Source organism: Papaver somniferum, chromosome 9 (assembly GCF_003573695.1).
Source record: "Papaver somniferum cultivar HN1 chromosome 9, ASM357369v1, whole genome shotgun sequence".
Taxonomy (NCBI): domain Eukaryota; kingdom Viridiplantae; phylum Streptophyta; class Magnoliopsida; order Ranunculales; family Papaveraceae; genus Papaver; species Papaver somniferum.
The window spans coordinates 27,709,359-27,781,447 of record NC_039366.1 but is presented as its reverse complement, the minus strand read 5'-3'; the positions used below and the strand labels follow the sequence as shown (position 1 = coordinate 27,781,447).

Below are 72,089 nucleotides of genomic sequence, written 5' to 3'. Positions count from 1 at the left end.
TACTTGACCCTTGATTGGACGTTGAATGTTAGTGGAACCATTTGACCATCAATGACCTGATTTGACCCAGTTGGGTCAGCATTTGTGTAATGGGCCGAGTCTAGTGGACTTGGGCTTAATTCCATGTATCCTTAGTTAAATATTTTGGACCCTTATGGTCTAAATTGACCTTTGATTTCTTCTACAAAGTTTTAGATATTCATAACTTAGCTAATGGACCATAGAACCAACCTAATCGAATTAGTAAACCTTAGATATATTAAAGATAGATAATAAAAAGGTGTAAAGTCATAAATGGGCATTAGAACCATTGGATAGACTTGTATGAGCCTTGTATGAACCTTTTGGATAAATTCTTAGACTTCTTGTGTGATTAACAGTTAGTCTATATTAACAACGATCGATTCAAAGGATGAACCGGTGGATCGTGGATCTCGAGGTAGGCGTGGCTTGTCATCAAAAGAGGTGGGAATACTTTAACTCTTTTGAAACCATTGTTATTTCTTTTACAAAAGTTTATGTTTAACAAACTCATACTTTGTCTGTTTTTGCATTTCATACTTTGTTTAGTTTGTATTATGATTGTGTTGTTGATTCTTTGAATCTTTCTATGAATTGGAAAAGACTTGTAATGTTTGTCATTATGAATTGTTGTGGAAAATGAGAATTTCCACGTGTGGTATATAGGATACGCTCCTTCGTTCATATCTACATGAATTCAGCTTTTAGCTTATTAGGTGTGGAACAACCCGGCATCAATATAGCTATGTAGGTGTGGAAAAACCCGGCATCACTAATATATATTGTTTGAAGAAGGAGTTTGTCCATATACATTGTTTGTGCATTTCCAGTGACTTAGTCACTTTATTGTTTGGGAAAACTTGAATTGTTTTCCAATCTTGCTCATGATTTATTTAAAGTTAAATGTTATTCCCGTTGGGCACCTCTTTTAAGGATGATGTGCTCACCCATTCCCACTTTCAGTTTCAGTGACAGATCAGAGTTGCACAACGAAAGTTTCAAGGGTTAAATTCGCTAGTTGATTAACTTCTGCTATGTTTATTATGTTGTATATCTTATTTGTAAACCAAATGACTATTGTATATATATCATTTGAGAGGCATCCTTGTATATATATATTTCTGAGCGGGGCTAATTTTGGGTTAAGTTTTTGTAGTAGATTTCTAAATTGAATGTTTAAGTAAATGATTTAGATTCTTAGTGCCTCTTTATTTAGTTAATCCCTTGGATTAGTCAGCTGTTAGTTTAGGGGGAGCTACAGAAATTATTGCAGGCAAGTGAATACCTCTTCACTGTCAGAAAAACGCCCATCAACTGCTCGACAGAAGTCCCCATCCAGTTCTGCCCTAGCTTTGTGCAGCTGCGTGCAATGGTTTTTTTATTGAAAAGCAGAGAAAATAAAGCCTACTTCGACATTGCCCGAGTCGTGATGCTGATGTTTTAGGAAACCACATTCTTTCTGCATCAATCGAAAGAGAAGCTGATGATTATTCAATAATATATAACGTTCTGTTACTTTATTGGGTACTCATGAAAAGGATACAAAAGTTTTTTACTAATCAAAACTAAGTCTATTGATTTTGGTATGTGTTATTTTATTCCTACATCTGTGGAGTTGCATCCATTAAATGTTAATTTATTTATGAAAGTTAACCTGCAGCAAATTTGGATTACAGAAACAAGATTTTGAAAATAAGGACTTCAACAAACTGAAGGACGTGGAGGACTTCGTTGCATGAGTCATTCCCATTCTTAAGTTCTCCTCACGGTATGTATTTCTAATCTATGCTTGCCGGTGACTGAAATGATGCACTAAGCTTATTATTGCTTCATTACTGGTATACTTATTGAAGAGGACATACACGGTTCCGCTTTAGGTGTTGAAAAAAAAACTAAAATAAGTATCAAACAAATTGTAAAGAAGTTAACCATTTTATCTTTGTTGAAAAAGACCTTAATGAATCTGACAATTTCAGTACTACGAGTATGCAAAAAGAAAGTGATAGACTTCAATTCTCTTAACGGTTGAGGAGGTATATGGAGTGCAAATAGATTACCTTTAATTCGCTTCAGTATTCATGTAATATACAGTTATTGTGCCATATTGTTTTGCTTTACTCTGTCTTGTTGCTATTCAATTGTTTTTTAGTTATAAAGTTAATATTTATACATCTTCCTGATGTGTTTCTGGATGATCAGAGGTCGGTATTTCCTCCCTTTCTCTATTCTGATTTGATTTTTGATAGTTGTTTTCTCTTGGTTAATCCTTCATGTTCTTATTTTCTATTGACCTTAGTGTTCTACTTTTATTCTCTGAATGGAAAGAACAGTCAAGTTTACAGATACCACATTTATATATCCAATTTATGTTGTAGTCCCCTTATTAATCCATGCACTTAAAAAATTGTTTAACCCTTTTGGCCATGTCTAATGCTTTCTTGAACAATCCAACTGCATGACAAGAAGATGGCTTCAAAGATTAGCTGCTCCTTCAAAACAATTGATCCAGCCACCAGCTGAGGGCATTTCAATCAACTTCGTGATAAAATAGAAGAAACCCTGTGGAACATTAGGATATGAATATTTCGAATATGGGAGGAAGTAGACTTCATGGGCACAAATGAAGTCAGCCTGGATGGTTCTTTGTAGTTTCAGTGAAAATGCTTTGGCTGAATTTGGGTAAAAGTTCAAGCAATGTAGATAGACATTTTCTACTTAACTTTTTGTGTGTTTGTATGTGGTATAGGTAGATTCAACAACTGTTTCATGTGTGGTTTGGGCAGCTTAATAATTTTGTATGTGCATGCAGCTACTTCAAAATAGTCCTAGGTTGCTTTCCAAGTTTTTGTATATTTAAGATTTTAACAACTAGCTTTGATAGTTCACATAAGGTTTGGAAGAAATTCAAGTTGCTACAATGAATTAATGGATGAATGGGAGAAAAAAAATAAACGGGGATTTATTTTCGGTAATTGGCCGGAAAAGCAGACAAAATTCGGCAGGATTTCTGTTCAACCGAGTCAACTCAGTAATTTAGACCTCTCAGATGATTCAGACCATCTGATTCGGAACTTGACTAGGACCTCATTGGCCGTTAAGTTGACTGTTTATTGGACGGCAGAATTCAGGCGATTTTCTGTGCCGGGAGATCGCCTAAATCAAAAATCCTAAGCATGCATTGTAATAGGGCGAGGCGAAGCCTAGCCACACCAAATCAAAAATCCTTAGCATGAAATTGTGACGGGAGGAGGCGAAGCCGAGCCACACCACATCAGAAATCTTAAGCATGCATCGAGGCGAGAGGAAGCCTAGCCAAACATGCATTGGGACGGGGCGAGGCGAAGCCGAGCCAAGCATGCATTTGGACGGCCAAATCAAAAATCCTAAGCATGTATTAGATCGGGACGAGGCGAAGCTGAACCACACCAAACCAAAAATCCTAAACGACGAGAACACCAAATAAAAATGCATGATGGGCGAGGCGAAACCATATCATATCAAACTAAAAATATGGTTAAAAGCAAAAACATAATGGTAGATGATTTTTAGAGCAACTGCAGTGGTGCGATCAAAACCAAAGATCAAAGACAAAAAAAAAACGACTAAATTTGAGTTTAGTCCGTGGTGTTACACTAGGATGGAAGAGTAAATTTGGTCAGGATCACATATAATGTTCGCCCCATCACAAGGATCACATATAATGTCCGCCCCATTTGGTCAGGATGACATATAATGTCCGCCCCATCACAAGGATCACATATAATGTCCGCCCCATCACAGGATCACTTTATATGTTGGCCCCATTACAGGATCACTTTATACGTTCGTTCGACTATATTTGGGTTTGGTCTTGGTCCCAGACCAAATATAGTCTGGGATTTGGTTTTGATCCAACTTTTACCCGATAATCGTTCCCGTTGTGTCTCGTTTCTTGACCAAATATATAGGTTTGGTCATCCATTGTAGATGCTCTTAGGTCCTCCGGATGCGTAGCATCGGCACAAAATCTAGTCGCTTCATAAACCTCTGATTACATCGAGCTGCACCAGCACCCCTTTACTGAATAGCCGATCAACTGCATCATCAGCACAACACCGCCGCTTACCTCCCCTTGAGACCGTATCTCCTCTTTCCGCATAACACCTTTTCTCTCGCTTTCAACACCGCCGCTTAGCCAGAGATCCAGCGACAGCTCCAGCAGTTCTAAAAATTGGAGAAGGAGTTCACAGATCCACCATAAATCAACGAAAAAAAAGTTGTTGTTCTTCCGCGCCACCACCGTCGCTCCATTGCGTCAGCCCTTCTTAGCTTCATCAGCGCCTCCTCACCACACCAGCGCCGTTCCATCTTTATTCTCCCACTACCCCAGAATACATCAGCGCGCTTCAAGAGAATACCTTCTCTACCTTCTAAACTCATCAGAGCTTCCACCCTCCTTATCTGCCGCTCCACAACGGTGCCGCTCTTCTCTCTCACCATCACGTCAACAGTCTCATCAAAAGATAAGTATCGTCTCTTCTCAATGTCTCGATTTGGCTTTAATCGTCAATTGACTGAGTTTGAATTCAATATCCAGGAAAATCATTTCAGGTTTTAAGAACCTAGATGTCAAACTTTCATTTGATGGCCTGTTTTAAAACATAAGATTAGTATCTTTGCATCATCTTTAGCTTAATTGATAAACTCAATTGATCAATTTTGCATTGAAACTTAAACCCTTTAAAAAAGATTTTATGGAAATGATTGTTTCTATTTCGGTTTCATCTAATTCGTCATCCGAGTGTTTTGATCCGTAATCATCTCATTTTAATCCCTATTCACAAATCCTTATTACCCATTTTGCGATTTGGAACTTTCTAGAGAAATCGGAGAATTATTTCAGCTTCTGTCGTAAGTACAGCAAAGTAAATATGAATCTAAAACACTAGATTTTAAAGAAAATAAATTCTGATTCTATGATTTTCATGATTTTGGCTTCTTATTAATGGGTTTTAAGTAAACCATGTTCAAGAATTATGTTATTGGTATATTTGGTTACTTGATCTAGGATTCAGAATGATTGGTTGTAATCCATATAGAGTATAACATTGTGTTTTCATTGTTAAATAGGAGCTGTATAGTATGATGTCCATGAAGGATCTCTGGACTTCATTTGTGGAGATTCTGATTGTACTTATAATGGTGCTACATGTGGTTCTCCATGAGCAAGTTACAGAACTTGGAGGCCATTTGAATGAAGCGGCAGTTCATTGAAAAGCTTGTATGACTGCCGATTACAACCAACTATACCAGCACTGTCACTGGAAAGGGATTCCTCAAGAACGGGAATGATGGGTGATACTTGTCCGAGATGCTTAAGCATTGCCACACGGAGTTCTCAGGCTAGCTCCCAGCATCAGCAAACCTGTCAGTCGCTTACTACTCATTGCTTCGAAGTCTCATCCGCTGCCCTTGTTGGGGTCTTGAAATGGGAAGCCAATCTCAAACCACACTTCCAAAGCGCTCTCCAACGGAACCAATCCAACAAGCGTTTTCATGGGCTCTTCGGTCTCCGTTTCCATCTCACAGTACGAACGTCGCCTCCCTCTTGTCCGCTCGCGTCTTTGTCTAACTGCACCACTTGACTTTCTAAATGACGCTCGGCTGCATCAGCGCTACTGGGTGTTAATCTCTTAATCTCTGGATACATAATCATTGGAGCTGCTGCCATAAGTTCATGACTAGATTCAATATGAACACGAGCTGGAATGTCTAGATTATTCGAAAGATAAGTATTATTTGATCTTTACTTGTCTCTCTATCTACAAAATCCGGTTGATAAATGCATTTTACATAAAACTATCCGTCACTGAAAACACATGAAATTTCTTTGATATGTATATATGTGAATTTCATAGTCCATGTGGGTATCACGACGCAGAGGCTTAAGGCAGATGATTTTGCACCTTCTCGGTCAAGGCGTCTTCATGGCTCCAAGCGGAAAATTTTACAACCTGACATCATTAGCACCGCTCAACTGTACCAGGGCTACATCTCTTCCTCTTTCAGACCCTTAATGTATGGTTTTGCTGCCGATTGCTCCACTGCTGACAGCAACATCTGTGCCCTTTTTTCATAGCTGCTACCAGCCCAACCGATGATGACACAATCAACGCTTCTCATGTATACCATACCACCAGTTTGGCTCCGAGAGAAGAAAGCCAATATCGAGGGATATCTCTGCTCCGAGAAGAAGAAAAGCACTTTACCAGCTCTCTGCAAAGACTGAATATGTATACCAGAGCATCTTTGATAGGAGGACTGGCGCCAGAATCACCACCTCATCACCTTCCGGAATGGATATGAACACCAGCTGAAGCACCTAGATTACTTGATCTTTATTTGTATCTCCAACCCATCTTGTTAACTAAGTTATCTGTGACTGAGAACACATGAAATTTCTTCGATATGTATGTGTGAACTTCATAATCTTTGCGAGTATTATGGTGCGAAGTCTTGAGGCAGATAATTCTACCTTCTCAGTCAAGGCGCTTCTCTAGACGGATCAGTTCCAAAGCGTCTGTTGCGTGCTATCGCTTTGAAGCTACAATCCTCAAGATGCAAGAAGTGGAATGAAAAGCCGTTGCGTCGCTCGACTGCACCAAGTGCTATCCTTCCACTGTTGTCTGGCTCCAAGAGAAGAAAGCGCTTCACCAGCTCTTTGAAGCTACAACTCGTCTCTTGTTCTCGTAATCTTCTCGTCAAATGCCATAGAAACGGTACCCCCTTTATCTCTCTATCAAAATATAGCTTCAATCCGGCATAACTTAGGTTTGTATTAGCTTTGCTCAATAAATAGCAGCAGGGAATCCCCAGAATCCAAATTCCAGGATTTTTTGTTTTTCTCTCCGAGTACAGGTCTTTTGTATCCACTAATTTCTTGCTCTACCACTCGCCATTAATGATATGATTTATCGCATGATTACTGCCCTCTTTATCTTTAATGTATCTTAACATTATAGCATGATTATCACCCGCCTGACCTCTGATTACGATCCCGCCATGAAGCATGGCCACGAATGCTATGGAGCATACGTGGAGCATCTCATATAGTTAGTTCATTAAAACATATAGCATGCTATCTTTCATTGCTTAGCTTTGGTGTACTGTCTTTCTTTGCTGCAATGCATCCCTATATAATCTGATCCTTATGATCCCATGAATGTTCTGTCTCTCTTGAACTGACAAATGAATAGGTTAGCTTTAAGTGGAAACTCTTATGACCAGTAAAACATTCAGAAAGCGTGACTCACCTAGTCACATATAGTTTATCATTTTACCAATTTAACCAACCTTGCCACGCATCGGCTCGTATGAGCTACATCTCATATATGTATATTGTCACCTCGTCATTAGGGTATACATGTTTGCACCACATGGTTTGAAAGTTTTATCATCAGATGTTTCCCTGTGCTACTTCTCAATATCGCTCTATTTTAATTAAGTAAAAGTCAAGAGCATGTGGCTGATTTACATATGATTGTATTATCTCAGAATTACAGTTTTTCCTAATGTGCGATTTCACAACTGTTCTTACCATTATGATTACACGCGCCCATCTCATATATCTAGTATAGTAGTCTAAGGAGTGTCCAAAAATAGTGCCTATTTTATGTAAAATAAATTTGAATTCCATGAAACGTGCATATATCATCCAATCGCATGTGTAAACTATCATCTTACGTATAAATAGAGTATCCGCGTCATCTTGTATCGAACTTTAGAAATTTGAATGTGATAAGACCATGAGTTGAGAATATCCATGAGTACGACCGAGTAATGTGGAAAGGTGACCGCGAATGCACCATGATAAATAAGAAAAGGTGGCCTCGAATGCATGTGGAAAGGTGACCGTGAATGCACCATGATAAATAAGAAAAGGTGGCCTCGAATGCACCATGAGAATTGAATAATAGCCCCGAGTTGGGTTAAGCTCCGAGCATGGCTTGATGAAGTGCACCAAACAGCCGAGAGATAGGCTGGGTTACGTGCATGGCTTAACGAAGTGCACCAATAGCCCCGAGTTGGGTTAGGCTTCATGCATGGCTTGATGAAGTGCACCAAACAGCCGAGAGTTAGGTGGGGCTCCGTGCATGACCAATGAAATGCGCGATATTCCCGAGCATGACAAATGAGTAAAGCCCCGAGCATGACTAAGCTGCGAATACGGCCGATAAAATGAAAATAGTCTAGTAGTGAGATTGGATGGCCTTGAATGCACCGTGAACTGGAAATAGCCATGAATACGGCTGAGTGATAAAAAAAAAAGAAAAGGTGGTCTGGAATGTACCATGAAAAAATGTAAAAGGTGGTCCCGAATGTACTATGAGAAGTGAAAAATAAAATAACAATAAAATAGATAGATAGCTCGAATGCTCCATGAATTAAGTCGGCGCCGAACGCTGAGCGATGACGCAATCCGGTTATGAGTAAGTCTACGAGATGATGATGGTGATTCGGAAAAAAAAAAAAAAATACGGTGCGGGGCTGCCACAGTATCCAGAAATCATTTCATATATGAGATAGGATCAAGTATGAATGAAATTATTAGTAAAGTATTATGACGAAGCTCCCACAACTTAGTATGAATGAAAAGACGCGAGTGCTAACTCATGATCATAGTTATCCACCACGTCTCGAGCGTATTTAAGGTGGTATGAGCGGACTTACCTCCAGAAATATATCACCACCCCTTGAAGCCTTGCACGGGAGGCGAGCAAGCCAAATGCCACACACTCGTCCGCCAGCTTCACCTATTTAAGCACGTCTGATAATTCCGCATACCAAGTGACTATACAGACTTACCACCAAAAAGGGAAGAGTCGCCTTTCCCCAAGTCAGAAATAATACGTTTTCTAGAATATAAAGCATAGTTTGGAAAACTTAGGCAAGATAAAGGACGCTCAGGATTCATTCTGGGGAAAGCTAAATCTACGGATGTAAAATAATCAGTTTAATTAACTTTTGATAATAAATGTTCTATTAATATTTCATAATAAATGTTTCCTTAATTAATCAAATAAATATATTTTCATTAATACAGTACATAATAAATTTATTTTATATTACATCAGTATGCATTAATGGTGGTTGTGATGGTGGGCGGGGATGGTGGATTGACGGTGGGGATAATGGTGGTGGGTGTTGGTGAGAATGATTGAGTGATGACGTTAATGGTGGTGGTGGTGGTGGAAGAAGTAGTGGTAGTGGGATGAGAAAGGTGTCCTTACCTAAGGTAGATAAATTATTTAGTTACCCTTTGAAAATGCAGTGTACCAAAATACACCACCAAAGGGTGTTTACAAATGATGAAAATGGAGAAATAATTCAAAACCGGGTTTGTAACAATTATATTTGTTACAAACCAAAAAAAAAACGATACAGAGGATGTGTCACTGTTACTGTTGCTCTAAGACCCACGACTCTGTGTCGCAAACGCTGTAGCAAATAAGTCTGCCTCTGATGTACGACCCTCGGTTGTGAGTCGTTGTTACTGTTGGAAAACGACGGTCTTGAATGGTCTGTTCTTCGTGTTCTTCAATGGCAGCAGCAGCAGCAGGTCTCTCTGCAACTTGGTGTTTCGACTCTGTGGTGCTCTCCTTCTCTCCCAAACTCTCTGTGTCGCGCTATATGTCCCCCTCACACTATATATAGACTTCAGAAGCTCAAATACTCGACCATTACTCCATATAATTCCCGTATCTTCTCCATTGAATGGAAATATCTTCCACGGGATAATTTCCCTTTTTGATATTATCACGCTGTTTCCTGGACATATACACACTCCAACACGTTCGAAATATCTTCAGAAGGAGTCCAACTCACTCCAGATATATGCTAGACACAAGAAATCCCGTGAATATTTGTCCACCGTGATGTGATCCCATGTTTCCTTCTTGCGAGCTACCCAACCAAACTGGGCCGAAACCAACACCTTTACTATTCTTGTCTCGTCCATAGGAACATGTTCTATAAATTCCATCCCTTTAGTCTCACTGTAACATGCTCAAATCCCAAACCCTAATTACGGCAGGTCAAAGTTATTTTTCCCGCCAATTTCATCGTTCAAATGAGGAAGAAAGGGTTGCCCCCCTATCCGTCTGTGGAGTGTAAATAGCAGTTGTCCAGTTAGGGTGCCCCTTATAAACTAAGGTGCCCCTTATCAAGGAAGGGGAGTCAGAATAACACGTGTCCTCCGGGTGTCAAAATCAACTTTTCAAGCCGAATTTTCCAAAAATGTTTATTTCCAAAAAATACCTACAAACACACAAAATACCATAATAAGGACGAAAACGAGTACTAACAATACGAAACATTGAGGACAAATTAGACACATAAATGCGTCTATCAAATACCCCCAAACTTATTATTTGCTAGTCCTCGAGCAAAACTAAAAAAAATAAAAATAAATAAATAAAACCGAGTTAATCTCGGGAGGGTTTACCAGAGGTGTACCCACAAAACCATTACTCCAGACCCTAGCTATCTACGCAGAATCTTGGAAGGCACTAAAGATTCTCCTTGGTTGGCATACAATCACTGACTACAGGAGGAAGTACCCTGATGCGAAATTCCAATTGATGTACACGAGTTTGCACTCAAGCATACTAAAATTCATATAAAGTGACAGAGCTCTACTCAGATAGTTTCTGGACATCATAAACCGGAGTCAACCAATCACATGGAAAGATTAAGAAGATGGATAAAGAGAAAAAATCGATGGTTTAAAGTGAACGGTGTTTCCCATATCTGTCTGAAGGCCTCTGCCAAGATGGACCTATCCTAATGGACTGAGATACCGGTTTGACTAATATCAACACAACTGGCATATACAAGGGGACCAGTGGTCGATATACAAGGGCACCAGTGGTCGACTTTATTGAATTTATTCCGGTTGGTCTGATGGTCTGGTCTTAATTCTCTCTTTTTTTTTTCTTTTTTTTCCTTTTTTTTTTGTATCTCAATCACCCTATTTCACCCTAGCAAAGGTAACAACTTGAATCGTGTGCCCCACCAAATCACTTAAAAAATAAAAACAGAAGGATTAGGATTCAACGAGATATGGCGAAACTACCATGTTTTTTTTTTAATTCTAACACCTGAGCTCTGTGCTTTTATGAATAGATTCTTTAGATGTTTCCATCTAATCAGATTGGTTCCTCAACTCCTACAACCAAGATGTTCCCATCCACTTAGATTGGTTAGTGCCAACCTTAATAAGCATAAATTTCTAGGCTCTGGAGTTTATTTATTGCAATTAAAAGCTAAAAAGTTTCTTCCCCACCCCAAACTTAAATCTAACATTGTCCTCAATGTTTCTAATGAAAGAGAAATACCAAAAAGTAAAGTAACACGAGGAATCAGTAAAGAGAGAAGTCGGAAAGATAATACCTGGGTGAAGAGAGAAATCAAAATCTAATATACAACATACAATCGCCTCGATGGTCAATCAAGGGTAAACAGGGTCCTCCAGAGGGACATCCTCAACATCACCTGTAAGAAAGGGCTCTAAAAAGGGTTTCAATCTCTGACAGTTAACCTTCGAAGAACTATTACCATCCGGTGTCTCAATTTCAACATCTCCATGAGGAAAACAGTGCGAACAATAAAAGGACCCGTCCACCGAGAACGTAATTTCCCTGGGAAAATATGCAAGCGGGTATCATACAGAAGAACTTTTTGACCTGGAGAAAATGACTTCCGTAAAATATTTCTATCATGCACAAGTTTCATTTTGTTCTTATACTCCTTCGCACTATCGTAAGCATCTATACGAATCGTGTCCAACTCATTGAGCTGGAGTTTCCTATAGGCTCCTGCCTTGTCAAGTGAAAATTTTAGCTGCTTAACATCCCAATAAGATTTATGTTCTAACTCAACAGGTAAATGACATGCCTTTCCATACACAAGCCGATAAGGCAACATTCCAATGGGGGTCTTAAACGCAGTACGGTAAGCCCATAAGGCATCAGTAAGCCTGGACGACCAGTCTTTCCGATTAGGATTAACTGTTTTCTCTAATATACGTTTTATCTCCCTATTGGAAACCTCCACCTGACCACTAGTCTGCGGATGATACGGGGTAGCTACCTTATGTGTAATACCATATTTCTTCATCAGAAGCCTAAAAGTTCCATTACAAAAGTGCGACCCTCCATCACTAATTATAGCTCGCGGTGTACCAAAACGTGTAAGTATATTATGTTTCAAGAACTCAATCACAACCCTATGGTCATTGGTTTTACACGCAACCGCCTCAATCCACTTAGAGACATAGTCTACAGCGACAAGGATGTATAGGTTACCAAAAGAATTAGGAAACGGACCCATAAAGTCAATACCCCACACATCAAAGACCTCAACAATTAGAATCGGGTTCAAGGGAATCATGTTCCTACGAGAAATGGTTCCTAATTTCTGGAAGCGTTCACAAGTAACATAGTAACTGTGGGAGTCTTTAAAAAACGAAGGCCAATAGAATCCACACTGCAATATCTTAGCAACAGTCTTCTTAGCACTAAAGTGACCTCCACAAGCATTATCATGACAAAAGGAAATAATACTGGACTGGTCACTCTCAGGTATACATCTCCTAATAATTTGGTTTGGACAATACTTAAATAAATAAGGATCATCCCAAAAGAAGTGCTTAACCTCGGCTAAAAACCTAGAACGATCTTGTTTACCCTAATGTTGTGGCATTCGACCAGTAACAAGATAATTCACTATATTCGCATACCAAGGTGCTTGGGTAACAAAGAACAGTTGTTCATCGGGAAAGCTATCCCTTATAGGAAGGGATTCATCATGGGAATCAACAACTAGCCTAGACAAGTGGTCTGCTACTACATTTTCGGCACCCTTTTTGTCTCTAATATCTGGAGAAAACTCTTGCAACAAAAGTATCCACCTAATCAATCTAGGTTTCGTATCCTTCTTAGACAAAAGATATTTCAAAGCAGCATGATCAGTATATATGACGATCTTAGAACCTAAGAGATAGGGTCTAAACTTGTCTAAGGCAAACAAAATGGCTAACAGTTCCTTCTTTGTAGTGGTATAGTTCAACTGGGCATCATTCAGAGTTTTGCTAGCATAGTAAATCACATGAAGTAATTTGTTTTCTCTCTGACCTAGCACAACACTAATAGCATAATCTGAAGCATCACACATGATCTCAAAGGGTAAGTTCCAGTTGGGTGCCTGGACTATGGGGGCGGTAGTGAGTAAAGTCTTAAGCTTCTCAAAAGCCTCTAAACAAGCATCATCAAAGACAAACTTAACATATTTTGCAAGCAAATTGCAAAGAGGTCTAGAAATCAAGCTAAAATCCTTAATGAATCGACGATAAAAACCTGCATGCCCTAAGAATGACCTAATATCTCTTACGGTTTTTGGGACCTGTAAAGTCTTGATAAGGTCAACTTTGGCTTTATCTACCTCTATACCCTTAAATGATACGATATGCCCTAAAACAATTTCTGATCGAACCATGAAATGACATTTATCCCAATTAAGCACTAGATTCTTTTCCTTACACCTAGTCAACACTAATGACAAATGATGCAAGCACTCATCGAAAGACGAACCAAACACTGAAAAATCATCCATAAAGACCTCTAAAAACTTTTCTACCATATCGGAAAATCTGCTCATCATGCAACGCTGAAAAGTCGCAGGGGCGTTACATAGCCTGAAAGGCATGCGTCTATACGCAAAAGTACCATACGGACAGGTAAAAGTAGTTTTTTCTTGGTCTTCTGGGGCAATAACGATCTGATTGTAGCCTGAGTAACCATCTAGAAAACAGTAATGACTATGTCCAGCTAATCTCTCTAGCATTTGGTCGATATAGGGAAGGGGAAGTGGTCCTTCCTAGTGACCTTTTTCAATTTCCTATAGTCAATAAAAACACGCCAACCCGTGGTCACTCGGGTCAGGATTAACTCATTGTTATCATTCTGGACTACAGTAATACCGGATTTCTTGGGAACAACCTGAACGGGGCTGACCCACTTACTGTCTGAAATGGGGTAGATAATGCCTGCATCTAACAGCTTAAGAACCTCGGTTCGAACTACTTCTTTCATATTAGGTTTTAGTCTTCGTTGCATCTCCCTAGAAGGTTTGGTATCTTCCTCTAAATAGATCTGATGCATAAAAACAATAGGACTTATACCCTAAATGTCTGCTATGGTCCACCCTAAAGCTTCCTTATTGTTTTGAAGGACTGTCACTAGCCTACTTTCCTGATCACTATCCAAGTCGGAAGCAACAATCACAGGTAAAGTCTCAGATGGGCCTAAAAACACATACTTCAGGGTATCTGGCAATGGTTTTAGGTCCAACTTAGGAGGCTCTTCTAACGAAGGAACTAGGGTAGACTTAGAAACTGGTAGTAGTTCGAACTTAGGTTTCCATCCGTTACTAGTGTCTAACAAATGGGTTGAATCTAACAAAGCATTCACCTCATTAATCACATTATCATCATCGAAATCAATCCCAAAGTTAGCTAGGCATTTCTCTAACGGATCTTCTAACAAAGTGTTTGGTAATGACTCCTCGACTAATGTTCCTATCATGTATACCTCTTCTATGCTCGAGTCATCTAGTTCAGAGGGTAGCTTACTAATATGAAAGACTTTCAGATCAATAGTCATATTACCAAAAGACAAATTCATAATACCAGTTCGACAATTAATGATCGCATTGGATATCGTAATCACCCTCCTTCTCTGCAAACAGTTTAATATTTATTACTACCCTTCTGTAGGGTTTAAAAATAAAAGAATGTCCAAATGTCCAAGTCCAAAGTCCAAAAGAAAAGGAAAGTCTAAAAAAATAAAAATAAAATAAAATGTCTCTATTTTTTTTCTCTCTTTTTTAATAAAAAACAAAAAAAAAATCTTTTTTCGCTCCTTTCGCTTTGTCTTTTACTCCAAGTCTTTAAGTATTCACCAAAGCTTTGGCAAAATTTTCTTTCGCTCCAAATTCCAAAATCTGTAAGGAAAAGACAAAAACCCAAAAACGTAAAGAAGAACAAATAAATAAAAAACAAATAAAAACCTAAAAAATCTAGCCTAAAGACAAGTCCACGTCGGTGGCGCCAAAAATTGATGTGATCTCAATAATGTTGTAGTAATAAGGTTCGTTGAGGCTTGTCAAAGCAATGGATTTTTAGACTTATAAAACTTAAAAATAAAGAAAACGTATTACAAAATTGACTTCAAGATATGAGAAAATAACCAAGACACTGATTCCACTATTACACATGAATTAATGATGGTAAATAATCCAAAACTCTAATTATCTTTTAAGTCCTTTATATCTTAACTCACTAATAATCAAGCAAATTCTCAAAAATCAATTGTATCCCTTAAGCATAGATTATCTAAACAAAGCAAAACCTATCTAATTGAATCACAACTGATTAGGAAAATTACGCAAAAAATTTAAAACTCTCTAAAAGCAGTGATTGAGTGAATTATAATTAAATATTAGAGAAAATAAAATAGTTACCAATTATTCATGCGTAAATAGCTTCCTCATTGCCTTGGTTGTGGGAGAATTAGCCGCTCATCATGTTGGAAACACGCTCAAAAATCATTATTATTGCTCAAAGGGTGTTTACAAATGATGAAAATGGAGAAATAATTCAAAACCGGGTTTGTAACAATTATATTTGTTACAAACAAAAAAAAAACGATACAGAGGATGTGTCACTGTTATTGTTGCTCTAAGACCCACGACTCTGTGTCGCAAACGCTGTAGCAAATAAGTCTGCCTATGATGTACGACCCTCGGCTGTGAGTCGTTGTTACTGTTGGAAAACGACGGTCTTGAATGGTCCGTTCTTCGTGTTCTTCAATGGCAGCAGCAGCAGCAGCAGGTCTCTCTGCAACTTGGTGTTTCGACTCTGTGGTGCTCTCCTTCTCTCCCAAACTCTCTGTGTCGCGCTATATGTCCCCCTCACACTATATATAGACTTCAGAAGCTCAAATACTCGACCATTACTCCATATAATTCCCGTATCTTCTCCATTCAATGGAAATATCTTCCACAGGATAATTTCCCTTTTTGATATTATCACGCTGTTTCCTGGCCATATACACACTCCAATACGTTCGATATATCTTCAGAAGGAGTCCAACTCACTCCAGATATACGCTAGACACAAGAAATCCCGTGAATATTTGTACAGCGTGATGTGATCCCCTGTTTCCTTCTTGCGAGCTACCCAACCAAACTGGGCCGAAACCAACACCTTTATTATTCCTGTCTCGTCCATAGGAACATGTTCTATAAATTTCAGCCCTTTAGTCTCACTGTAACATGCTCAAATCGCAAACCCTAATTACGGCAGCTCAAAGTTATTTTTCCCGCCAATTTCATCGTTCAAATGAGGAAGAAAGGGTTGCCCTTCTATCCGTCTGTGGAGTGTAAATAGCAGCTGTCCAGTTAGGGTGCCCCTTATAAACTGAGGTGCCCCTTATCAAGGCAGGGGAGTCCGAATAACACGTGTCCTCCGGGTGTCAAAATCAACTTTTCGAGCCGAATTTTCCAAAAATTGTTTATTTCCAAAAAATACCTACAAACACACAAACCACCATAATAAGGACGAAAACGAGTACTAACAATACGAAACATTGAGGACAAATTAGACACATAAATGCGTCTATCAACGGGAACACACGATTCATTTTCTCGTATTCCCCTTAGTCGGCGCCAATGTTTGTACCCAGAAATATTTCTAGGATCTAAACACGATGATTTTGGTGATGATGATGAAAACTAGGGTTAATAACACAAAAAAAGCATAAAGATGATAGACACGAATTTTACGTGGTTCGGTATGGTTTGCCTACATCCACGGACGAATCCCTGTAGGGAGAGATATTTTATTGATGTTAGGGTTACAATGGATTTTTGATCCCTTTAGGGTTTGCTGGTGTATTTTTCTCTATCCGGGCGTATATTTTTAGGGTTATAATTCCCCCTAATTATACAGTTGAATATATGGGTTAAGCCCTAATTTCGAGTTAAACTTCCTGTGCAAGTAACTTGGTTAGAAAGTCATCCAGAAACTTCCAGAATCTTCTTCCAGGGTTTTTATACTGGGTCGGTCGAGACGTGCCAAATAGACATGGGCTTGCGGGTTTGACCAACAACCTTGACTTTGACTGGGAGGGTTGACTTTCGATGTTGACCGCGACTATCGATCTTTGACTGGCAGACTTCCTTGACTGGAGACATGGCTAGACACTGGATGGAGGCTGGGTAACTGCACGACTGGCAACATGGATCGAGGCTGGCTGGCAGCGCGGCTGAGTACTTGGCTGGAAACTAGTTGGCCGCTCGACTGACAACTTGGTTGGACGCTGGTTGGCAGCACCGTTGGCAATATGGCTGGAAACTGGCTAGAAGCGCGATTGGAAACTTGGATTCAACAATTGACCGTCGGGTGACTTTGACCATTGACCATAGGTTGACTTTAACAGTTGACCATCAGTTAACTTTGACCATTTATCGAGGGTTGACTTTGACCGTTAACCGGACATTGACTTCACGGAGCACTGGACTAGCTGGTAGCTACATCGGTTGGCTGAATGGCAGACTTGAGTGAGGGCCAATGATGGTTCCAAAGCAATCTGGTTCAATATTGTGGCATTTTTACTCATGGTACAAACACTATCAAACCCTGATTTGAAGACTATATAAGGGAGAACTTTAGCATCTGTAAAACCTAATCCCCGCACTTATATGTGATACTACTTGAGACGAGATTCAATTCTCCTTTAACCTAGGTTTTTCCTAAAACCATTATAGGTTAACGACTTAAAGACTTCATTGGGATTCTGAAGCCAGACCCAACTATTTTCTCTGTAGTTTCATGTTCTGATCTTACTTCTTCCATCGTATTGAGTACTATCTTCTCTAAGATTTGCTCGAAATTTATCCCGATAGGTAAATATATAAAAAGTAATCACAAAGCTCTTCGTCTCGTTCTTTGTGATTCCGCAATAACTTCTTATACTACCATATAGTTAAGTTATTTTGAGTTGATTGATATTTCTAGGCTGTTCTTCGGGAATATAAGACCGGATTATCAATTGGTTCCTGTTCACCTAGATTTACTATAAGACGGAACAAAACTTCATAAGTACTTTTGTGGGAGACAGATTTATCTATCAGAGTAGACTTATGATAGACACATTTTTGTGTTTGTATTGTTAGTGCTTGAATTTGTACTTATTATGGTGTTTTTATGTTTATATAGGTGTTTTTGGAGAAATACACTTGTGTGGAGAAATTCCTAATGCTTCGCGGTGCACCCAATTTCCATACTCCTCGGATATTTCCGCCCCGCGCCTTTATACTGCCGGATGTTTTCACCCGTGCTGATCCAAGCCGAATCGACTCAGCCGTGCCAACTCACCAGTTGAGCCAACTCAACCTTGATGGATTTTTCAGCCCCGTTTACTTTGACTTGCGGATACTCTCACCCCATTTCGTGGGCTTAGCCAATTACACCCATTTCTTGGTCTTGGTCATCGATCTTGTTTATTTGATACCTCCTTCATATGACGTCTGAATTGGATGATTTTTGGCTCATTACGATCGTATTTCAATATCCTACATCATGAAGGTAAAATTTCTACATTTGGAGGAGAATATTTTTGAGCAACCTCATCATCAATATTTTTGGAGCAAGGTGATCACCGAGCAAAGCCATTAGAAAATGGTTCACGTCATCAACATGTTAACGCCAAAACATCAACCGGGTGCCAAGTCAGCTAGCACCTAACCATATCAGTTGTCACGTTAGCAATTTTCTACCATGTGATGTGCCATGTCAGTAGAAGTCGCGCCACTCCTGCCCCGTCAGCAATCTATCCACCCGACTTACTCCACATGCAATTTTGTTTCTTCGATAACTTCTTCGACGTGCATCCAAATTGATTAATTTTTGGCCCGTTGAGATCGTATGTCAATTTCCAACATCGTGGAGGTAGAATTTCGACATTCATAGAAAACTTATTTTTGAATTTGGTACGGCGACATCGAAAAAGGACGCCTTTAATCACCAAATGCATCTACTTTGAAAGCCCCAAAGTTAGTCAATGTTGTTGTGTCAGTTTGCATCCACAACATGCTTGTGTGCAAATTTATTAAGTGCTTGTTCAATTCTTAAACCTCAACCTGCCCATGGTCGATGTTGGTCAGAACTGCTACACTCCAGTTGATCGAACTGTTGTAGTCCAATTTCTCAGCAACATCTGCAGTCCAGTTGATCGAACTGCTATAGTCCTTTTCCGCATAACTTCTACGGTCAAGTTGAACGAACTGTTGTAGTCCAGTTCTCAGCAACAGTTGCAGTCCAATTAATCGAATTGTTGCAGTCCTTTTCCACATAACTGCTACAGTCCATTTGATCGAACTGTTGTAGTCCAGTTTCTCATCCTGTAGTCCAGTTGATCGAACTGCTGCATTCACTTTTCACATAACTGATATAGTCAAGTTGATCGCAACTGTTGCAGATCAGTTTTACTCATAACTGCTACGTTCCAGCTGATCGCAGTTGTTGTAGTCTAACCCCACAATAACTATCTGCAATCCAGTTTTGGTTCAACTGGTGCACTCAATCCCACAGATAAGTCCAGTTGCTATGTCAATCCATGACTTGAACCATAAGTCGTCATAACCAAGCCAAGAAGCTAAGCCAACTGCACCAGATATATACGCTACTACAAAGCAAAGGAGTTCAAGCAATCTTCTTCAGCATGACGTCGTCGTGAAGCTACCCCCAATTCACCAGAATAGTAACAACATGATTCCACCTCTCACTCACATCATGACGTCGTATCTCACATAACGTTATAACATCATCGTGACTTCCAAGTCATCTTCGGCGTCGCCAGCATCCATCCACAAGTCATTAAGAGAAGCCAAGACGTTACACCAAGTCGACGCTGACAAACACGACGTTCTTTCAACCGATCCACATGTACCTAAGACGAACTTCCACGACAGAGCCGCCTGAACAGAACCAACAGCTTTTGGATGTTTCCTCCAAACTACAAAATTTCTGCAGAATTTCGTCCTAAGACGAAGCGTGAGCTAAACCACAATAGGCTGGAGATTTCCGACCTATTCAATTTTATCTCCAGATAATTTTATTTTATCAGACTCATTGGTTGTGGTTCAACGGACAGTTCAGGATTTGGACCAAACCTATCCAACTAGTCCAGTTAGCACATTGTCAGCAAAAAAACAGCCGTCACATCCGTACCTTTTCCATTCATCAGCGCCACATTAGCGATCAAGTCGATTGACTCGCCGATTTTTGGTTCGTCACGTTCGACAATATGAAGGCAAAAATTGTTGCGTTTCAAAAAATTTAATTTGAGGCATGGTGCTGCTACATCAAAAAACATACATCAACCATCGTCAAGTGAAAACTCCATATCATCTCCAAGTCATGTTTCCAAAGTTCGTGTGAATTGTTGTGTCGACTATGGTCCGCAACTTAGTCACATCCAAAGTTCGTGGAAACTATTGTGTTAAATTTTTGTCCACAACACCCTTGAGGTTACAGCTCGTTGTGATTTTTGGCTCGAAAGCTTGTCGGCAGCAAGATCGATCTCGAGCAACTCGTTTGATTTTCCAGTTCGGAGGAGTTGTTGCCTGAAACATTTTTGGAAACATGCAGTTCGACAATCATCGCCACTGGGAAACATCAACATAGCCAGTGGACATCCTAAACACCACATACACAGAGTCACAATAGTATTTCTCATAATGTACGAATTATTTTCGCATCATTTCATATAATCATGCATAATTTTGTTCAATGAGACACCTACAGTGTGGCGAGCATTTTCGCATGCCAGGGCATGTGGAGATGCACACATCTTAACTCTGCGCGCATCTGCGAATTCCAGATAGCAGACCAATCTTGAACCTCATTCCATGCGCGAGCGAGATGCACCAAGGAAATGCACCCTTGTGCAATCACTAAGAAGCATGACAATCGATGTCTTATGGGGGAGAGTTGAATATCACTTCACTGTGGATGACCATCACTTGGGGAAGAGATATGTATCACCTCATGGTCTAAAATATATCTTTCGGAGCTTGTTGCATAACACTACACACACTTGGGGGCGAGTTACGAGGCACCTAAATGCGATGTAAAATTCATCTGCTGGAAATCGGAACAAAGGGAAGCCTGAAATTCTTAATCCTACAACGAGTTACAGGATTAAGAGGGGGCGAGTATGCACCCTAATATTTTGACGCAATTATTACAAAGAATAACATTAATAACTCCTACAGTCAAGTTGATCGAACTTCCGTAGTCTAGTTCTTAAGAAACTGCTGCACTCAGTTGGACGTAACTGATGTAGTCCAGTTTTTCCCATCAATTTTGTACTCAGTTGGACGCAACCGATGCAGTCTGGTTTTATTTTTCACTATTACAGTCTGGTTTTATTTTTCACTATTACAGTCCAGTTTTGCCCGAAGATGTTGCAATCCAGTTTTTCTCATTACTACTACAGAGTAGTTTTATATGTCTATCATAGTTCAGTTTACTGCAGTCGTTGCGTTCCAGTCCCGCTGCAACTGTTACGGTCTAGTTTCACATCACTGTTGTTATCTTGATTCATATAACTATTGACGACATATGAAGATCGTTGTCAGATTCAGTAGCAAACCCAATATCGCTAGAAGATCCACCGGCACACAAATTCTTGGTTACCATCCCAATGATTGAATGGTCTCACCAATGGATATCGCCTTTTCGCTCAAAACTGCCGCATCTCATCCTGAAGTTGATAGCAGTTTAGTACTAACATCTACTGCTACCTAGTATGGTCAGAAATTATTGTTAGATCGCAAATTTAAGTTTCATTTGCAACAACAGCCGACGCAGATTCTAGCTCAGTGACTTTAAAAAATCTCATCTATTCCAACAACTGTTGGCAGTCTAAGTTCAAGGAAACTGCTGCAATTCAGTTTCGCATCAATCATTGCGGCCCAGTTTTGATTCAAACAGTTGTTCTCCAATTTTGCATCAACAGCTGCAGCTCACTTTCAACAGTATAGTTGTCTCACATCAATCACTGCAATCCAGTTTCACTAGTAACTTTTCGGTCATCTCTCACTCGCAATCATTGCACTCCAGTTTCATGCAGATACTCTGTGCCATTATCACTCTTCCGTTGTAGACAAGTTTGGCCTTCAGTCCAGTTATTGTCTACAACAATGGCTCGTACTGAACTGTTGCCCGTGGATCTTCCGATCACAATAGCCTTACTTGGGGGCATTTTGGTTGTGATTTCTATTATCAACGCAGGAAACTTGCATTACACTTCAGAAATAGTAGTTCACTCTTTGGGGTGTCTTGATTATGATTTCCGCCAACATCACTTCAACAACAATAATCCACACTTGGGGGCGAATTATGTTATTGACCAAGACAAAACGAACTTGTTAACCCCGCAACAAGTTGGAGGTTAAGAGGGGGCAATGTTTGTACCATGAGTAAAAATGCCACAATATTGAACCAGATTGCTTTGGAACCATCATTGGCCCTCATTCAAGTCTGCCATTCAGCCAACCGATGTACCTACCAGCTAGTCAAGTGCTCCATAAAGTCAATGACCGGTCAATAGTCAAAGTCAACCTTCGGTCAATGGTCAAAGTCAATTGGTGGTCAATTGTTGAAGTCAACCTCCGGTCGATGGTCAAAGTCAACCAACGGTCAATTGTTGAAGCCAAGTTTCCAATCGCGCTTCTAGCCAGTTTCCAGCCATATTGCCAGCGGTGCTGCCAACCAGCGTCCAGCCAAGTTGTCAGTTGAGCGGCCAACTAGTTTCCATCCAAGTACTCAGCCGCACTTCCATCCAACATCGATCCATGTTGCCAGTTGTGCAGTCAGCCAACCTCCATCCAGTCAAGGCAGTCTACCAGTCAAAGATCGACAGTCGCGGTCAACAACGAAATTCAACCCTTCCAGTAAAAGTCAAGGTTGTTGGTCAAACCCGCAAGTAGGGATGGCCATTTGCCCCACCCATACCCATCCTCGTGGGTACCCGCCCCGTTTGGGTAAGATTTTACCCGTACAAATGGGAATGGGGTCGGGTATGGGTAATACCCAAAACCTAAGCTACGAGGATGGGGTGGGGATGGGATTCAAGGTCCCCGCCCCGTACCCGCTCCATAGCTTTCATATTATGAGGGGTTTAGACTTATATGCAAGAATTTGTATTGAATTTTTATACTTCTATCACTTAGTCCAGCTTTCTTTCATTTATTATATTCTTGATCGTTATTGTATATTCACCAGTTTCACTTCTTTGTGATCAGGCACATTTTCTAAAAGTTAAAATAGTGAAAATGATACAAATAATGAAATGGTTAACATGGACGAAGATAAAATGAGAAAGGAAAAAGTAGAAAACCTAATAAGTTATTTAGAGATTCTTTTGTTCACTTTAAGATGAATTTCTGAGTTTAAAATTTTAGAATGCAATATTCTTATGTTATTATTTTTGTTTGATTCATATTTAAGTTTTGATTATAATAAATTTATTATTAACAACGTGTTACGGGTAACCCACGGAAAACCCTCCCCATATGGATATTCCACATACCCGCCCCGCCCCAATTCCTGTGGGTAATGGGGAGGGTATGGGTATTTTTTTTACGAACGGGGAAGTGACTGGGATTTGCATACCCGCCCCATGCCCATCCCTACACGCAATCCCATGTCTATTTGGCCCGTTTCCACCAACCCAGTGTAAAAACCCTGGAAGAAGATTCTGGATGACTTGCTAACCAAGTTACTTGCACAGGAAGTTTAACTCGAAATTAGGGTTTAACCCAGATATTCAACTGTATAAATAGGGGGAATTATAAACCCTAAAAATATATGCCCGGATAGAGAAAAATACACCAGCAAACCCTAAAGGGATCAGAAATCCATTGTAACCCTAACATCAATAAAATATCTCTCCCTACGGGGATTCGTTCGTGGATGTAGGCAAACCATGTCGAACCATGTCGAATTCGTATCTATCATCTTTATGCTTGTTTTGAGTTATTAACCCTACTTTTCATCATGATCACCAAAATCATCGTGTTTAGTGCTTGGAAATATTTCTGGGTATAAACAGATAGCTTAAAAACAAAGCAATTAATATTCACCGTTAGATGAAAGCCTGATTTAATATTCAAGCTAAGTTTGCTTAAAACTAAAGCAATATATCTCCATCATTAGATGGTCTTATCTTGTTACACGCAAATGAAATATGCCTTTATTTAGATATGGGTAATCGTACCTAAACGTGTATATTGAGTTGGCTCAACAATAGTTAACCGAAGTTATCCATATGAACACTTTTGTATTCACCACATTAATATAACACTTCAAGATCAAATATGATGATCAATCAAACATGAAATATAATCAAATGAATCTAATTGTGTTACTCATAGAGTTGTTCAATTGTTTATATTCTACAAAAGTATACAAGACACAATTGAAGCAAAATCGGATTTGATTCATGATTGTACAAAGTACTTATTAAAGAATCAATTCATGAATATTAAGCCACTTAGTTTGCAAACGGGTACGGAAACTTAAGTTCCGAACTTTGGTTTTGTCCAGCAGTTTGCAAACCGGTATGCATACTGCCGTCCCATACCGTAACTCTAGAACTGTTTGCATACTAGTATGCATACTTGGTTCCCAGACTTTAACAGTTAAAACTGTTTGCAAACTGGTATGCAAACTTGGTTTTCGGATTTGAATCATAACAAAACAGTTTGAATACTGGTATGCATACTGTGATGTATCCAGACAAAGGTTAATTGTTCTAAACTCCCATTTTAATCATTGAAACATCCTTAGAAGACGACAATAGCTGTCTCACACAAACTATTATCTTACAAGTAATTTTTTTAAGTGATTGAATGATCAATACGAAACATTCCGAGTCGACATCAAATGACGGTCTCACACAAATCATGTAAGATGTTTCAAGGAAACTTTTACATGATCATCTTCTGACTTATTATTTAGTTTCCAACAAATAAATTGTGTCCAACTAAATTCGTCAAGAATAATGATGAACGTAGCTAAAGCAAAAAGTTTCCAACATATATTTTGAGAAATAGATATGAGTTAAACTCAGCTCGAAATATCAAATGTGTATAATGTAAAAGTCTATATATCTATACGACTTAGTCTCAAAAGGAGATAGAATAAAATACACTTCTGAGTGATAGATTTTAGTCTCCACATACCTTTTGTTGATGAAATTCCTCAAATCATTTCTCAGTAGATCTTCGTCTTCAATCGATGAACGTCGTGAAGTCTAAAGCTCAACTACACATTCTATCCTAATCCGAGACATAGCTATAAGTAGACTAGAAATCAAGACTTATAGGTTTGATCACCTAAACTTGACAAACAAGCTTGAGATAACAACGCTTGCGAGTTCGACCGAACAGTTCTCTAACAATCTCCCCATTTGTCAATTTTAGTGGCAGAACTATCAATACATATGGATTACAAAATAAATAAACTTTGTAGCTTCTCATCCAACATGCTTGATTTCCTTGGTTCTTCAACATTCCTTGAATTCTTCGTCACTCCAAGTACTCTAGTGATTCTTAACGTGTTCAACTTAGCATATTGTTGTTGAAGATACGTAATCATAACAATAAGAAAACAGTTATTCTCAATTATTGTTATAGTGTGTCATCGTATTATTACACAACATCAAAGTTCAATTGTATCACAACTTTGACAACAATACTACGGTGATATGTATCACTCCCCTTAGTCAATACTTCATCTCACAATGAAAACCGCTTCCCCTTACATAATGATCCGTAAACCATATGTATGTAATGTGAACTACAAAATAATTCTCTCCTTTTTTGTCAATATATATTGGCAAAGGTACGAAAACTCGCAGGATCATAATGAAATTCTCAAAGAGATTATTCATGACTAAAAGAGAACATATCAACTTGGTTTCGATGATTTCACATAGTCGAAACTTAGTGTATTCATCAAGGAGTTTATAAAGATACAAGATAACTCGTGCAATATTCCACAGCCGCATTCCCCACAAAGATTTGGCAACTAAGCACAAGTTCAATTAAGAACTCTCCCCAATAAAATGTAATTCCCGAAAGAACAACAAGAGAGACCTTACTTATACGAGAAAATAAGGATTTCTTTGAACATTAACAAATTACATGAAGCATGAATTTGTATCCAGAAAACTCGAATAAATTAACCACAAGAGGAACTTAATGATTAATTTAATCGAAAATGCTCAACGTAAGAAAACTTATGGAGCCATTTCTTGCGGAGCCGTACAGTACTTTCACATAGAAGTGGATCAGGGAAAGATCAATATTGCGGAATATTCAAAAGTTCATTCTATCTTTTATCAATATTTGCATAATGACATGATAGACTTAACTTTTGACATATATAGCTAAACTTCTTATGGATTAAACACATTTAGCAATTTAATTGAAGTGAAAAAGTGTGGGTACAACAACCTCACCCAATATTTCGCTCAGCAATCTGTATGGACTAACTCCAATATACTTTTTAAGAGAATCAACTAGAAAGTCAGACTCAATCTTAAGAAAAGTATATCAAAGAGTTATATCTCAATTTCTCGATTCAATACTTACTCAAGCAAATAGCAATCCACGAGTCTAATTGAATACAAGAGAAATTAACTTGAACGGTACCAAAGATCAATGTTCAAGGATCAATCAATTTCAGTCAACAACCAAAGGTTGGATTTACCAACTGATCGATTCAACGCACAACCTGTAATATTTCAATTATATAAAAAATTATAATGCGGAAGAAAATAACACAGAAACCAGAAGTTTTGTTAACGAGGAAACCGCAAATGCAGAAAAACCCCGGGACCTAGTCCAGATTGACCACACATTGTATTAAGCCGCTACAGACACTAGCCTACTACAAACTAACTTCAGTTTGGACTGTAGTTGAACCCCAATCAATCTCACACTGATCCAAGGTACAGTTGCGCTCCTTACGTCTCTGATCCCAGCAGGTTACTACGCACTTGATTCCCTTAGCTGATCTCACCCACAACTAAGAGTTGCAACGTCCCAAAGTTGAAAAATTTAATAAACAAATATGTATCACACATAAAAATCTACATGAATAGATAAATCTGTCTCCCACAGAAGTACCTACGAGTTTTTGTTCCGTCTTTTGATAAATCAAGGTGAACAGGAACCAGTTGATATACCAGACTTATATTCCCGAAGAATAGCCTAGTATTATCAATCACCTCACAATAATCTTAATCGACTAACGAAAGAAGATATTGTGGAATCACAAACGATGAGACGAAGATGTTTGTGACTACTTTCTATCTTGCATATCGAAGAAATTAATCTCGAGCCAATTTTACAATTGTACTTAATACGATAGAAACAACAAGATCATATCACGCAACTACAGATAAAATAGTTGAGTCTGGCTTCACAATCCCAATGAAGTCTTCAAGTCGTTAACCTACGGGGTCTCGGTAGAAACCTAAGGTTAAAGGAGAATCGACTCTAGCTTATACAACTAGTATCACACAGGAGGTGTGGGGATTAGGTTTCCCATTTTCTAGAGTTCTCCTTTATATAGTCTCCAAATAAGGGTTTGCAATCTAAGCAAACTTGGTAACAAAGCATTCAATATTCACCGTTAGAATGAATACCTGGTAGATTCAAGCTAATATCTTTCAACTGTTAGATCGAACTTAGCTTGTTATACACAAATGAAATGCACGTTAATTTAGGTTTGTGTAACCGTACCTAAACATGTACACCTAGTTGGCTCAACAGTAGTTAACCAAATGGTTATCCATATGAGCACTTTCATATCAACCTTATTCATCTTCACCATAACTAGTTCAAATGACTCAAAAGAACTAGTTAGAGAGTTGTTTAACTGTTTAGATCTCATAGAAGTATATAAGACACAGTCGAAGCAAAAACGATTTTGATTCACTCGAATCGATTCATGAACATTATAGCCACAGTTTGCAAATATGCATTCCTTAGTTTATATATGTCTTAGTTCACGAATAAACCGTTTTTAGAAAAGAACCCACTCAAGTACGCATACCGGTACATATACTTAAGTACCCGGATTGAGTTTGTTTTTAGTTCACAAACTCCAGCATAAATTCACGGGATGTGAACTTCCGGCAGTACGCGTACAGGTATGCCGACTTTAGTTCCGGTTATCCTGAGCAGCAAAGTACGCATACTTTGGTTCAAGAATTTGGACTTACATAAGTATGAGTTCACATATAATGTTTATATCCATTCAAGGTTATATATTGTAAACTCTCGTTTTAAGCATTGAAACATTCTTAGAGGATGTTAAATAGAGGTTATTCACACACTATTTTTCATCAAAGCGATTTTCAAGATATTGAAATAATCAACATGACTTTCTTCACTTGTAAAGATGAACTTTGCCAAAGCGAAAGCTTACCAACACATATTTCGAGAAATAGATAAGTGGGATAAACTCGGATCGAAATAAAAAATGTGTATAATCGAAGTCTATATAGCATTATGACTTTCGTCTCAAGATAAAAGATAGAGTAGATAAACTTTTGAGTGACAGATAAGTTCAAGTCTCCACATACCTTTTAGTCGATGAAGTTCCACCAGTTCCTTGAGTAGTTCTTCATCTTTGTATGATGAACGCCGTGGACTCTAGAGCTCAACTACACTTTCTATCCTAGTCTGAGACTTAGCTATAAGTAGACTACAAATCAAGACTTATAGTTTTGGCAACTAAAATTGACAAACAATCTTGAGATAGAAACGCTTGCGAGTTTGACCGAGCAATGCTCTAACAATCTCCCCCTTGTCAATTTTAGTGACAAAACTTTCAATACATATGGAATACAAAATAAATAAACTTTGCAGCTTCTCTTCCACATGCATGATCTCCTTGGTTCTTCAACATTACTCGAAATCTTCGTCACTTCCAAGTACTCCAATGATTCCAAAGATATTCAAATCAGCATCATCGTTGTTGAAGATCCGTAGTCATAACAATGAGAAAACAAAAGCTCTCAATCATTGTTATACAATGTCATAGTATTATTACACGGCATCGACAACAATACTATGGTGATATGTATCACTCCCCATTAGTCAATACTTCATCTCACGTGAAAACCACTCCCCCTTACGTAATGATTCTAAAACCATATGTATTTGTAGTGTGAACAACACATTAATTCTCCCCATTTTTGTCAATAAAATTGGCAAAGGTACGAAAACTAGTGGGATCCTAATGAAATTTCCATAGAGACACTTCATGACCAAGAGAAAGCACATATCAACTTTTTAGATGCAATCATATATCCAAAACTAAATGCATTCATCAAGGATTTTATAAATATACAAGATAAGCCCTATAATATTCCACATCCGCACTCCCCACAAAGATTTGGTAATTAAGCACAAGTTCAATTAAGAACTCTCCCCCATAAAATGTCATTCCCTAAAGAACAAGAAGAGCGACCTTACTTTCACAAGAAAAGAAGGATTTATTTAGACATTAAAAAATCACATGAAACATGAATTTGTATACAAAAAATCTCAATTAAATAACCACAAGGAAAATGATCAATTCAATTGGTCATGCTCAACATAAGAGAACTTATGGAGCAACACAGTACATACACAAAGATGTATATCAGGGAAAGATCAATACTGCGGAATAATCAAAGATTCATTCTATTTTTCATCACTATTTGCACAATGACATATAATAGACTTAATCTTTGTAAACAAAAGTTCATCTTATCTTCCATAAAAATATGCATAATGACATAATGGGCTTAACTTTTGTTGTCAAAAGTTCATTCTATCTTTTATCAATATTTGCATAATGACATATAATAGACTTAACTTTTGAGAATATATGGGACAATCAAGGTTCACGGACGTAAACACACATATCCGATAACAATTTGCAATATATAAAACCATAAAGATTAATACTGCAAAAATCAATCTTTGTCCTTAGAAGGTAGAATCAATATTTTTCGCACGAATTTACACCAAGAATAGCTATCAAAGGCGTATAAAAATATTTTCTCAACAAATAAGAACATACAAAGTCAATAAATACCATGCATCATAGTTCACATAAAATGATTGGGAACATCCCATAGTAATGCATACTACTGGCCATTCTTGAACTTCCTTCTTTGTAATTCACCAACAAAATTCTTGTAAAAGCTACAAATGAGCTTAGAAGAGTAGTACTCCAAGAATACAAGTCCCCAAGTCTAAGAGAAGTGGAACAAGTGCGGCCAAACGGAGCACAACATTCAAAAATAAGAGACGGGACAAAGACCAATCTTAACTCATCCAAATCCAATAATTCTCATCACCATTTTGAAGATAATTCAAATAGGAAGAGAAAAAAAAAAGAATGAGGTCATTCCGAGTTCAGGCGAAGAAGTTGCGGCCAAGACGAGTTCACCGAATATCGACATCTACAGGCCAGTATGCATACGGGTTTTTCAACGAATTTTGGTGACCTGGAGCAGTATGCAAACGGGTATGCGTACTAAAATCCCTGGATTTTGATTTTAAATGATGGTATGCATACATGGTATGTGTACCATGAAGTCCAAACATCCTGAACTACTATTTTCAAACCTAAACATATAAGAACCTTAAACACAGATCAAGTTAGGTAGAAATGAACGATAAGCAAGGTACATGGATCATTATAAGTACTCTAAGCAAATAAAAACACAAATATTGCTCAAGTTTATAGATATACCTTTTTAGAAGAATCCAATCGAATTCTACAGCCTTACCGAACATAATCTGTGTGCCCCAATTCTCGTGCTTCCCTCACCGTATACATATCAGGGCTTGGTGAAGATGCACTTACTACACAATCAAGTTGTGTTGAGGTGAACAATGTCTTGCTCACCATAAGTGACTTTTGGATTATCATGAAAGAGATCGTTTTTAGAACCTTTCACATCCAAATCCATCTTTCCAAAGAAATTTTTAAGTTCCAACATCATGGAAACCGCCTTTTCCATAGTCATGGAATTTTCTGGGAGATCATTCCTTTTCACACTCAAAATATTATTTACTTTATTTGGTATCCACTTTTGAGTGCGTTTAGGAACAACCGGAACCTTCTTCCCATTACTCTCTTCAATAATTCTCGGAATAGAATTGGATTGACTATTCTTTTGCAAGTTAGTCTTTCTCCAATTGGGAGCATCGGATCTTGTCTTTGTATTTACAAAGTTACCTTTTGATAACCATTACGATTGTGAAAAGGATTCGTATGACGTTTATAGGAAAATCTAGGTTTATCACAGCACTGATTCATTTGCCTAAATGTTGGACAGTTACAACCTGTAACGTTAAGGGGATTAGTCTTAACATATGATCTTGGTTTCACAACTTCTTGTGATGCCCAAACAAGAACATCATGAAGTTTTTATTCCTTATACGGAAACGACATCTCCTTTCCATATGACCTTTATTTCCGCAATAATGGTAAACATAAGGAATGTTCTTACCTTGATCTGTGTGTCCTGACTTTGGAGGTTGATATACATTGCTCTTTCGAACTTTTACTACCGGTGAAGGTATTTCACATTTTCCATCAGTGGAAACCTTTTGTTGAGAAGGATCACTAGCCTTGACAAATTTTACCTCTTTGATAATACTTGGAGCATTTATTCCCTTATAGCCCAATCCTCGTGTATCACGATGATTTTTACTTGCTCCTAGCATAGTGGTTAATTTTATTGAACTAGTGTTGAACTTTTTCAAGTCATCTTCCAACATCTTGATTTTATCAAGAGAAACAGCTAAATCATCCTCAAGGCATTTTTTCGACCGAGATAAGCGTTTTCTCTGTCATGAAAACTTGTTTGTTGGGAGTTAATCCTTGCTTCGGTTTCTGCAAGTTTCTCTTCCAACAAGAAGTATTTTTGATAAACACGATCACATTCAAGTGACTTTCTACTCAGGTTTTCCTCGGTATCTTTAAGGACAGATTCGCAAAAGAGATTCTGACCATAAAGACCTCCGTAAATCCTTTTCAATTTCTTGTTTTCTCGACAGAGAGGAGTCAGAAGAGGTGTGACAAGAGAAGTTGTAATCTTCTTCATTTTCAACGAATCCAAAAACTTAACATACTCTGAGACTTCCTCATCAACATCTCTATCAATATCGAAATCACCTTCATCAAAAAGTTCATCCAACTGTTCTTGTAGGAGTGTTTCCCAATAAATAGTTTTTACATCAAGAGAATGTTTAGGTATTGACTTAGATGTGACATTTCTCTCAGGTGAATCCAAGCTTTCAGAATCATCTAGTAATCTCTGAACTGGTACGTTATTAGAGATAAACTCGTCCATAATAATCAGATTGCTACAAACACAGACTTATGAGGTCTTAAACGTGTTTGCTTGCTCTGATACCAATTGAAAAAGTGGGGTTACAACAACCTCACCCAATATTTCGCTTAGAAATCCGTATGGACTAACTCTAATATACTTTTTAAAAGTATCAACTAGACAGTCAGACTCAATCTTAAGAAAAGTATATCAAAGAGTTATATCTCAATTTATCGATTCAATGCTTACTCAAGCAAATAGCAATCTGTGAGTCTAATTGAATACAAGAGAAATTAACTTGAACATTAACAAAGACCAGTGTTCAAGGATCAATCAATTTCAATCAACAAACAAAGGTTGGACTTACCAATTAATCGATTCAACACACAACCTGTGATATTTCAATTATATAACAAAATATAATGCGGAAAAGAAATAACACAGACACCACAAGTTTTGTTAATGAGGAAACTGCAAATGCAGAAAACCCCGGGACCTTGTCCAGATTGAACACATATTGTATTAAGTCGCTACAGACACTATCCTACTACAAACTAACTCCGATCTGGACTGTAGTTGAACCCCAATCAATCTCACACTGATCCAAGGTACTGTTGCGCTCCTTACGTCTCTGATCCCAGCAGGATACTACGCACTTGATTCCCTTAGCTGATCTCACCCACAACTAAGAGTTGCTACGACCCAAAGTCGAAGACTTTAATAAACAAATCTATATCACACAGAAAAGTCTATAGGAATAGATAAATCTGTCATCCACAGAAATACCTACGAGTTTTTTTCCGTCTTTTGATAAATCAAGGTGAACATGAACCAATTGATATACCAGACTTATATTCCCGAAGAACATCCTAAAAATATCAATCACCTCACAATAATCTAATCGACTAGCGAGACAAGATATTGTGGAATCACAAACGATGAGACGAAGATGTTTGTGACTACTTTTCTATCTTGCCTAACGGAAAAATTAATCTCGAGCCAATTTTACAATTGTACTCAATACGATAGAAACAGCAAGATCAGATCACGCAACTACATAGAAAATAGTTGGGTCAGGCTTCACAATCCCAATGAAGTCTTCAAGTCGTTAACCTATAGGGTTTCGGCAGAAACCTAAGGTTAAAGGAGAATCGAATCTATCTTATACAACTAGTATCACACGGGAGGTGTGGGGATTAGGTTTCCCAGTTGCTAGAGTTCTTCTTTATACAGTCTAAAAATCAAGGCTTGCAATCTAAGCTACCTTGGTAACAAAGCATTCAATATTCACCGTTAGATGAAAACCTGATTAGATTCAACCAAATATCTTTCAACTGTTAGATCGAACTTAGCTTGTTATACACAAATGAAATGCACGTTCATTTAGGTTTGTGTAACTGTACCTAAACGTGTACACCTAGTTGGTTCAACAATATATAACCAAATGGTTAGCCATATGAGCACTTTCATATCAACCTTATTCATCTTCACCATAACTAGTTCAAATGACTCAAAAGAACTAGTTAGAGAGTTGTTTAATTGCTTAGATCTCATAGAAGTATATAAGACACAATCGAAACAAAAACGATTTTGATTCACTCGAATCGATTCATGAACATTATAGCCACGGTTTGCAAATATGCATTCCTTAGTTTATATATGTCTTAGTTCACGAATAAACCGTTTTTAGAAAATAACCCACTCAAGTACGCATACCGGTACGCATACTTAAGTACCCAGATTGAGTTTATTTTCAGTTCAAAAACTCCAACAGAAATTTAAGAGATGTGAACTTCTGGCAGTACGCGTACAGGTAAGCGTACTTTAGTTCCGGTTATCCTAATCAGCAAAGTACGCATACTTTGGTTCAAGGATTTGGACTTACACAAGTATGAGTTCACGTACAATGTTTATATCCATTCAAAGTTATATATTCTAAACTCCCATTTCAATCATTGAAACATTCTTAGAGGATGTTAAATAGAGGTTATTCACACACTATTTTTCATCAAAGCGATTTTCAAGATATTGAAATAATCAACATGACTTTCGTCACTTATAAAGATGAACTTGGCCAAAGCGAATTCTTACCAACACATATTTCGAGAAATAGATAAGCGAGATAAACTCGGCTCGAAATAACAAATGTGTATAATCGAAGTCTATATATCAATACGAATTTTGTCTCAAGATAGGAGATAGAGTAGATAGATTTTTGAATGATAGATAAGTTCAAATATCCACATACCTTTTAGTCAATGAAGTTTCACCAGTTCCTTGAGTAGTTCTTCGTCTTTGTATGATGAACGCCGTGGAGTCTAGAACTCAACTACACTTTATATCTTAGTCCGAGACTTAGCTATAAGTAGACTAGAAATCATGACTTATAGTTTTTGAAAAAGCGGGGGTTTAACAACCACACCCAATATTTAGCTTAGAAATCTGTATGGATTAACTCTAATATACTTTTTAAGAGAATCAACTAGACAGTCAGACTCAATCTTAAGAAAAGTATATCAAAGAGTTATATCTCTCTTTCTCGATTCAATACTTAATCAAGCAAATAGAAATCTGCGAGTCTAATTGAATACAAGAGAAATAACTTGAACGGTACCAAAGACCAATGTTCAAGTATCAATCAATTTCAATCAACAACCAACGGTTGGATTTCCCTATTGATTGACTCAACGCACAACCTATGATATTTCAATTATATAAACAAATATAATGCGGAAAAGAAATAACACAGAAACCAGAATCTTTGTTAACGAGGAAACCACAAATGCAGAAAAACCCCGGGACCTAGTCCGGATTGAACACGCACTATATTAAACCGCTACAGACACTAGGCTACTACAAACTAACTTCGGTCTGGACTATTGTTGAACCCCAATCAATCTCATACTGATCCAGGGTACAGTTGCGCTCCTTACGTCTCTGATCCCAGCAGGATACTACGTACTTGATTCTCTTAGCTGATCTCACCCACAACTAAGAGTTGCTACGACCCAAAGTCGAAGACTTTAATAACCAAATATGTATCACAAAGAAAAGTCTACGGTAATAGATAAATCTGTCTCCTACAGAAGTACCTACGATTTTTTTTCCGTCTTTTGATAAATCAAGGTGAACAAGAACCAATAGATAACCCGGACTTATATTCCCGAAGAACATCCTAGTATTATCAATCACCTCACAATAATCTTAGTCGACTAGCGAAAGAAGATATTTTGGAATCACAAACGATGAGACGAAGATGTTTGTGACTTCTTTTATATCTTGCCTATTGGAGAAATCAATCACAAGCCAATCTTACGATTGTACTTAGTACGATAAAAACAACAAGATCAGATAACACAACTACAAGAAAAGTAGTATCGGCCTGGCTTCACAATCCCAATGAAGTCTTCAAGTCATTAACCTACAGGGTCTCGGTGGAAACCTAAGGTTAAAGGAGAATCGACTCTAGCTAATACAACTAGTATCACACAGGAGGTGTGGGGATTGGTTTTCCAGTTGATAGAGTTCCCCCTTATATAGTCTTTCAAATCAGGGTTTGCAATCAATGTTATCTTAGTAACAAAGCATTCAATATTCACCGTCAGATGAAAACCTGATTAGGTTCAAGCTAATATCTTTCAACTGTTAGATCGAAACTTAGCTTGTTACACACAAATGAAATGCATGTTTATCTAGGTTTGTGTAACCGTACCCAAACATGTACATCTAGTTGGTTCAACAGTAGTTAACCAAATGGTTAGCCATATGAGCACTTTCATATCAAGCATATTCTTCTTTACCATAACTAGTTCAAATGACTCAAATGAACTAGTTAGAGAGTTGCTCAATTGCTTAGATCTTATAAAAGTATACAAGACACAATCGAAGCAAAAACGATTTGATTCCATCGAATTAATTCATGAACTTTATAGCCACAGTTTGCAAACTTGCATTCCTTAGTTTATATAAGTTTAAGTTCACGAATAATCGTTTTTAGAAAATAACCAACTTAAGTACGCGAACTGGTACGTGTACTTAAGTACCCGGAATAAGTTTGTTTTCAATTCACAAACTCCAGCAGAAATTCTCGGGATGATAACCTTCGATAGTACGCGGACTGGGTACGCGGGTCTAGTTCCGGTTTTCCTGAGCAACAAAGTACGTATACTTTGGTTCAAGGAATAAGGACTTATACATGTATGAGTTACCACATAATGATTATATCCAACAATGGTTATATAATTTAAACTCTCATTTGAATCATTGAAACATTCTTAGAGGACGTTATATAGTTGTTGTTCACACACTATTTTTCGTCAAAGCAATTTTCAAGTAATTGAAACTTAATATGACTTTCGTCACTAGTAAAGATGAACTTGGACAAATAGAAAAATTAGCAACACATATTTCTATAAATAAATAAGCGAGATAAACTCGGCTTGAGCTAGAAAATGTGTATAATCAAAGTCTATATAGCAAAACGACTTTTGTCTCTAGATAGGAGATAGAGTAGATAGACTTTTGAGTGATTGAGAAGTTCAAGTCTCCACATACCTTTTAGTTGATGAAGTTCCACCAGTTCCTTGAGTAGTTCTTCGTCTTTGTATGATGATCGATGTGGAGTCTTGAGCTCAATTACACTTTCTATCCTAGTCCGAAACTTAGCTATAGTAGACTAGAAATCAAGACTTATAGTTTTGATAACTAACATTGACAAACATGCTTGAGATAGCAACGCATGCGAGTTCGACCGAGCAGTGCTCTAACAATCTCCCCCTTTGTCAATTTTAGTGATAAAACTATCAATACATATGGGATACAAAAATAGATAAATAAACTTTTGTAGCTTCTCTTCCATATGCCTGATCTTCTTGGTTCTTCAACATTACTCGAAATCTTAGTCACTTCCAAGTACTCCAATGATTCCAAAGGTTGTAAGTTTAGTATCACCGTTGTTGAAAATCCGTAGTCATAAAAATGAGAAAATAAGAATTCTCAGTCATTGTTATACAGTGTCATAGTATTATTATACAACATAAAAGTTCAATTGTATAACAACTTAGAAAACAATACTATGGTGATATGTATCACTCCCCCTTAGTCAATACTCCATCTCACATGGAAACCACTCCCCCTTACATAATGATCAGAAAACCATATGTATTTGTAGTGTGAATTACACATTAATTCCCCCCCCCCCCCCCCCTTGTTGTCAATAAAATTGGCAAAGGTACGAAAACTAGTGGGATCCTAATGAAATTTCCATAGAGACATTTCATGACCAAAAGAAATCACATATCAACTTTTTAGATGCCATCATATAGCCGAAGATAAATGCATTCATCAAGGAGACTATAAAGATACAAGATAACCCCTATGATATTCCGCAGCCGCACTCCCTACAAAGCATTCAATATTCACCGTCAGATGAAAACCTGATTAGATTCAAGCTAATATCTTTCAACCGTTAGATCGAAACTTAGTTTGTTACACGCAAATGAAATGCACGTTTATTTAGGTTTGTGTAACCGTACCCAAACATGTACATCTAGTTGGTTCAACAGTAGTTAACCAAATGGTTAGCCATATGAGCACTTTCATATCAACCATATTCTTCTTTACCATAGCTAGTTCAAATGACTTAAATGAACTAGTTAGACAGTTGTTCAATTGCTTAGATCTTATAGAATTATACAATACACAATCGAAGCAAAAACGATTTGATTCACTTGAATCGATTCATGAACTTTATAGCCATGGTTTGCAAACTTGCATTCCTTAGTTTATATAAGTTTAGTTTCAAGAATAATCGTTTTTAGAAAATAACCAACTTAAGTACGCGGAATTAAGTACCAGGAATAAGTTTTTTTTTCAATTCACAAACTCCAGCAGAAATTCTCGAGATGAGAACCTCCTACAGTACGCGGACTGGGTAAGCGGACTCTAGTTCTGGTTTTCTAAGCAACAAAGTACGCATACTTTGGTTCAAGGAATAAGGACTTATACATGTATGAGTTACCACACAATGCTTATATCCAACAATGGTTATATAATCTAAACTCTCATTTCAACCATTGAAACATTCTTAGAGGACGTTATATAGTTGTTGTTCACACACTATTTTTCGTCAAAGCAGTTTTCAAGTAATTGAAACTTAATATGACTTTCATCACTAGTAAAAATGAACTTGGCCAAAGGGAAAGCTTACCAACACATATTTCGAGAAATAGATAAGAGAGATAAATTCGGATCGAAATAATCCTATATAGCAACACGACTTTTGTCTCAAGATAGGAGAAAAAATAGATAGACTTTTGAGTGATAGATAAGTTCAAGTCTCCACATACCTTTTAGTCGATAAAGTCCCACCAGTTCCTTGAGTAGTTCTTCGTCTTTGTATGATGATCGCCATGGAGTCTTGAGCTCAACTTCACTTTATATCCTAGTCCGAGATTTAGATATAAGTAGACTAGAAATCAAGACTTATAGTTTTGATCACTAACATTGGCAAACATGCTTGATATAGCAACGCATGCGAGTTCGACCGAGCAGTTTTCTAACAGTTTTGACAACTAAACTTGACAAAAATGCTTGAGATCGAAACGCTTGTGAGTTCGACCGAGAGGTGCTCTAACAAAAAGATTAAAATTATTCAAGGCTAAAATATCATTAAAGTTATTACCACCATTAAAAGATAACAGTTTTAATAAGTTCGATATAAGAAGTTCAACAGTAATACCATAATAAGAGTTATAATGAAGGAAAAAAAATGAAAAGTATTTAACTCAATCTTTCGTAAAAGACCCTAGCAATTTCATCAAACTTCTCAATCAGTTCTGGATAAGCTTTTGAAGCCTAATCCAATTGCTCTTTCAAACATTCAACTTCTTGTCGAAGCTGGACGATCTTAGGATTGAGAGAAGATGGAGTTTTAGCAGGAGTTCTAGGTGGAATTTTGCACATCTTTTCGATGCTTTTCATGGAAAGAATTTTTTGTCCACCAAGATCCGACAGAAATAATGTCATAATGACTGCAAATCCTTGAAATGAGACAAGGAAAGCCAGGAGTCTTCTTTAAAGTCTGTTTTATACTTATCATCTGACGAATAACAAGGTCACAGAAGTCAATCTTTTTCCCTTTAATAATGTAGTAGACCAACTCAGTAAGAGGTCTGTGATGAGTGCCAAATAGTGCATATTTCTACGCCTTTTGATTGGCATTTAATCATCGTTTGCGCTTTAAAATCATATATTAACCCAAATTCTGTATTTTCATTGTTTTCAAGAATAAATATTTGTACTAATTAATTTTGTGTTTTTAGGTACTAAATAAAGCTTGGATGAATAGAGAAACCAAAAGAGCAGAGAATTTGTGGCGATGAAAGAGAGACAACAAAGCTCCCGCTAAAAAGAAGTGAAGAATATTTTTTGCACCCCGCCCGTAAGTGTAGAATGTTGCTTTCACATCTCAAAACTAGAAGTGGGATTGAGATACTAGCTTTGAAGAAGGTTTGAGCCTAGAAGAAGATTGTCCAAGTGATAAAACCCAAGGCCCAAATCTGTTTCCAACCCGAGCCGTCAGATTTAATTTCAGATGCTAAGTATCCAAGACATCTCCACACGTGCATCAACATTTGTTGCTTCCGTCCAACACCGTAGCACTCGCTATTCATCCCCTTTTACGAACAGAGATCCAAACACACCTTCACTCGTCGTTCCTCTTCTCTCCAAACTCTGCAGAAACCTCACCTCATTCTCCCCATCAATCACTTCCATCCCCGGCAAAACTCTAATCTCAGCCACCTTCCCAGCAGCCATCAATCAACCTCCTAGTTTCCATCTTAGCTTCTTCTCCAAAACAGTAACCTTGGAAGCTAGGATTGAGAGAGATGAGGCTAGGATTATCTTCAAAAGAAAGCATCAAATCAAGGTTGCAGGCTTGAATTGCAGAGGGGGTTTGTCGAGAAAATGCGTTTTGAGTGAGTGGTTGCTTTCTAATTATCAAATTTTAGTATTTGAGAAGAGAATTGGGTATAAATAGGGTTCTCTGTGAATTATGTAAACATCTGAGTTTAGTCGGATCAATTGCTAGCTTAATATAATTTGTGTTTTAATCATCTTCATCATGTTATAAATTTACCTGATAGGGTTTAGATGAATCCCTAGTTTACTACCTGTTATTCATGTTAATGGCAGTAATCTTGTTGTGCTTAAATGTTCATATTGAAATTCAGTCTTAGGGCTTCAACACTTTACTTTCACAGTATATGTCAGGCATCCATTGTAGTTAGAATAATCCCGTGTTGTTGAACTGCAACTCATGCTTAATCTTATAAATTGATCTTTTGATTAGCTGTGCCGTAAAAAGACAGTTCATGCTTAGGAGAAATACCTTAATTGTGATTGGATCATTCATATCAAAGTGACCTTAGATACACCGAGGATTGAAATCCCTCTTGTTATCAGTTATAGGGACAAGGTTAGTATCATTGAAGAATAACTAGTGTAAGTTAGTGTGGACTCAAAGGCCCTAGTACTCCCCTCATCATTTGTTCTACTTACGTGCCTTGCATCTTGCTTTACTATTTCTGCTACTATCAAATATCTTTGTCGTATCAACAAAACCAACCCCTTTTGGTTACTTCTCATTGAATCAGTATAGAAAGACCGTAGCTTCAATCTATACCCACCTTGTCTCTGTGGGATCGACCTGTATTTTCACCTTACACAATAGGCATTGTGCACTTGCAGTCATTTTAGGTACTCTTTATAAACCTACCAAGTTTTTGGCGCCGCTGCCAGAGACTCGGTAGCTGTGTAGCGGAAGTTTTATATCTTTACTTAACTGATTTTAGCTTAATCCTGTACACTTGTGTTTAATATAGCTGTTCAGTTCCATCTGTGTATAATGCATATTATTCCAGTTGTTGCTTTCTATCTTTACAGTCTGTAACATACATGCATATTGCATTCTGTAGCTTCCATTGTAGTTTAACTGTTTAAACTTTAATATATCTGTAAATAAAGTCATCATCTTTTGGTTTCCTGTCGAACTAGTTTGCTTGTATAATCTGCATCATGGTCTGTATTTGTGACTAGCCTCATTCTGTAAATTGTAGTCTGTAAACTTCATCCATCTAGCATAATCTTTTCAGTCTGCTTCCATTTTGTTTTATCTAGTAGTGTGACTGAGTATAACTTGCATGACTTGCATACTTCTATGTACTGAAAGTTTGTGTTGATCCAGCAGGCACCTGCGATATACCTCTGCGAAGAAAGGAAAGGAAGAAAACAAGGTGCATGACAATTTGTGGAATTGCCTAAACCCGGTTTTGCGTTGGCGGTTTGTTTTTCAACTCCTTTTTACTCTAGATGTTTATGTGATTGACATACCATCCTTCCTATTGAGTTAGTTAATACCTGACCATCTTAAAACCTCTTTAACTATTGGTATTGTTATGCATATTCCTGTGACATTCGAGTAACATTCTGGCATGCTAAAATTGATAAATTCTGGGGACTAGCTTTTGAACCTGCGAGAGTTGATTGTGTTTTGGTTAGCTGAGTTTGTTGTTAACTATGCTGAAATTGTGAATCTCAGAATCTGTCTGCTTACTAAAGCATTATTTGTGGCCTGGTTTTGGCACCTGTTGTTATTTCTTGTCTCTGCAATTTGATTAGTATGTATGCTAGGCTATGATTGTCACCTTCCATGACCAAACAAACATACTCGTTAGAATTAACCAAGAGGACATTATTGAAATACCCATTTATGAGGAAGACAACCCTGCCTAATCTGAGACAATGGGTGATGAACTAAACCAACCTCGTAGTCTCAAGGACTACATGTATCCAACCAGGACAAGCAATCCCTCATGCATTGTTCTACCCGTAATTGCTAATCAGTTTGAGCTGAAGGCGAGCACAATACATATGCTCCCTATGTTTCGAGGGGTTGATGCTGAAAACCCTTACCACCATGTTAGAGATTTTGAGGAGATTTGTGGGACTCTGAAATTCAATCAAATGACAGAAGAGACCCTGAAATTGCGTCTGTTTCCCTTCTCGTTGAAGGAGAAAGCTAAATCTTGGTTGTATGCTTTACGACCCCAGTCCATTAGAACATGGGAAGAGCTAATGAAAGAATTCTTCAAAAAGTTCTTCCCAAATCACAAAACAACCACCATTCGTCAGAGTATAAATATTTTTGTGCAATTGGATGGTGAAATATTGTCCAAATACCTAGAACTGAAACATTGTCCAAATACCTAGAACGGTTTAATGATTTTCTACTTCAATTTCCCCATCATGGTTTCGAGCAATGGATATTGTCAACAAGTCTTTATGAAGGGTTGGATTTTTCCACTCGAACCCTGGTCGAGTCTATGTGCAATGGGGAATTTACTGATAAAAGTGCTGACGAATCGTGGGCCTTTCTGCATGAAGTTGCCGAGAAAACTCAGCAATGGGAGACCGTTAGAGAACCTAGTAAAACCACCAATAGAAATGGTGTTCATAAGATAGAGTTTGTTTTTGAAATTCATGCGAAAATGGCATCTGTGATTAGAAGACTGGACAGTTTAGAGCTTCAAAAAGGTGATAAACCTAATACATCTGTCTCATGTAATCAGATGGAAATGTCCATGTGTTTTTTCTGTAAGAGCTCGGAACATTTAGCTGAAACTGTCCTGAATTGCATGAAATTAAGGAGTCTAGACTTGAGCAGGCCAATGCTTTGTACCAAAAACATGAGAACAACCCGTATTCTCAGACCTACAACCCAGGGTGGAGGAATCACCCTAATTTCTCATGGTATAAAGGGCCCGTACAAGGGGGTACAACAAGTAATAACCAAGGATATTCATATAATAGAAACTCCCTAGTACAAACACACACACAGTACCCTGTAGAGAAAATTCCTAGCTTTGATGATGGTGTAAACCAAATGAATCAAAATCTTTTGCAATATTAGAAGTTAAATGATCAGAGGCTTGCGAGTTTAAAACTAAAAATGGGTCAAATTTGTGATGCACTAAACGAGAGACAAAAAGGAAAACTCCCTAGTCAACCTCAACAAATTCAGAAAAGTGCATTTCAGGAAAGCACCTCAACTTGTAATGAGTCCTCTCATAGTCAAGTGAATGTTGTCACCACTCTTCGTAGTGGTAAGGTTGTTGACAAAAATTTAGGTGTATCCCAGTCGAGTGAGTCTAAATTAGACTCACCGATGCATACAACTCCACAGAAAACACCCATTGTGGAGAAGAAATCTGAGCATGATAGTGACTCTGAGAATTCCACTGATGTTAATGTCCATGCACCATCTATTGTGCCCGCTGCCCCTTTTCCACAACGGTTGGTGCAGCAGAAGAAAGGTACCAAATACAATGAGATGTTAGAAATGTTTAAACGAGTCAATATAAACATTCCTTTTCTGGAAGCAATCAAGCAGATACCTGCTTATGCTAAATTCCTGAAAGATTTATGTACACAAAAGCGGAAGCTTCATGTGCATAAGCGTGCCTTTCTCACTGAGCAGGTGAGTTCAATTATTCAAAACAAGACCCACCTAAGTTTAAATACCCAGGTAGTCCAACTATCGCATGCGCTATAGGTGACCATACAATTGATAGGGATTTGTTAGACTTAGGTGCAAGTGTGAACCTTTTGCCATATTCTGTATATGTGTAGTTAGATCTTGGGGAGCCGAAACCCACTCCTGTTACGCTAAAATTAGCGGACATATCTGTAAAAATTCCTCGTGGTATTGTTGAAGATGTGTTAATCAAGGTTGAAATTTTTTATTTCCCTATGGAATTTATTGTTTTATATACTCAACCTGTGCAAAACCCAAATTGTCACATTCCTGTTATTTTAGGATGTCCTTTCCTGGTGACGTCTAATGCTATTATAAACTGTCGTAATGGAGTGTTGAATTTATCTTTTGGTAACATGAATGTAAACCTGAATGTTTTTAACATTATTCAACAACCCATTGAGTGTGATGATACTGATTTGCATGAGATTAACATGATTGAGAGTCTGATCCAAGACTCATTGCCTGACATCTTATCTGTGGACCTTTGCAAGCATGTTTGGATAACTTTGACTTAGATCTTTTTGATTCTGAGTACATTAGTGAAGTCCACTCTTTGATTGAATCTGTACCACTCATGGATATTGCTAAATGGCAGGATGTTGTGGAACCACTTACACTTTCTGATTCTGAGGCTACCCCGTCTCTTGAAGAAGAACCTAAGCTTGATTTGAAACCATTGCCTGATACTTTGATATATACTTTCTTAGGTTCTTCTGAGACTCTGCCTGTCATTATTGCATCATGTTTAGAAACAGAACTGGAAAGTCAACTTTTAGAAGTTTTTAAATAACATAAAGAGGCCTTAGGTTGGACCATATCAAACCTTAAAGGTATAAATCCCACAATTTGCATGCATCACATAAATCTTGAAGAAAACACTAAACCATCTAGGGAAATGCAAAGTAGACTTAACCCCAACATGAGAGATGTTGTTAAAGGTGAGATTCTGAAACTGCTTGATGCGGGTATCATACACCCAATTCCAGATAGCCAGTGGGTCAGTCTTATTCAAGTTGTGCCCAAAAAGTCTGGCATTACTGTAGTTCAAAATGAAATGAATGAGCTTGTCCCCACTCGTGTGACCACAGAGTGGCGAGTTTGCATTGACTATAAGAAATTGAACACAGTAACAAAGAAAGACCATTCCCCCCCCCCCCTTCATTTACCAAATGCTAGAAAGGTTGTTGAGACATAGTCACTATTGTTTCTTAGATGGCTATTCGGGTTATAACCAGATTCATATAGTACCCGAAGATCAACCAAATACCACATTTACATGTCCTTATGGAACATTTGCTTATCGCCGTATGCCTTTTGGGTTGTGTAATGCACCTGCTACTTTTCAACGTTGAGGTAGATAAGGTCATTCTTGGGCCATGCCGGTTTTTACCATCGATTCATCAAAGATTTTAGTAAAATTTCAAACCCCTTGTGTAGTGTTCTTGCAAAAGATGTTGCATTTGTCTTTGATGATGCTTGTAAGGAAGCATGAAGAAATTAAAAGCTCTTCTCACAACTTCCCCTATAGTCAGACCACCCGACTGGACCTTACCATTTGAAATTATGTGTGATGCGTCTGACTATGTTGTAGGAGCTATTTTAGGACAAAGAGAAGACAAACTCCCTTATGTGATCTACTATGCTAGTAAAACACTTAATGATGCTCAACTAAATCATTCAACAACTGAGAAAGAATTACTAGTTATTGTGTTTGCTTTGGATAAGTTTAGATCATACTTGATAGGTTCTAAAGTCATCATATATTCTGACCATGCTGCATTGAAATATCTTTGTCTAAAAAAGATGCCAAGGCTCGTCTAATTCGATGGATACTCTTGTTATAAGATTTCAATCTCAAAATTCGAGATAAGAAAGAGTCTATAAATGTTGTTGCTGATCACTTGTCTAGATTGAATATTGAATCTATTGATGAATCTTTGCTTATTAGAGAATCATTCCCTGACGAACAATTGATGCTTGTGTCTGAAATGCCTTGGTTTGATGATATTGTTAACTACCTTGTTACTGGTAGAATTCCCTTACATTGGTCTAGACAACACCGCTCTAAACTCTTGTCTGAAGTGAAATATTTCTTTTGGGATGTCCCATACTTGCTTAAATACTTCCCTGACCAACTCATTAGGAGATGCGTCCCCAATTCTGAACAAAGAGATGTCATCTCTTTTTGTCATGACCATGCATGTGGAGGCCATTTTAGTGCCAAGAAAACTGTTGCAAAGATCTTGCAGAGCGGTTTCTATTGGCCATCATTGTTCAAAGATAGGCATGCCTTTTGTGTTGCTTGTGACCGATGCCAGAAATTAGGAAGTATCTCAAGAAGAAACATGATGCCCTTATAACGTATTTTGATTATTGAATTTTTTGATGTATGGGGTATTGATTTCATGGGTCCATTTCCTAACTCTGAAGGTATGTTATACATTCTTGTTGATGTTGATTATGTCTCTCAGTGGGTAGAATCCATTGCCTCCAAAACAAATGACCATAAAGTAGTTCTTTCTTTTCTTAAAGAAAACATTTTCTCTCGTTTTGGAACACCTAAAGCAATAATTAGTGATGGTGGTACTCATTTTTTCAATAGACCTTTTGAATCACTTATGCTCAAGTATGGAATCACTCACAAGGTATCAACACCATACCATCCACAAACTAGTGGCCAAGTAGAAGTTTCTAATAGGGAAATTAAGCATATTCTTGAAAAGATTGTTAATCATAGTAGGAAATATTGGTATTTACGTTTAAATGATGCTTTGTGGGCCTATAGAACTGCGTACAGAACTCCTATTGGCATGTTTCCTTATAGACTTGTGTATGGTAAAGCATGTCATCTACCTGTAGAGCTAGAACATCGTGCTTATTGGGCGGTTAAGAAATTGAACTTTGATCTTGATAAAGCTGGCACCCAAAGGAAACTTCAACTCAATGAGTTAGAAGAACTAAGAGATAATGCATATGATAGTGCCAAAATGTACAAAAATAGAATGAAAGTGTTTCATGACAAGAGCATTCTGCGCAAGTCTTTCACACCGGGTCAAAAAGCATTATTGTACAACACTCGTTTGCATTTTTTTCCAGGAAAGTTACGTTCTCGATGGTCAGGTCCATTCGTGGTACGTACCGTTTTTCCTCATGGAGTTGTTGAAATTGAAAATACAATATACAAGAACATCTTCAAGGTCAATGGTCAGAGACTAAAACCATTTCTGGAGCCACTTCCACCAAAAGTTGAGACCTTGGACTTGGAAGACCCTGTTTATGTGGACTAAAATGGTGCACCTGTGTACATACATATGGATTCAAGTCCATTCTCTTTCCCTTTTCTTTTTCTTTTTGCATAATTTTTTTTATGTGTGCTAACCAACCCTTTTGTCTTATCGTTCTAGATGTTGCTGATTGCTTTTAAAGCATTCATCCACTTCTGGTTTAACACCATCCTTTTGCATCTGGTAATCTCTTCCCCTTAAATCTAGTCTGCACTGTTCTCCTGGTATGTTGTTATATTTTTGCTCATATATTGAAACATTGAGGACAATGTTGGATTTAGGTTTGAGGGAGTATTTTGCATATAGAGTTTTTAGTCTTTTGCATTCAAAAAAAAATCAAAAATTCAAAATTTTTGAAATACTTGCATAAAACCTCCAACTTTTAGAGATTTCAGAGTCACTAGCATGCTTCTAGCTATGTTTACATAGAGAGTCTGACCGAAACAACTAAACTTGGAAGTACTGGAGAACACAATCGGGTTTCTTAGTTGTTAGAGAGTTAAAGTTGGATTTAACCATGTTGGTGGGAAAATTAGGTGCTGCAAAGATATTTGGTAGTAGAGTTGTGATCACCCTTAGTGGAGACTACCTATTTTACATCAAGCGAGGCACCGACCTTCATTTTTTCTGTGACTATCTAAAAAGTCCTTTTAGAGTGTGTGTTACCGTATGTAATTCCGGGTAGGAATGGTGAGATACCCACCTTCACACCACTTTCAACACTATTTTTGATCTCTTGAGTGCCAATTCCGTCAATCATGAGGATGACATATAAAGATGAAAACTCCTTGTTGTAGTTTGATTTGCAGTTAGCACCATTCTCTCTCTCTTGACAACATCAACAGATCCATAGAAACACATCATCATCAACGAGCAGAGCAACGTCAGAATACATGAAGAAAGTTGAAATAGTCCGAGGTTTACATGCAACAATTCAAGGAAAAGTAAAAAGTTCCTAGTCAAAGTGAAGATACAGTACAAAGAGCAGAATTCTATACACATTTGAAGAGGTATTTTACAAGAGCAAGGAAAAGAAAATAAGATGAGAATTAGTGAAGTTTATGAAATCAAGACAATACAGGTTGTTAAGAATTAAGTGATAAAGTACTTCATCCATGGCTTTAGTAGTTTCATTATTATTTTTTTTATTTTCAGTTTGTGTTAATTGTTTTAACCAACATATATATATATATATCACAGTTTGTTTTTGGTTTTGTTTAATAAACACCATGGTAAAGAAGATAATTTAAGAGGAAAATTCAAGCAACAAGAAATTGAAGAGAAGAATTAAAAATTGTCAAGTTTCTAAGGAGTTCAAAAGTTCATCATCAACATTTGAAGACCGAAGATTGAAGACGAAGACGTTTCTATGGATGCTATGAGAGTGGTGTTGATTGTCGATTGGATAGAAGGTAAGTGAGTACTCCCATCCTTGCTAATGATTGATTTCCTTTATTAGAGATCATCAGAAAAAGATTCTTTTTGTCCACGATTTTGTGGAGTCTCCAGAAATTATTTCGAAAGGTTTTCCTTCCCACCATTCAACGTGTGCAGGATTTCTCTCTTTATTCCTGTCTGTACAAATGAGAGACTAAAATAGCGGTCTTTTTGAGTGCAACTATCATAAAACCTTATTAGTGAGGCAGAAGTCGAGGCTTGTGATCACTCTCAAACCCGAATTCTTTCATATGGTATGGTTACTTCTCGCTCAACTCTTAAGGATGAGAATACGTTCTTTTGGTATTTCTAACTTCGTGTTACTAGCATGCAGAAACTCTATGTCCTCATAGATCCTTGGATGCTTAGGACTCCATTATGCTCTGAAGTTGGAGAAGGTTTTGTGGGTATACCTCTAGTAAACCCTCACAAGACTATAACTCGTCCATTAGGGACACCTAGGGGTCTAAAGGCTTAGTACATACGCTAAATGCATTCGATAGACCAGCGACAATGGCATAATTAGGATTTCCTAATTTTTATTTCACTTGAGGACAAGTAACATTCAGGTTTGGGGGTATTTGATGAGTGCCAAATAGTGCATATTTCTACACCTTTTTATTGGCATTTAACTCATCTTCTACGCTTTAAAATCATATATTAACCCAAATTCTGTATTTTCATTGTTTTCAAGAATAAATACTTGTACTAATTAATTTTGTGTTTTTAGGTACTAAATAAAACTTGGATGAATAGAGAAACCAAAAGAGCACAGAATTTGTGGCGAAGAAAGAGAGACAACAAATCTCCCGCTAGAAGGCAGTGAAGAATATTGTTTGCACCCCACCCGTAAGTGAAGAATGTTGCTTTCACATCTCAAAACTAGAAGTGGGATTGAGACACTAGCTTTGAAGAAGGTTTGAGCCTAGAAGAAGATTGTTCAAGTGATAAAACCCAAGGCCCAAATCTGTTTCCAACCTGAGCCGTCAGATTCTTAATTTCAGATGCTAAGCATCCAAGACATCTCCACACCGTGCATCAACATTTGCTGCTTCCGCCCAACAACGTAGCACTCGCTATTCATCTCCTTGTACGAACAGAGATCCAAACACACCTTCGCACGTCGTTCCTCTTCTCTCCAAACTCTGTAGAAACCTCACCTCATTCTCCCCATCAATCACTTCCATCCCCGACAAAACTCTTATCTCATCCACCTTCCCAGCAGCCATCAATCAACCTCCTAGTCTCCATCTATCTCCATCTTAGCTTCTTCTCCAAAACAGTAACCCTGGAAGCTAGGATTGAGAGAGATAAGGCTAGGATTATCTTCAAAAGAAGGCATCAAATCAAGGTTGCAGGCCTGGATTGCAGAGGGGGTTTGTCGAGAAAGCGCGTTTTGAGTGAGTGGTTGCTTTCTAATTATCAAATTTTAGTATTTGAGAAGAGAATTGGGTATAAATAGGGTTCTCTGTGAATTATGTAAACATCTGAGTTTAGTCGGATCAATTGCTAGCTTAATATAATTTGTGTTTTAATCATCTTCATCATGTTCTAAATTCACCTGCTAGGGTTTAGATGAATCCCTAGTTTACTACCTGTTATTCATGTTAATGGCAGTAATCTTGTTGTGTTTAAATATTTATATTGAAATCAGTCTTAGGGCTTCAAAACTTTACTTTCACAGTGTATGCCAGGCATCCATTGTAGTTAAAATAATCCTGTGTTGTTGAACTGCAACTCATGCTTAATCTTACATATTGATATTTTGATTAGTTGTGTCGTAAAAAGACAGTTAATGCTTAGGAGAAATACCTTAGTTGTGATTGGATCATTCATATCAAAGTGACCTTAGATACATTGAGGATTGACATCCCTCTTGTTATCAGTTATAGGGACAAGGTTAGTATCATTGAAGAACAACTAGTGTAAGTTAGTGGTGGACTCAAAGGCCCTAGTACTCCCCTCATCATTTGTTCTATTTACTTGCCTTGTATCTTGCTTTACTATTTCTGCTACTATCAAATATCTTTGTCGTATCGACACAACCAACCCCTTTGGTTACTTCTCACTGAATCAGTATAGAAATACCGTAACTTAAATCTACACCCACCTTGTCTCTGTGGGATCGACCTGTATTTGCACCTTACACAATTATAAACCTACCAGTATGGTCCATAATTGTTTGTGAATTGTGCTGGGCATCAAGTTTGCCACCAGTAGCTTTCCATCAACCATGAGGAACAACTCGGTATCATGAACATCAATCTTACCATCCCTCCAGGAACCCTCCTTTGTAATAAGAAAGTTTGAGAGCTCATTTGAAGAAGGTCTCAAATGCTCAGGTTGCGGTAATTAGAAATCACCAACCCGAGACAAGTTCAAAAGCTCAGTAATGATTTGACGATTCACAAGAATAATTTTTCCAATAGTTTTGAAAGTGCAGTTGACCGTGTCGGGTTCATGCAGGTTTGCATAATATTGAGCTGTCATTTTTATATGGGATTTTCCTATGGGATGAAGAATTATACCCCATTCAAGATTCTCAAAGAAACCAGAAAGATGTTCTACCCTAATTTCCGAGGGATTATACATCTTTTCCATAATAGGCCTTTTTGTATTATATTCCACATAATAATCACAAGCCTCCCTGTCAACGAACCTAGTTTGCAAACTTAGATCATAAAACGTATTTTCATGATTGTGAGCACCTGAACTCTCACCACGACTTGGTCTCTTCCTAGATGCCATTGAGAATTGAATAAAACTTAAAGTGATGAAGAAGAACTCACCGGGTACTCGAACTGCCGTTAATGGAGAAGCTACCGAACTGGAAGAAATAAGGAAATAAGGACAAACCCGTTGAGTAGTTTTTTGTTGTAAATTTAATGGTACCAAGAACACTCAAAACGATTGAGAAATGAGGTTTTTGAAGATTAAGAGTTTGCGAACTTTTGAGTTTTCTTTTACAAAGTTATCGAACAAGAGAAGATGGAGAAGAAAACAAGAGAAGAGCTTCTGTTTATACGTGCAACCGACCGAACTGTTCCTGAACCGGTAAAACTAGTCCATGCACCAAAACCAACCAGATCTGGTTCGTGGCCTATTTCACACATGTGAGTCGCAAAAGATGGATCAAGAGCTAAATGGGTTTATTCTAAAACTCGTTTGGTTGAAATCTGAGAGGTAAAAATTTCGAACAGATTTAATATCTTGACTCCAAGAGAGAAATTCTTTCCAGCAACTTTTGCATCTAGATGGGTTGAGAAATGCCCAAACAACTGAATTAATGAAAACTTCACAAGACATTAGACAACCAAAAGATTTAATTTTTTTATGTTTGTGATGTCTTGTTTTATACACTTTTATCAGCACGAACATGGAATAGTTTTTAGCAGAGCGCAAGGCAACTTCCTTGGAAGAGAGTGACATCTTAGCTTTTTTGCTAAAGATCAATATCCTGTCATTATGATAAATTTTTTCCGGAATAGACTCATGTAATGAATTCTATTCAAGAGAGATATTTTCAGTTGAATGAGGCTTATACTCCGTTTGTAATACAACCAATGCATGACTCGTTGTATTACAAAGAAATGGAACACTGCACTCACATCAATAAGAGCATTATTTATCATAAAATGATTTAATCTATCGAGAAAGTCTTGTCCTTTTTGGAGAACACTCTCAACATCAGAACAAAGATCCCCAAGGAGTCTTTCGACTTCTGAAAAAGCTTCGAGCGATTTTATCCCAGAAGGAGGATGAGATATAATATTTTCTACACATTTAATCAATCAGATGTGGAAGAATATTTTGTACCTCCTGGATCTGGTGGTGCATTTATTGAGATAGTACTTCTTCCAAAAAGTTAGATTACTACAAACACAGACTTATGAGGTCTTAGCGTGTTTTCCTACTCTGATACCAATTGAAAACACAAGGATATAACAACCACACCCAATATTTCGTTCGGAAATCTGTATGGACTAACTCTAATATAATTCCAAGAGAATCAACTAGACAGTCAGGCTCAATCAAGGAAAGATATCCAAGATTTATATCTCTTTCTCAAATCAATCAGAAAATAAACAGGATGGAACCCGTGAACTGATTGGTATGATAAATACTTGAACGGTACCAAAGACCAATGTTCAAGTGTCAATCAATTTCTATCAACAACCAAAGGTTCGATGTACCAATTGATTGAACTACGCACAACCTGTGATATTTCAATTATATAAACAAATATAATGCGGAAAAGAAATAACACAGACACCAGAAGTTTTGTTAACGAGGAAACCACAAATGCAGAAAAACCCCAGGACCTAGTCCAGTTTTGAACACCACACTGTATTAAGCCGCTACAGACACTAGCCTACCACAAGTTAACTTCGGAATGGAATGTAGTTGAGCCCTAACCATGTTCACACTGATTAAGGTACAATCGCATTCCTTACGTCTCTGAATCCAAGCAGGACTCTACGCACTTGATTCCCTTAGCTGATCTCACCCATAACTAAGAGTTGTTACGTCCCAAAGTCGAAGACTTATAAACAAATATGTCTCACACAGATAAGTCTATTCTGATAGATAAATATGTCTCCCACATAAGTACATATAAAGTTTTGTTCCGTCTTATAATAAATCAAGGTGAACATGAACCAATTGATAATCCATCTTATATTCCCGAAAAACAGCCTTGAAATATCAATCACCTCACAATAACTTAACTATATGTTAGTAGAAGAAGTTATTGTGGAATCACAAAGAATGGGACGAAGAGCTTTGTGATTACTTTTTATATCTTACCTATCGGAGATAAATCTCGATCAAATCTTATAGAATATAATACTCAATACGATAGAAGAAGTAAGATCAGAACACACAACTACATAGAAAATAGTTGGGTCTGACTTCAGAATCCCAATGAAGTCTTTAAGTCGTTAACCTATAATGGTTTTAGGAAAAACCTAGGTTAAAGGAGAATCGATTCTAGTCGCAACTAGTATCATACAAAAGTGTGGGGATTAGGTTTTCCAATTGCTAAAGTTCCCCCTTATATAGTCTTCAAATCAGGGTTTGATAGCTTAAAAACAAAGCAATCAATATTCACCATTAGATGAAACCCGATTTAAGATTCAAGCTAAGTTTGATTAAAACCAACGCAATATATCTCCACCGTTAGATGGTGTTGTAGTAATTCGATTTGCGGTAAATACGGATTCGATGCTCGGTCTTGAATAAATTTATAAACAAAAATATATACAAAATTGTCACAGGATCAAGAGATACCGGGACTCAGGATTTCACCAATTCTTATACTCATGCGATTCAATTATTAATTCTAGACAATTAAAGCTTATATTGATAACAAATATCGACTCTTACTTTGCCAAAAATAGATTTTGTAAGTATTATATGTAAATCATAAGCATGATGCATCAAGAATCTCATGGATTAAGCATACATCATCAGACAAAATCACAAATAATCAATAAAATTCATAATTCCATTCATAATAGTGCAAATAGTCATAAAAGAATTAAATAAAATTACTCATGCATAAAGAATGGTTTCCTCCATCATCCCAGTATTGGGGTTTAGCTACTCATAATAATCATATTCTCAAAATACATACTTGATGCTCAAAATATGATTAAAAGAGTGAAAAATATAAAACAGTGGTTCTGCGACCCACAAAATTCGTCCAGAAAGAAACGATACCAGTGAGCTGCAGTAAAACAATGACACCCAGCTGCTGCTGTTGACGCTGCAGAAAATAAGACTGCTCTGAGCAGTCCGTTCTTCGTGTTCTTCAAGGTTTGTTAATGGCAGCAGCAGCAGCAGTTACAATTCCTGCAACTCCTCCTGCGCATCTCTGCTGGCCTCCCAATCGACCCCTAACTATTCATCCACCTTCTCTGACATAAAACCAACTATTTATAGGCTTTAAATCCCCTTGAAACTCGATCAAACCCCTTGGAAATCTCCATTATTCTTTACGGGTTGTTTGAAGAATAATCTTCTTCTTGTTGCGTTACAGGCTGTTTCTAGCTATTCTCTCGTCTCAAATATCTTCTAGGACTTTTACCCAACTGTTTTGATGTATATCCCACGCAAGATATCCCATAAATCTCTCAAACTAATCTCAAACCCTAAACAGAAACCGTGTGCACTGTCTTGACTTTGTGTGGATTTTCTGACTTATCCAGCCCAATTAGATGGGTCTAATCGCTTCTAACAGGTCCCTTATGTCTTGTAGAGTCCGTGGGTACCAAATTTGCCCATTTAATCGCCTCCTAGGTCGCTCAAATCATTGATCCAAAACTGTTGACGCTGCTGCCTTTTTTCCCGCCAAAATCCAGTTTTGAAACTTTGAAGATGACCTCCCCCTATCCAGTTCCGGTGTCCCTTTAGTACATGCCCTGAAATGGGGTGCCCCTTAGTAATTAGGTTACCCCTTATCCAAAGTGAGAGTCCGTATAGTAATTTTCTCCCACGAGCGCAAAAACCACTTTTTAGCCAATTTCGCCGCAAAAGCTTATTTCTCCAAAAACACCTACAAAGACATAAAATAACCAAATAAGTACAAATAGAGTACTAACAATATAACAATTGGGACAAATTAGACACATAAATGCGTCTATCAAATACCCCCAAACTTATTATTTGCTAGTCCTCGAGCAAATCTAATCTAAAATAAAATGACTACACTTAGCACGTGCAGTAAGCCGTTAAACCACTAGGTGGCCCTAGTGGCGGAGTGTTGTCTCCGGGGGGTTTACCAGAGGTGTACCCACAAAACCTTAATACTCCAGAGCTTAGCTATCTACGCAGAACCTTGGAAGGCACTAAAGAATCTCCTTGGTTGGCATACTTATTGACTACAGGAAGAAGTACCCTGATGCGAAATTCCAATTGATGTACACGAGTTTGCACTCAAGCATACTAAAATTCATATAAAGTGACAGAGCTCTACTCAGATAGTTGCACTATGGACATCATATTCGGAGTCTAAACTAATCACATGGATAGATCAAGAAGATGGATATAGAAAACATAGATGGTTTTGATGTTTACTAAGTGAACGACGTTTCCCATATCTGTCTGAAGGCCTCCGCCAAAATGAACCTATCCTAATGGATTGAGATACTAGTCTGACTAATATCAACACACTGGCATATACAAGGGTACCAGTGGTCGATAACCTAACTCTAGGTCAACACAACTGGCATATACAAGGGTACCAGTGGTCGACTTTATTGAATTTATTCCTTTTGGTCAAATGGTCTGGTCTCAATTTTTTTTTTTTTTTTTTTTTTTTTTACTTTTTGGTAACTACCATTTTTTTTTCATCTTTTTTTTCATCTTTTTTTTCAACTTTTTTTTTTTTTTTTTTTTTCATGGTATCTCAATCACTCTAATTCACCCTAGCATTGGTAACAACTTGAATCGTGGGCCCCACCTATCACTTAGAGAAACATAGTTTAAAAACAAAATAAAATAAAAATAGAAGTGAAAAGGACTCAACGAGATATGGTGAAACTATCATGTTATTTCTAACACCTGAGCTCTGTGCTTTTATGAATAGACTCTTTAGATGTTTCCATCTAATCAGATTGGTTCCTCAAACTCCTACAATCAAAATGCTTCCATCCACTTAGATTAGTTAGTGCAATCCTCAATAGGCATAAATTTCTAAGCTCTGGAGTTTATTTATTCATACTAAAAAGTTTCTCCCATACCCCCAAACTTAAACCTAACATTGTCCTCAATGTTCTAAAGATGAAATTAAAAGCATGAACAAGGAGAAACTGTTACCATTTGAAATGAAAGAGTTACGGAAGGATATTACCTGGTTGCATGAGATTGGGTTACCTCCCAAGAAGTGCTAAGTTTAAAGTCTTCAGCCAGACTAAGAAAAGTATTAGTCAACTCGAACCGTATAACAGTAGCCGGAATAACTGTGGGTCTTTAACACCAAAAAGAGCTGACAAAAGGAAACTGCAGTGAACCAAGAAAATGTACAAGACTAGCATGCCCTTACCTAGTTTCCTGATTAAGATATCTATATCTAATTGTGGTTCAGGTTCAGGTTCTATAAAAGGGTCTAAATATATTTCTTTAGGCTGCAACTCCTCAAAATTGAGATCCGAATTATTAGGTCCTAGAGTCTGTAAGTACTTAAATAAGAACTTAGAAGCACAAAATAATAACCTAAATAATTGAGGATCCTCTAAGTCAATCAGGTTTGACTTACATAATTGACCACAGTGAGAGTAGTGGTCATTCTTAAGAAAATGTGTCGATTCTAATATCCTAAAGTAATTAGGTTTAGTCTCAGAACTTAATAATTGACACATTTGAAATTTATACGTTCCCACAATTGTTTGAAAAATATTTGGTGGGAAAACAAAGTCGATCTTAGTATCATAGCCTGGTCTAACCTCATCAACCAGAGGATGGGTTTCTAACAACTGAACTTCCTTATGGACATCACTAGGTTCAGGAAAACGAGTATGAAAGTAATCTTGTAAAATGGTTGAGGCATTGATGTCAAGTCCTAAGTGTGGGGACTTTCTGAGAGTTAAAGGTAAGGCACTAGGGAAGTGATAATCACCCCCAAACTTAGAGTTTTCAGTTTCTCTAGATAGACCTCTAATTTTTCTTGAATTTCCGTATCTTCAGAGTCCTTAAAATATTCAAGAGATTCTTCTAAGTTATTATCAGGTAGTGCATCTTTACTCATCTCTACGGGTCTATCTTCTTCTTCCAAGACTATTGTTTCTAAGTCGCTAGACTCTAAAACAGTATTTTCGAAATGAACCCGTTCCTCTAAACCACTATCGGCTTCGTAATCAAAAGGAAAAACTACATCGTCTAAAACGGTGGTATCCCTAATCAAATCCTCGTCCTTTTGAATAGGTGAATAATCATAAAAATTATTTGGATTTGAAGTAGAAATAATATAATCACTATAAAGCTCAATTGGATTACTAGATTCCTGATTACTATGCCTACATGTTTCAGATTCTTCATCACTACTATCCTCATCATCATAATAGTACGAAGATGATTGAACCTTATCTAAATAAGTAGTGTTACCAATTATAACCTCGTTATCTTGATTATGTGAAAAAGTATCTTCATTCTCAAGGGTATTATTGGATACACTATATTGGCAATTCAAGTTATTTCGAGCAATACTTTCATTCGTCTCTAACTCAAGTCTACGTGTCGACTCAGCTATCCTCTCAAGGGTCTCTTCCAAAGAAAGTTCCCTTAGTGTAGGATCTAAGTTTTGAGTTAATCTATTGAGGATATCTTCTACAGATTCAGTTGTTGTTGCAGTTCTTTCGTCCATAACTACATTATTCACCTCATCTAATTTATACGTCGATTCAGCTAACTGACGTGATGACTTAGCTAAATTCCTGAGAGTCTCTTCTAGAGAAGGAATAGGAACTGAAGGATCATAATAAGGACTACTTTTCAAAAGTTTGATTGTATCCTCTAAAGACGAAGAACTAGTATTATAATCTTCTTGCTCGTATGACTGATGCGCGTGCGGATAGTAATTGGGCTCACCATGGTATGAACCATAACCTTGAAAAGGTTGGCGTCCCCAGTCACTATTCTCACTATGGTCATAATACTGATGATGTCCATATTCAAATTCAGGTCGATATTCATTGTATTGGCTTCTATCATACCAGTTCGACATTCTTAATTGCAGGGGAATTCTACGCAATCACAAACAAGTCCGACTCGACCAAATCAAACCTATAGAATCTAGCAAACAAAAAGCATGATGGCTCCACTTAGATTGTTTTCTAGACCAGCTTCTATTCCTTCGAAAAGGAATTCGTTACAATTTGAGCACACCCCTCTGGAATCAATCCGAGCTAATGTAAGTTGAATCGAGGCGAGGGAAGCTCAGTGGAGCTTTGATACCCAAGGCCTCACCGCTATCACAAGGCGGCGCAGTCACGCATTCAACTCACAGAAACCATCATGAACTTTGAAATGTGCTTAAAGAGCAACCAATATTTTTCGAACGAGTTTCCTATTAAGCTCGTTACCCTATTGGTCTCGTTCTATTCAAAATTTTAGGCTTAGGTTCGCGTTTGGTTTCGTTTTCCTAAGGCGGGCAAGAAGGAAACGGTGATGAAATCCGAGTCCTTATCTTGTTTAGGCCAGGCCTTGCCCTTTACTAGGAAAATAAAGACAGTCCGGTTCGTCCTCAAACAATTATCACCTTAAGGCAGACAGTAACCCGCTTGCAGGAGATTCGCGGGTGTTTCGATTGGACTTACCTCCCGTACCAGACGGGCGATGAACCGTTGTCGTCGACTCGGGCCACGACTCCTATGACGTGTGCGAACCCGAGGGGCCGAGACGATATAGTAATCGTCGTCCTTCCCTGCAAACAGTTTGTATTTAATTTTTTTTTTAATTTATAACCCTTCCGTAGGGTTTTAAAAATAATGTCCAAAGTCCAGAATAAAGTCCAAATAAAAAGTCCAAAATTACAAAAATTATGAAAAATAAAGCCTATTTACAAATTCTAAAAATAAATAAATAAAAGCTATATACAAAAAAATAATAATAATAAAAATTAAATCCAAAAAAAAATTATGTCTTTTTCTTCTTCTCTTTTAGCTTTTAACTTTTAGCTTTAAGCTTTTTGTTCCCAAGTCCTTAGTATTCCACTTCGAACCTGTAAATCAAAGACACAAAAAGAAACGTAAAAAGGAACAAATAATAGTAAAAAAATAAAATAAAATAATAAACCTAAAAACAAATCTATATACAAGTCCGCGCTGGCGCCATTTTGTTGTAGTAATTCGATTGCGGTAAATACGGATTCGATGCTCGGTCTTGAATAGATTTATAAACAAAAATATATACAAAATTGTCACAGGATCAAGAGATACCGGGACTCAGGATTTCACCAATTCTTATACTCATGCGATTCAATTATTAATTCTAGACAATTAAAGCTTATATTGATAACAAATATCGACTCTTACTTTGCCAAAAATAGATTTTGTAAGTATTATATGTAAATCATAAGCATGATGCATCAAGAATCTCATGGATTAAGCATACATCATCAGACAAAATCACAAATAATCAATAAAATTCATAATTCCATTCATAATAGTGCAAATAGTCATAAAAGAATTAAATAAAATTACTCATGCATAAAGAATGGTTTCCTCCATCATCCCAGTATTGGGGTTTAGCTACTCATAATAATCATGTTCTCAAAATACATACTTGATGCTCAAAATATGATTAAAAGAGTGAAAAATATAAAACAGTGGTTCTGTGACCCACAAATTCGTCCAGAAAGAAACGATACCAGTGAGCTGCAGTAAAACAACGACACCCATGCTGCTGTTGACGCTGCAGAAATAAGACTGCTCTGAGCAGTCCGTTCTTCGTGTTCTTCAAGGTTTGTTAATGGCAGCAGCAGCAGCAGGTACAATTCCTGCAACTCCTCCTGCGCCTCTCTGCTGGCCTCCCAATCGACCCCTAACTCTTCATCCCCCTTCTCTGACATAAAACCAACTATTTATAGGCTTTAAATCCCCTTGAAACTCGATCAAACCCCTTGGAAATCTCCATTATTCTTTACGGGTTGTTTGAAGAATAATCTTCTTCTTGTTGCGTTACATGCTGTTTCTAGATATTCTCTCGTCTCAAATATCTTCTAGGACTTTTACCCAACTGTTTTGATGTATATCCCACGCAAGATATCCCATAAATCTCTCAAACTAATCTCAAACCCTAAACAGAAACCGTGTGCACTGTCTTGACTTTGTGTGGATTTTCTGACTTATCCAGCCCAATTAGATGGGTATAATCGCTTCTAACAGGTCCCTTATGTCTTGTAGAGTCCGTGGGTACCAAATTTTCCCATTTAATCGCCTCCTAGGTCGCTCAAATCATTGATCCAAAACTGTTGACGCTGCTGCCTTTTTTCCCGCCAAAATCCAGTTTTGAAACTTTGAAGATGACCTCCCTCTATCTAGTTCCGGAGTCCCTTTAGTACATGCCCTGAAATGGGGTGCCCCTTAGTAATTAGGTTACCCCTTATCCAAAGTGAGAGTCCGTATAGTAATTTTCTCCCACGAGCGCAAAAACCACTTTTTAGCCAATTTCGCCGCAAAAGCTTATTTCTCCAAAAACACCTACAAAGACATAAAATAACCAAATAAGTACAATATCGAGTACTAACAATATATACAAATGAGCTATATTAGACACATAAATGACTCTATCAGATGGTCTTAGCTTGTTACACACAAATTAAATATACCTTCATTTAGATAATGGGTAACCGTACCTAAACGTGTATATTGAGTTGGCTCAACAATAGTTAACCGAAGTTAGCCATATGAACACTTTTGTATTCACCACATTCATCTAACACTTCTAGATAAAATATGATGATCAATCAAACATGAAAGATAATCAAATGAATCTAATTGCGTTACTCATAGAGTTGTTCAATTGTTTATATTGTCGTAAAAGTATACAAGACACAAACATTAAGCCACGGTTTGCAAAGATTGCATTTCTTAATTTATAAATTTATTTGTTCATGAGTATGAAATCATAGTAAACCGATTTTAAAATTTTAACCACTTAGTTTGCAAACAGGTACACAAACTTAAGTTTCGGACTTTGGTATTGTTCAGCAGTTTGCAAACCGTTATGCATACTGTCGTCCCGGACCGTAACTCAGGTAGAACCGTTTGCATATTGGTATGAATACTTAGTTCCCGGACTTTAACAGTTAAAATCGTTCGCATACTGGTAGGCAAACTTGGTTTTCGGGCCTGAATCATACCAAAACAGTTTGCATACTGGTATGCATACTGTGATGTATCCAGACAAAGGTTAATTATTCTAAACTCCCATTTCAATCATTGAAACATCCTTAGAAGACGACAATAGCTGTTTCAGACAGACTATTAATTTATAGGTAATTTTCAAGTGATCGAATGATCAATACGAAACATCTCGAGTCGACATCAAATAACGGTCTCACACAAATCATGTAAGATGTTTCAGGGCATTTTTCACATGATCATCTTTTGACTTATTATTTAGTTTCCAACAAATAAATTGTGTCCAACTAAACTCGTCAAGAATAATGATGAATGTAGCTAAAGCAAAAAAATTTCAACACATATTTCGAGAAATAGATAACCGAGTTAAACTCAGCTCGAAATATCAAATGTGTATATTATAAAACTCTATATAGCTATACGACTTAGTCTCAATAGGAGATAGAATTTCTGTGTGATAGATAAGTTTTAGTCTCCACATACCTTTTGTTGATGAAGTTCCTCAAATCTCTCCTCAGTAGATCTTCGTCTGGACACTTAGGTATGCTTACCCGTATTCATGCTTGAGTCGGTTATGTTCTAAAATCGGTTTGTTCATGAACTAATACATTTATATAATTAGGAATGCAATCTTTTGCAAACCGTGGCTATAATGTTCATGAATTGATTCTAGTGAATCAAAATCGATTTTTCTTCAATTGTGTCTTTTATACTTCTATGAGAATATAACAATTGAACAACTCTAGAACTAGTTTTACTTGAGTCATTTGAACTAGTTATGGTTAAGATGAACAAGGTTGATATGAAAGTGTTCATATGGCTAACTTTGGTTAACTATTGTTGAGACAACACAGGTGTACACGTTTAGGTACGATTACTCATATCTAAATGAAGTCACTTTTCATTTGTGTGTAACAAGCTAAGTTCGATCTAACAGTTGAAAGATATTAACTTGAGTCTAATCAGGTTTTCATCTAACGGTGAACATTGAATACTTTGTTACCAAGACCTCAAGAAGTGGTGAATCTTGAGATGGAAGAAGACATCAAAGGATGTGATTTTGTTCAAGAACTTGTCTTGAAAAAACGATTGAAAGGAAAGAGTACAACTCCTGGATTGGAGAATCTGTCAAGGATTTAATTCCTTTTCAAAATGACTCTAGGGTCGAATTTGCAAATCTTCAATTGCAAATAAATCAACTTATTGATGGTCAGACCAAAATCCTTGATAATCAAAAGATCTTGATCAGGAATCAGAAGAAACTCACCATGGACTGTGTCAAAGCTAGGCATCTTTCCCGTATTTTTGATCGGAAAGTTAATGTTCTAACTCATGAACATGGAGTATCTACGGTCAAAAGAATCAAGGATATTGATGATACCTTTTATGATAGACCTTTTCAAAGGTATGATGTTATCAAAGAAACTTTATTTTTGTTTGGTCTAGGAAATTTCTTATGATAATTTATTCTTGGTTTTAAGAAGGATAACTAGGGTTTGGAATATCCATTATTGTGAGTACACATCGCTATTTCCAACCATTTTCATCTTGCAATGTTTTTAGATTTATTTATTTAAATTCTAAAGTTTATTTGGAAGATGATTTTGCAGTATTAATATTTATTGGTTTTATATGTTACAAAAATTGTTATAGGATATGTGTGTTTGCATCCGTGAACTATGATTTTCCCATATATGTCAAAAGTTAAGCCTATTTAGTCATTATGCAAATATTGATGGAAGATAGGATGAACTTTTTATTGCAAAGATTAAGTCTATTATATGTCTGTATGCAAATATTGATGAAAATAAAATGAATCTTTGAATATTCCGCAGTATTGGTCTTTCCCTGATCCACTTCTATGTGAAAGTTAAGTTCTCTTATGTTGAGCATTTCCGATTAAATTAATCATGGGTTCTCTTGTGGTTAATTTAATTGAGTTTTCTGGATACAAATACATGTTTCATGTAATTTGTTAATGTCCAAAGAAATCCTTTTTTTCTTGTAAAAGTAAGGTCACTCTTGTTGTTCTTTCGGGAATGACATTTTATGAGGGAGATTTCTTAATTGAACTTGTGCTTAATTGCCAAATCTTTGTGGGGGAGTGCGGCTGTGGAATATTGTAGGAGTTTTCTTGTATCTTTATAAAATCCTTGATGAATACACTAAGTTTTGACTATGTGAAATCATCGAAACAAAGTTGATATGTTCTCTTTTAGTCATGAAGTATCTCCTTGATGATCCCACTAGTTTTCGTACCTTTGCCAATGTATATTGACAAAAAGGAGGAGAATTAATGTGTAGTTCACACTATAAATACATATGATTTACAGATCATTATGTAAGGGGGAGTGGTTTTCATGTGAGATGAAGTATTGACTAAGGAGGAGTGATATATATCACCATATTATTGTTGTCAAAGTTGTGATACAATTGGACTTTAATGTTGTGTAATAATACGATGACACTGTATAACAATGACTGAGAGCTACTGTTTTCTTATTGTTATATCTACGAATCTTCAACAACTATGATGCTGAGTTGAACATGGTCAGAATCACTGGAGAACTTGGAAGTGATGAAGATTTCGATTAATGTTAAAGAACCAAGGAAATCAAGCATTTGGATGAGAAGCTACAAAGTTTATTTATTTGTAATCCATATGTATTGATAGTTTTGTCACTAAAATTGACAAAGGGGGAGATTGTTAGAGCACTTCTCGGTCAAACTCGCAAGCGTTGCTATCTCAAGCTTGTTGTCAAGTTTAGTTACCAAAACTATAAGTCTTGATATCTAGTCTACTTATAGCTAAGTCTCGGATTAGGATAGAAAGTGTAGTTGAGCATTAGACTTCACGACGTTCATCGATTGAAGAAGAAGAACTACTAAAGGGAGCTTGTGGAACTTCATCAACAAAAGGTATGTGGAGACTTGAACTCATATATCACTCAAAATTTTATCTACTCTATCTCCTATTTGATACAAAAGTCTTATAGCTATATAGACTTCAATTATACACATTTAATATTTCGAGCTGAGTTTAACTCCCTTACACATTTCTCGAAATATGTGTTGGTAAGCTTTCGCTTTAACTAAGTTCATCTTATATTCTTGGCGAAAGTCAAAAGATGATCATGTGAAAATCGCCTTGTAACATCTTACATGATTTGTGTGAGACAGTCATTTGATGTAGACTCAGAATGTTTTGTATTGATCATTCGATCGCTTGAAAATTTCTTTGAAGCTAATAGTTCGTGTGAGACAGCTATTGTCGTCTTCTAAGAATGTTTCAATGATTGAAATGGGAGTTTAGAACAAATAACCATGATTGGATATAACACAATATGCGTACTTGTATGCTAACTGTTGCAAGTTATTCCAAGTACGGGAACCATAGTATGCATACCCGTATGCGTACTGGTTGGTTAATGAAAGTCCGGGAACTTAGTATGCACACCGGTATGCATACTGGCGTGAGTTTCAAGTTCCGGAAATTCAACTGAGTTTGGAAGGTATGCATACCCGTTCGCATACTGGTGAACCCAAACTTAGTATGGCCACTTAGGTATGCGTATCTGTATGCATACTTGAGTAGGTTATGTTCTAAAATCAGTTTGTTCATGAACTAACACATTTATATAATAAGGAATCTAATCTTTTGCAAACCGTGGCTATAATGTTCAAGAATTGATTCGAGTGAATCAAAATCGATTTTACTTCAATTGTGTCTTGTATATTTCTATGAGAATATAAACAATTGAACAACTCTAGAACTAGTTTCATTTGAGTCATTTGAACTAGTTGTGGTTAAGATGAACAAGGTTGATATGAAAGTGTTCATATGGCTAACTTCGGTTAACTATTGTTGAGCCAACAAAGGTGTACACGTTTAGGTACAGTTACTCATATATAAATGAAGTCACTTTTCAATTGTGTGTAACAAGCTAAGTTCGATCTAACAGTTGAAAGATATTAGCTTGAGTCTAATCAGGTTTTCATCTAACCGTGAATATTGAATGCTATGCAAACCTTGATTTGAAGACTATATAAGGGAGAACTCTAGCAACTGGGAAACCTAATCCCCATACCTCTTGTGTGATACTAGTTGCGACTAGAGTCGATTCTCCTTTAACCTTAGGTTTTTCCAAAACCCAGTAGGTTAACGACTTAAAGACTGCATTGGGATTGAGTACTATCTTCTCTAAGATTTGCTCGATATTTAATTTCCGATAGGCAAGATAAAAAGTAGTCACAAACATCTTTGTCTCATCGTTTGTGATTCCACATCTTGTTTCACTACCATACAATTAATATTATTGCGAGGTGATTGATATTACTAGGCTGTTCTTCGGGAATATAAGTCCGGTGTATCAATTGGTTCCTTTTCACCTTGATTTATCAAAAGACAGAACAAAACTCATAGGTATATTTGTGGGAGACAAATTTATCTATTGAATAGACTTTTCTATGTGAGAAAAATTGGTTTATCAAGTCTTCAAATTTGGGTCGTAGCAACTCTTAGTTGTGGGTGAGATCAACTAAGGGAATCAAGTGCACAGAATTCGCCGTGGGTTTTAGAGGCATAAGGAACGCGAATGTACCTTGATCAGTGTGAGATTGATTAGGGTTCAACTACATTCCAGTCCGAATTTAACTTGGAGTAGGCTAGTGTATGTAACAGCTTGATACAGTGTGGTGTTAGAATATGGACTAGGTCCCGGGGTTTTTCTGCATTTGCGGTTTCCTCGTTAACAAAACTTCTGGTGTCTGTGTTATTTCTTTTCTGCATTATATTTTCTATATAATTGAAATATCACCGGTTGTGCGTAAGTTCAATCAATTGTGAATCCAACCTTTGGTTGTTGAGTAAATTGATTGACACTTGGATATTGGTTTTTGATACCGTCCAAGTTATTTCTTCAATTCAATCGGGCTCGCAAATTCCTATTTGTTTAATTGAAGATTGAATTAAGAAATTGAGATACAACTCTTGGATATATTTTTCTTAAGATTGAGTCTGACTGTCTAGTTGATTCTATTGAAAGTATATTGTAGTTAGTCCATACAGATTGCTAATCGAAATATTGGGTGTAGTTGTTGTACCCCCCGCGTTTTCAGTATGCTAGTGTCTGTAACGGCTTAATATAGTTTGGTGTTCAAATCTGGACGAGGTCCCGGAGTTTTTCTGCTATTGCAGTTTCCTCGTTAACAAAACTTCTGGTGTCTTGTGATTTTCCTTTTCCGCATATTTTTTTTTATCTTCATAATAGGATTTACACAAGTAGCACATATTCAATCTTAGTAGATATATCCATATAATTAAGATCAATTACAAGACCAGTTTCTTGTAGAATCCGTATCTTGAAAGATAGATAACAAGTTTCACTCTTGGCATAATTCACATCAGAATATTTGGATACGACTAGATTGATCTTGGATATTGATTTTTGAGATCATCCAAGTACTCTTCTTAACAATCACGTTCACGGGGTCCATAGTCTATACTTTCTAATTGAGAAGAGATATATAAACTATATATACATATTGTCAAGGATCATTAAGTTTGCCTACTTGCAGTTGTATTAGGTTTTGTCCATATAGGTTGTCGAACGAAAAAGTTGGTGGTATACTTAGTATCTTCTGCTTTTCACTTAGTAAGGGATCAGTCTTACTAGAAATCCTTAGGATTGTTCTTATTAAAGTTCTTTGTTTAAGGGATGGATCCTAGAATAGGTCATTTGACTCATTTTCAACCACAAAACAAGTTTCACAATTCTACTTCCTTAAACCATGTAAGCATAGTTTTCGAGGTGTGTGAAAAAGCAGGGGTCTAACAACACCACCCAATATTTCGCTTAGCAATCTGTATGGACAAACTGCAATATACTTTTTATGAGAATCAACTACACAGTTAGACTCAATCAATAAAAAGATATATCAAAGAGTTGATATTTCAATCTCTCGATTTGATCTTTACTCAAGCAAATGGAAATCTGCGAGTCTTTATCAAAGAGAGATAACTTGGACGGTACCAAAGACCAATATCCAAGGATCAATCAATATCAATTAACAACCAAAGGTTGGATTTCCAATTGAAGATCTTTAATGCACAACCTGTATTATTTCAATTATATAAAAACTATAATGCGGAAAATAAATAACACATACATCAGAAGTTTTGTTAACGAGGAAACCGCAAATGCAGAAAAACCCCGGGACCTAGTCCAGATTGAATACACACTGTATTAAGCCGCTACAGACACTAGCCTACTCCAAGCTAACTTCGGACTTGACTATAGTTGAACCCCAATCAGTCTCCCACTAATTCAAGGTACAGTTGTACTCCTACACCTCTGATCCCAGCAGGATACTTCACACTTGATTCCCTTAGCTGATCTCACCCACAACTAAGAGTTGTTGCAACCCAAAATCGCAAACTTGATAATAAACAAATCTGTCTCACACAGAAAAGTTTATCAAAGGATAAATCTGTCTCCCACATAAAAACCCTAGGTTTTGTTCCGTTTGAAGATATAAAATCAAGGTGAACATGAATCAATTGATAATCCGGTCTTATATTCCCGAAGAACAGCCTAGATTAATCAATCACCTCTCAACAATCCTTCTTGACTACACAAGCGGTTTGTTGAGGAATCACAAACAATGAGACGAAGATGTTTGTGACTTCTTTATCTTGCCTATCGGAGAACTCTCACGATCTCAAGCCAATCAATAGATTGTACTCTTACGATAGAAGATGCAAGATCAGATCACACAACTACGATAAAAGTATTATCGATTTGGCTTCACAATCCCAGTGAAGTCTTTAAGTCGCTAATCTGGTTTTAGAGAAGAAAACCAAAGGTTAAAAGAGAATCGACTCTAGCGAGCGCACTAGTATCACACAGACGTATAGGGATTAGTTTTCCCCAATGCTAGACGTCTCATTTATATAGCCTTCAAATCAGGGTTTTTCCTTAGTTACAAAGCAATCCATATTCACCGTTAGATGAAAACCTGATTTAGATTCAAGATAATATTTCTCAATCGTTAGATCGAAAAATTAGCTTGTCACACACACTAAGGTATACGTTTACTGGGTTTGTGAAAACCGTGCCAAAACGTGTACATGTATGTTGGTTCAACATAGTAACCCAAAAGTTTAACCATATGAGTATTTCATATTAATCTAGTTCTTCTTCACCATAAGTAGTTCAATTGACTCAAATGAACTAGTTAGAGAGTTTTTCAATTTCTATGAGATCTTATGTAACTACACAAGACACAATTGAAACAAAGATGATTCGATTCGATGAATCGGCTCATGAACTTTATATCCACGGTTTGCATAAAGCATTCCTTAGTAATTTAAGTTTCATGTTCAGAGCACATCTTTAGATCATAACCACTTAAGCTCACAAACAAGTTCGCGGACTTAAGGCAACCGACAGATTTTTCCAAACTCAGCAGAAAATCTCGGCAAAGAAACTTTCGCCAGTTCGCGGACAAGGTTCGCGGACTAAACACGCAAACGAGTTTTTGGAAAATCCCTGCATAAATTCTCGGTAAGAGAACTTCCGTCAGTTCGCGGACTGATTTCGCGGACTTGGCAAAGCCAATTCCTCCGGTTTCTCTCAATCAACAAAGTTCGAAAACTTCGGATTAAGGAATACATGGTCATGTAATATAAACTCTTATTCCAATCATTGAGACATTCTCAGAGGACGTTATATAGCCGATATTCACAGACCGTTTCACGTCAGAGCAATTCTCAAAATAATTGAAACTTTTCATGACTTTCGTCACTAGGTGAAGATAAACTTGATCAAAGCGAAACGCTTTACCAACACACGATTTCGAGAAAAAGATAAGTAGGTGAATACTCAGCTCGAAATGTCAAATGTGTATGATCCAGTCTATATAACATACGACTTTTTGTCTCATAAGAAGTAGGAGATAGAATAGACAAACTTTTGAGTGATAGATAAGTTCAAGTCTCCACATACCTTTTTGTTGATGAAGTTCCATGGTTCCTTGAGTAGATCTTCGTCGTTGTATGATGAATCGCCATGAAGTCCTTGAGCTCAACTACACTTTTCTATCCTAGTCCGAGACTTAGCTATGTAGACTAAAAATCAAGACTCATAGTTTTGATCACTAACATTGACAAACATGCTTGATATAGAAACGCATGCAAGGTCGACCGATCTATGCTCTAACAATCTCCCCCTTTGTCAATTTTAGTGACAAAACTATTAATACATATGGAATACAAAAATTATAACTTTAGTGGCTCCTATTCCATAGTCTAATCTTCAACGTTCCTTGAAATATTCGTTCTTCCAAGTACTCCAATGATCCCAAAGGTTGTAAGTTTAACACTACCGTTGTTGAAGATCCGTAGCTATAACAATAAGAGAAATCGAGATTCTCGATCATTATTATACAGTGTCATAGTATCATTATGTAACATCAAAGTCCAATTGCATCACGACTTTAACAACAATACTATGGTGATATGTATCACTCCCTCTTAGTCAATACTCCATCTCGATCATGGAAACCACTCCCCCTTGCACAATGATCTGAAAACCATATGTATTTGTAGTGTGAACTACATTATTTCTCCCCCTTTTTGTCAATAAAATTGGCAAAGGTAAAAGAACCGGATCATAATGAAATTTCCACAAGAGACATTTCATAGACTAAAAGAAAAATACATACCAACTTAATTTAGATGCAATCATAAAGCCGAAGCTAAATGCATTCATCAAGGAGTTTTAAGATATAAGATAACCCCTATAAAATTCCACAGCCGCACACCCCGCAAGATATTACCATTAAGCACAAGTTCAAAAGAACTCTCCCCCATTTGATGTCATTCCCGAAAGAACAACAAGAGCGACCTTAATTTCGAAAGAAAAGAAGGATTTTTAATTGGACACCAAAAACCATGGAAATGATTTTCTATATCCAAAACTCAACCAAATTAATCACAAGTAAACCCATGATTAATTTAATCGGAATACGCAACTAAATGAAACCACAAAAGTGATCAATTTAATTGATTGTGCTCAACATAAGAAAACTCACGGAGCTACGACTAAGATAAACACACGGAGATGACTACCTTAATCGTTCAAATACTCAACATAAGGAAAACCTTACGGAATATACGACTACATCAACCAATGGAACATGATTAGTATAGCCGTTCATATACTCAACACAAGAACTTGTGGAATATATGAAAAACTCAACTAGATTGATTACAAGAGAACCTATAATTAATCTAATTGGAATACACAACCAAACTAATCACCGAAGCAACCAATTTAATTGTCAATTGATTTTGCTCGATAAAAGAAGACTTTAGGAGAAAATAACTAAATAACCAATCAAGATGATTAATTTAGTTCAAGAATGCTCAACATATATCATCTCATGGAACAACCAACAAGGCCAATAATAATCGACATAGTTGTAAGGTGCTCAACATAAGATACACAATGGAGCCTTCACGGTAAAACATAACAAAATGGATCAATGAAGATCAATATCGTGGATAACATACAAGGATTTATACTATTTTCCATCACTATTTGCATAACGACATAATAGACTTTATCCTTGTCAAACAAAAGATTTCATCCTATTTTCCATCAAATAAATGACTACATAGGCATAACTTTTATAATTGTCAAAAGTCTATTCGTCCTTTCATCAATACGAATATCAATTTATGAACGACTTTACTTTTGGCACAATATGGGACCTTCAAGTTCACGGACGCAAACAATACATATCCCATAAAAATATTGCAATACTTCAAAACAAATTAATACTGCAATAATATCATCCTCCAAATATTTTTAGAATTTAAAACCAATAAACCAAAAAAAAAAATAACATAAGAAGATGAAAACAAAAATAGCTATGTGTAGTCACAATCTTTGCTATTCAAAGCACTAGTTATTCTTCCAACTAATCCAAAAAGAAGACATACTAGGCAACAATTCCTTTGAGAAATTCTTTATCATTCCCGAACTCCTTGTTATCGACAACCATCGGGACATAAGGTTCACGGAGATAAGTGTCAATACCCACGAACTGTCTTGGCTGAAGAGGTCGAATTAGGGTCCTCTGAATTTCCAAAGATTTAGACACGAACGTATTTATTTCATAAATCTCCATTCTTATTTCCTTTAACTCATCAAGAACATCGGAAAACTTCTGAGAGTTAGAAGGAACAACCCTGGGTTTTCTTGTATTCCTTCTTTTTCCTTAAGGCTCACGACGTTCATCATTTGAAGACGAAGAACTACTAAGGGGAGCTTGTGGAACGTCATCAATAAAAGTTATGTGGAGACTG

The 72,089-nt window shown here is 37.2% G+C and overlaps 2 protein-coding genes across 2 annotated transcripts; both read left to right on the top strand.

Annotated features, from left to right (window-relative positions):
- Positions 1 to 43,548: 43,548 nt before the first annotated feature.
- LOC113311649 lies at positions 43,549 to 44,926 on the top strand. Its single transcript, XM_026560459.1, has 3 exons — positions 43,549 to 44,076; positions 44,229 to 44,630; positions 44,732 to 44,926. Exons 1-3 carry the CDS (start codon positions 43,549 to 43,551, stop codon positions 44,924 to 44,926), a joined length of 1,125 nt encoding a protein of 374 aa, XP_026416244.1.
- A 698-nt stretch (positions 44,927 to 45,624) lies between these two features.
- On the top strand, positions 45,625 to 47,423 carry LOC113311648. The gene is made up of 3 exons (XM_026560458.1): positions 45,625 to 45,880; positions 46,567 to 46,762; positions 46,922 to 47,423. Exons 1-3 carry the CDS (start codon positions 45,625 to 45,627, stop codon positions 47,421 to 47,423), a joined length of 954 nt encoding a protein of 317 aa, XP_026416243.1.
- Positions 47,424 to 72,089: the final 24,666 nt, after the last annotated feature.

What these genes read in the sequence shown, in the direction of transcription:
- LOC113311649 (XM_026560459.1), top strand. Translation starts at nt 43,549, where the DNA reads ATGGGTCAAATTTGTGATGCACTAAACGAGAGACAAAAAGGAAAACTC. An exon ending in GTGCCTTTCTCACTGAGCAG is followed by an intron (nt 44,077 to 44,228) that starts GTGAGTTCAATT and finishes GTATATGTGTAG; the next exon opens with TTAGATCTTGGGGAGCCGAA. An exon ending in CTGTGGACCTTTGCAAGCAT is followed by an intron (nt 44,631 to 44,731) that starts GTTTGGATAACT and finishes GCTAAATGGCAG; the next exon opens with GATGTTGTGGAACCACTTAC.
- LOC113311648 (XM_026560458.1), top strand. Translation starts at nt 45,625, where the DNA reads ATGAAGAAATTAAAAGCTCTTCTCACAACTTCCCCTATAGTCAGACCA. An exon ending in GTTTAGATCATACTTGATAG is followed by an intron (nt 45,881 to 46,566) that starts GTTCTAAAGTCA and finishes CTAACTCTGAAG; the next exon opens with GTATGTTATACATTCTTGTT. An exon ending in TTTGAATCACTTATGCTCAA is followed by an intron (nt 46,763 to 46,921) that starts GTATGGAATCAC and finishes GTGGGCCTATAG; the next exon opens with AACTGCGTACAGAACTCCTA.